Source organism: Physella acuta, unplaced genomic scaffold (genome assembly GCF_028476545.2).
Source record: "Physella acuta isolate Inbredline_101_S28 unplaced genomic scaffold, ASM2847654v3 ptg001148l, whole genome shotgun sequence".
Classification (NCBI taxonomy): domain Eukaryota; kingdom Metazoa; phylum Mollusca; class Gastropoda; family Physidae; genus Physella; species Physella acuta.
In genome coordinates this window covers 105,490-177,578 of record NW_026732665.1, presented here as the reverse complement: position 1 = coordinate 177,578, position 72,089 = coordinate 105,490, and the positions used below count along the sequence as shown (strand labels likewise).

The 72,089-nt window shown below is 35.4% G+C and overlaps 3 protein-coding genes and 2 long non-coding RNA genes across 6 annotated transcripts; 4 read left to right on the top strand and 1 right to left on the bottom strand.

Annotated features, from left to right (window-relative positions):
• The first annotated feature begins 4,017 nt into the window (after nucleotides 1–4,017).
• LOC131956410 (uncharacterized) lies at nucleotides 4,018–7,190 on the top strand. 2 transcript variants are annotated; one of them, XR_009388961.1, is made up of 5 exons: nucleotides 4,018–4,334; nucleotides 4,876–5,019; nucleotides 5,609–5,721; nucleotides 6,009–6,066; nucleotides 6,305–7,190. It is a non-coding gene; the product is annotated as an uncharacterized LOC131956410 (long non-coding RNA). The 2 variants fall into 2 exon arrangements; XR_009388960.1 differs by having other exon boundaries at nucleotides 4,315–5,019.
• Nucleotides 7,191–13,597: 6,407 nt separating this feature from the next.
• On the bottom strand, nucleotides 13,598–16,485 carry LOC131956415 (uncharacterized). The gene is made up of 3 exons (XR_009388962.1): nucleotides 16,395–16,485; nucleotides 15,234–15,330; nucleotides 13,598–14,615 (listed from the first exon to the last, which is right to left on the bottom strand). It is a non-coding gene; the product is annotated as an uncharacterized LOC131956415 (long non-coding RNA).
• Nucleotides 16,486–19,200: 2,715 nt separating this feature from the next.
• LOC131956414 (zinc finger protein ZFP2-like) lies at nucleotides 19,201–28,651 on the top strand. The gene is made up of 2 exons (XM_059320836.1): nucleotides 19,201–19,320; nucleotides 26,527–28,651. The coding sequence occupies exon 2, from the start codon at nucleotides 26,546–26,548 to the stop codon at nucleotides 28,304–28,306; it is 1,761 nt and encodes a 586-aa protein (XP_059176819.1). The 5' UTR covers nucleotides 19,201–19,320; nucleotides 26,527–26,545; the 3' UTR covers nucleotides 28,307–28,651.
• An 18,552-nt stretch (nucleotides 28,652–47,203) lies between these two features.
• On the top strand, nucleotides 47,204–48,381 carry LOC131956413 (zinc finger protein 679-like). Its single transcript, XM_059320835.1, has 4 exons — nucleotides 47,204–47,405; nucleotides 47,523–47,678; nucleotides 47,865–48,100; nucleotides 48,226–48,381. Exons 1-4 carry the CDS (start codon nucleotides 47,204–47,206, stop codon nucleotides 48,379–48,381), a joined length of 750 nt encoding a protein of 249 aa, XP_059176818.1.
• A 19,380-nt stretch (nucleotides 48,382–67,761) lies between these two features.
• On the top strand, nucleotides 67,762–70,381 carry LOC131956412 (zinc finger protein 852-like). Its single transcript, XM_059320833.1, has 2 exons — nucleotides 67,762–68,472; nucleotides 70,235–70,381. Exons 1-2 carry the CDS (start codon nucleotides 67,762–67,764, stop codon nucleotides 70,379–70,381), a joined length of 858 nt encoding a protein of 285 aa, XP_059176816.1.
• Nucleotides 70,382–72,089: the final 1,708 nt, after the last annotated feature.

Sequence of the window (72,089 nt, the reverse complement as noted above, 5' to 3'; positions counted from 1 at the left end):
CCGCTGTCACTGCCCCCTCCCATCCGCTTGTAAAAAAAAATACGCTTTTCACTTTGTCGGGCGGCTACATCTCTGACATGAGTATTACTAGCGTAGTTACTTGTGAAATTGTTTTAAAAAAACAACTTAATTCTGTTATTCCGCGATATGAACTAACTTAAAACTTCCACGATATTTCTTTACGTCATCATGTATATCATAGGTGGGGACATTGGGGTCGTCCATAAATGACGTCACACTCGTAGGGGGAGGGGGATCCGTAATCGTGTGACGGTGTGTGATGAGGGGATGGGGGGGGGGGGGGGGTCAGATCGTGTGACATCACACTTTTGCATTATTAAAAAGCAATGTTAGAAAACGAATTTTAGCATTTTAGAAAACTGTTTTAATAAATTGTAAAAGGAATTGATTAAAATACTCTATTTTAGACAAGATTTTGGGGAAAAAATCCTATTTTAAGAAAAATTAAACTGCAATCAAGGGGGGGGGGGGTGTAGGAGGGGTTATAGGCTGAGGTGTGACGTCATTTTAGAGGGCGGGGCCTGGCTTTTTGTGATGTGTGACGGAGGGGGGGGGAAGAGGTAATAATCTTTTAAAAAGCGTGAGGTCATTTATGACATTAAGCAGGATAATTTCTACAAGCATAGCTAGGTTTTTTTTTGTTTCTATATGTGTGCAGAGTCCTTTTTAAAGGACTATCAGACAGACTGTGATGACGCAAGGTTGCGTCGAGCTCAGGTAGATAGCAGAAGCAGGCTATAGCAAGTTGGTCAGACTAGTCAGAGAGAGAGACCAATGAAAATACGGGAACTGACCGGTCACGTGGGACGGTCAGCTGACCACTGAGGCGTGGGTCAGTAGTAGAGAGATAGGAGGAGTTGATAGGTAGCTAGCGAGGAGTAGTGAAGGTGTTAGGAAGCGGTTAGAGACGGTTGTAATATGTAGAGCTAGGGAACAGAAAGTTAGTGTTAGGATTGGTCATGGGAGTGCGTAGTTAGTAGTATAGTGAACAGTTAGTAGTAGTAGTAAACAGTAGAGAGTATAGAATAGGCTAATGAGGTAGAAACATGATTTTATACATTTGAATAAAGAACTTTGTATTTGGAACTGAACTGTGTGTTATTGGATTCATTCGTTTCGCATCGTAAAAATCCCCACCCTCACAACTGGTGCAACAAGAAGAACCACAAACAAGATCCTCATTTTGTACCCTCACAACTGGTGGAGCGCGGGTCGAGTACAGGAAAGACTGGGTATATCGGGTTACTCATGACGGAGTACATCTGGTGTACAGCTTTCTTCAACTCAACACAACAGCGGGTTTCTTCAACCGGAACGAGTGGATTACCAATACAAGGGAACAGTCAACATGTTCAAAAAGATAAGTACCTTCCAACATTTTTTTTTAAACGTTTGGGTTTATACCGTGCTGGATAGTTTGTGCCAGCGGTTTTTCTGCCTTACACATTCTTATGTTACGCCCTGTTGCCTTAGTTTTGTTTACTTTCCTCAACACACACACATACACATACACAACCATGAAGGCAGAGTTTCAATGCTATAAACGGGGCATACCATTAGACAAAACAGGAGAAGTTGGAACATTTGTAGAGAATAAGCTAGAAAACAAGATAGTCAAGATAGTAAGACATGTCAAGAACAAAAGCAGAGTTAGCGTTAGAATTAGTGAAACTGGAAGTACAGCACATAGATAACACGCAACTGCCCAAGAACATCAACCCCATGACCAGGAATTTGACCCGGACCGCCCCCATAAATGATTTTGAACAACGGACAAAAGTGAAGTCAAGTCGAGTATTTTTGTGTTGATCTAAGTAGTCGAGGAAATCGGCGTGAAGTCGATACAGTTGAAGTCGAAGTCAGTGTAGTCAATCTGAAGTCAATAGTGTTATTGAAGTCAGTGAAGTATAAGTCAGAACTGAAGTCAAAGAAGTCATTTGAAGTCAGTCAAGTCAGTCAATAAGTTATTGAAGTCGTAGTTAAGGTCATAGTGACGTAGTTGAAGTCATGTTGCAGTCAAAGAAAATTCTTTGAAGTTATATTAAAGTCGTTGAGGTCATAGTGAAGAAGTGAAATCGTCGAAGTTATAGTGAAGTCTTTGAAGTCAAAGTGATGTCGTTGAAGTCTTTGAAGTCATATTGAAGTTGTTAAAGTCAAAGTGAAGTCTTTGAAGTCATATTGAAGTTGTTAAAGTCAAAGTGAAGTCTTTGAAGTCATATTGAAGTTGTTGAAGTCAAAGTGAAGTCTTTGAAGTCAAAGTGAAGACGTTAAAGTCGTCGAAGTCTCAGTCAGTCAGTGAAGTCTTTAAAGTTGAAGTCGTCGAAGTCAGTCAGAGAGGTCTAATTAAGTCAGTCGTCAGAGGAAATCAGTCGTTAAATTGAAGTCAGTCAGGTTACTGAAGTCAAAGTGAAGTCAGTCAAAGTGAAATAAGTCAAGTTACTGAAGTCAAAAGTGAAGTCAGTCATTAAGTCAAGCCAGCCAGTTTAAGTCAAGTCAGAAGTCAGATAGTGAGAGCTGCTCCACTATATGATCACGTGTTGAAATGTTGATTTGAAATGGCACGATATTATTGATATACACTCACATGTCTATTCTTTTTGTGAAGCTATTTCTAAGCTCTAGTAGTGTTTACGTCTATTGAGTTTATTAGGCTTTACAGATTGTTGTTAGATTAGAGTGTACTGATTTTTTTTGTTTGGTTATTTTGTAATATTATTTTTAATGTTTTTTTATGCCGCCAGACAAATGTTCAGCACGTTTAAATTTGGGATTGAGGTTTTTATTAAATGGAAGGTACCTCTGTCTGAATACTTGTCTGCGCGGGCACTAAGATAGTCACGTAAAACCATTGCTCATGGTCTCGTAATACAATTTCAGACCCACCAGCGCTATTCAGAATGAGACGAGATGAAGCCGACACTTCAAAGAGTGCCGCCACCTGAAACCCTGATTACGTTGAATTACCTGGACAGCGAACAGCCCTGCCGAACGGAGAGTCGCCCTGGTCAAGACAGCGGACGCATCGCCACCGCTTCGCCCCCGCACTGGGGTTGAATAACAGACCGCCAGCTACGTACACCTACGTCGGCACATACAAAGGGTAGACGACCCATCGTCCAAGTTCCCAGCCTCGGAACGTTACGTCATTGTTCGCCACCGCATCAGACAGCTCCAGTTCATCGTATAACCACTCTACGTGGACGTCTCAACCAGCGTTGAGTTTGTTGCGTCATCACATTGACCAACGAAAGTTACGCCTACACCCGCCTCACGGGAATTTACATCAAAACTCGCCACAACCCACCCACCACAGAGGAACGCCAGCAATTACATAACACTTACACATACACTTACACTGCTCGCAGAGCCCGTTCAACCAGTTACACATTCTACTAAGATTAGCTCAAGGCCAGTACACGACAACCTAGCCAGAACTGAGTTACACATGATTGAATTCAAACATACCATAACATAGACATACATTAGCAAGCAGTCACACCACAAGATCCAGAAACTAGAACAATGACATTTCTTTCAAGAACACAGACACAAGATTTTATGTTTTTGTAAACTGTGCTGTCCCATTTTGTATTTGATTTACATGATTGATGTTAGGGATAGAATAGAGTAGTAAGATAGATAGTTGTTGATGTATTAGATTAGTAGCAGACGCTGAAAAATATAATTTGTCAGCTACAGAAAGGGAGGGAGATATGTGATGACGCAAGGTTGCGTCGAGCTCAGGTAGATAGCAGAAGCAGGCTATAGCAAGTTGGTCAGACTAGTCAGAGAGAGAGACCAATGAAAATACGGGAACTGACCGGTCACGTGGGACGGTCAGCTGACCACTGAGGCGTGGGTCAGTAGTAGAGAGATAGGAGGAGTTGATAGGTAGCTAGCGAGGCACCCCATGCGAATGGCTATCTCTGTATCTGTCAATGATCGGATCATTGAGTAACTAATAGATATACGGTCACTTCCTGTGTGGATCAGCCGACAAACTCAATGATAATTGCTCCGACTTTTGAATCTATAAATAGAATAACAAAAGGAAGGAAACGAAATTTTAAACTGATTTCCGCCATTACAAAAATAACATGAAACCTACAGTTCACGACACATCGCATAGGAATTTAAAATAAATATTAGGCCTATAGGTTTAATACATATTTCTTAGAATATAGAAATTTAGATCTAGTGTTCTGGTTAGTAGTTATTTCATGTTTATTAGAATATAGTCTAGATTCTAGAATCTAATCATACGGCTGCATAAAAAGAAAACCCATCTGCCATCTAGATCTAGAGAAGCGGAGGTAAGAAGGTTAAATTAGTAATTTACATGATTTTTATTGTAGTTTCACTGTTTGTTAGGCCCAATTATTAAATCTTTAGATCAGAGGTCCAGCTTGATCATGTGTGGTATCTATTGTGGTGCATTGGAATGAAAAGCCCACATACTTAAATATAGAATCTAGTAGGCCTATACTATAACTGTACTGCCCTATACTTTAAATTTGTTACCACAAGAAAAAAGCCTATTTACTATTATTAGTTATAATTAAATTAAATTGAAATATTTGTTTATCTTTATAGTTTATAGTGAATGCATGCTAATGAGCATTATTCAAGCTGCTGTTATATTTAGGCTTATAGGCCTATATACTCTATAGCTTAGGCTATATACTATAGACTATATATTATATACCAATATTGTGCATAAAACTTAAAGCATGTAAGCATACACAATAATAATTATCATTAGACCTATAGTAACTAAGACTCATACTATTTAGTACTACTTTAATACTACCTTTAAACTATTAGGCATAATGAAATAATGATTAATAATTTCAGTGTTTTCCGCACTCAAGAGGAAGGAGGTTGCAGGGAACTTAGAGACTAATCTTTGCCAACATACTGGATTTCTGGTGATGACAATAGGAGCAAATAGTATGCGGCTCAGTTAATACTAAAAACAATTGATTTTAGTAATTAGTGGTAAGCTCTTTTTTAAAATAATATATTATAACATGGTATCGCAAAGGTTCAGGTTGTCCGATAAATGATAATTAGAGTCAGGTTTAGGACTATAGTTTAATGCTTGGTTAGTAATATGCATCAAGTTGGGAAAGACATAGAAATGGAAATACATAGAATTTAATGTGTTCATTCGCAAACGTTACTATTTAAAAATTTTTAGGCCTGCTATTTATTGCTGAATAATAAAATCACTATACTTATCCACTATATTATGTTTAAATAAAGTGAGTTTAGATCAGTCGAGTAAATAAATTTAATAGCAAGACATAACTAAAATTTACAATGAATATATATATATATATATATATATATATATATATATATATATATATATATATATATATATATATATATATATATATATATATATATATATATATTGCTATTTTATAAAAGTATGTAAATCACAGAACAAACATTCCTTTGTATTTTGTCTACAACTTAACAAAAATGCTACTACTTTGATGGATTGCACTAAATAGGGGTTAGCTTTAATTTAATAATTTGTGAGATATTCTTGCTAATCTATGTGTAAATTGCTTTTCAGGACTATGAGTGTGTGTTTGGTCATCCAGATATCATAACTACAACTGATGTTCAATTACAAGGGATATTAATCAGTCTCCGTGGACTATACACTGTGCCTAGTTTCATCCTCAGGTAACTGTACTATAGGCATAACCCATTTTTTAAAGTAATTATTATAGCAAGAGATAGCATTATATGTTAAAATAAATATAATGGATTTCAATCCAAAATATTTTATTAATTATTGTCTTTTCTTAAATTCTAATAAATCAGTGAGTTGTACAACATAGAGGGTATTATATTTGAATGATAATTGAAACACATATTGTTATAGAGCTCAAAACTATGTACTTATCTAATATAATTAATATACTGAAACAGTTTTATTGAAGCATATTATTTCATATTTTACCACACAGAGACTGATGTGTAAGCTTAAAGTAAAGACATCAAATCAAAGTATCAGCTATCAAGAGGGTAAATATTGATAGTCTACTTCATTAATCTTCAATATGAATGAACACAATTTTAAATCTATAATATTTGCTGATAATGTTTGTTTCTTGTTATTCATCATGTTCAGTGCTTTATCTTTTCAAAGTAATTAGTTATAGTAAAGAAATAGTAGAGATAGTAATATAAATTTGTAATGTATTTCTCTTGCTAGTTCCACAAAAGAATATTTCAAAATATTTTGTCTTTATTTCATTTACAGAAGAACATTCAAAATCATATTGTGATACACAAATCAAGCAAGTCTATAACCAGCAATATGATACAGGCCAAGAAAAAGCTGGATATTTGATTGGAAGGGTGGCACAAAAAAGATGGGTTATCACTAGGGAAACAAGCTCGGAATACAGTTCACTGTTGGGACATCAAGCCAAATACTTCTAAACTTATTTGAATCATTTTTGCTGTTTATTATAATTCATCCAATTGTCTTATTAAATATATAAATTTATATATATACACAATTCCTAATATAGAATTTCTAAAAATGTTTTATTATAATATTTAAAAATGAAACAAACATGTTCCCAGAACACACAAAATGTCATTATGTGCCCAGAACACACAAAATGGCAACATGTTCCCAGAACACACAAAATGGCAACATGTGCCGAGAACACAAAAAATGACAACATGTGCCGTTAACAATACTTCACTTTTTCCTTAACAATTTTACAAGCAGGTAATAAAGCCATAAATCTTTACTGTGGATATAGCCAATAAATAGGGTAACCTTCACTTTATGCAATTTGTAGTTTTCAATGCCTGTCCCATGCAAAGTATTTAGCCTAGTGTTTTGGGCCTTGCTTCATTTACTCAATAAATTATATAGGCATGAGAATTTTCATTTTAATCTGCAAAAGCTACATTCTGTACATTATTATTTTCAAACTACATCATATATTTTTCTCCTCTCTGATAAAAAATATTCCTCATATTGTTTGTGTCAAGTATTTTATTTTTATCTATGCAATGCTATATTCCTATTTTATAATAATTACTTTTATACAAATTCTTTTGAAAACTGTTCTTTATTGATTTGTATCATTTTCTTTATTTCTGAAAAATAAAACTTTGTTTGGGAATCCTTTTTTTGTTTCTGTACAAATTAATAAACATAAATACCTACCAGGCTTAATATCCAGCAACATTAAACAATTAAGTAAGGCCTATTGTTAGTAATGGTAAATTTTATACTAATTAATGTGATTTCTCCTGGCCACCTTGTTCTGAATACCTTCAACTGTGTCAATGTTGCTACCAACTCCAATAATTAAAACTGAAGTCATTTACTATGAAGTAAAACTTGGGTGTAATCCAAATCCACCCAGTTGCCGGGGGCAAGGTACCAAACATGATGTCCAGTAGAGGGTTAAGAAAGTATCATTATTAAATCACTATTAAACCCCTCCTCGCCTACGCCATTGCTTGTATGCATATGGACGTTATCGGAATGTAATGTATTGCTTATAAGTCGAAAATGCGAAAAAGACACGTTTAACATTACTAGTTTGAAGAATAACATTCATGTTAGCCGAAACAGGTGTATTCTAAAGTTGTTTAAATTCATTTTATTGTTCATTACGATTATGTTGTCGTAAAATATAGGCCTATTTTTAAAAAGCATAACTAAAAAGTGTTTTAACGCATTTTCTTCTTAGAAAAGCCTCACATGCATGATATCATTAACATTACGGCAAATCAAACCCTTGAAGAAGCCCCATCAACCATTCAATTTTTACGATGGGCAACAAATAAAACGCCCGCATCAAGGTACAGTCCTATGCTATCGACATTAGCTCAACCCCGGCAACTAACGTGTCCCAAAACCAAGAATTGAAATCTTGACCCATTATTCTGATTAATTAGTGGTTAAACATCTTTAGGCATCTGAAAACGTTAGTTTTTAATCTAGTGTACTCAAAAAGGAAGAACATAAAGCTTTATGCCGCCTTAAAAACCCAATCCCATGTTACGCAAGGCGTCGATAGAGAAAGAATAAGGCTTTGAGTCAGAACAGGCAAAGGCTTAGATAACTGCCAAAATACCTAATCTGTAGACCTCACAAGTCTAGACGATATATTTGTGCCTCTGTTTTTAGACTTTCAGAACAAATGCATGACTGTGATGTGGTCAGTAGGCACATAAAAGAGAAAAGTAGTTTTAATCTAAAGACTTCAAACATTTCTGAAGGACCGAATTTGAACTTGTAGGCGGTGGTGTCGATGCCAAAGTTTAGCGTCGTCCGCAAAGATAAGCTATCGTTATATCATCTCTATGCCCATATTGTGACAGATATTTACAAATGTGTCTAATATAGGACAGAATACATAGCTACTCAATAGAGATAAGCGCAATCATTTGTCCACGACTTAAGAAACCACTGTACTGCAAAACCCACCTAAATGGAAAATGTCTTAGACAGAGTTTCTTCCAGGCATCTCTTCGGGGGGGGGGGGGGGGGGGGGGGGGGGGCCTTTGCTCCCCCGAAAAATTTTTACCGCCCCCCCCCCCCCGAACGAAATGAAATTTATATAATTTAAATAGAAAATATATACTTTTAACAGTGTCCGCCCCCCCACCCCGAAGAAAGTCTACCGCCCCCCCCCCCGAAGAAAGTCTACCGCCCCCCGGAGAAAAAAGTCTGGAAGAAACACTGAGTCTTAGATGTGTGTTTTAATACAAATGTGTACCTTGTCGCGAGTTAGGACCTGTAGGTAGTCCATGTAGATTCCCCCCCCCCCCACCCCCCCGAAGAAAGTCTATCGACCCCCCCCCCCCCCCCACCCCCGAACGAAACGGAATTTATATAGAAAAAAAATATACTTTTAACAGTGTCCGCACGCCCACCCCGCCGGAAAGATTTCGCCAGGGCGGCGCCCTAGCAGGAAGCAGAGGTGTAGCAACCTATTCCGGCGCCCGGGGCGAACTATCACTGTTGTGCCAACCCTATTCAAACGCTGGCAAAAAGGCGCCCATCCCTACATACACTCCCCTATATAAAATAATTGAGGATATCAGTCATGGATAAATCTGTTTTCTTAAATTTTACTGAAGAATGAGGATTTAAAAAAAAAATGTCTACCCCTTTTGGCGCCCCATTCGATCTGGGGTCTCTGACAGGAAGCAATGCAATTTTTCTCCATAAAAATAAAAGCCAGATGCAATTTGACACTGTTCGTACGAGAGTCATAAAATTTTGGGTAGTTGGTGAAAAGGGTTTCTAGAAAGAAAAAAATTCTTAAGTGTGGCACCCTGGGAGGGTTCGATTTTTCTAATTATACGATTATGAGCTCAGAATCCAGAGGGGAATCCAGAGGGGCTATCTCATCAATTGCGGTCATAGGTAATACTAGATTCAGCAGAGGCGCAGCGAGGGGGCGGGGGGTACATATGTCACCGGGAGCCAACCCTAGGGGCGCCAAAATGGTTGGGAAAATTTAAAAGCTCATTTTAGCTATAGTTTTGCATTATAAATATTTAAAAAATACGGGGGGGGGGGGGCGCCAAATTGAAAGTTTGTCTCCGGCGGGAGGGGTGGGGGGGGGGGCGCCAAATTGAAAATTTGTCCCCAGGCGCCAGGAATGGTGCTACGCCTCTGAGATTCAGTGATAAAACTACACCAGGTTCATCCGCCAGCTCCCCGGCGGTTGAGTGGCCCAGAGCGGCCAAGACCCATCTCGGGCGACCCTACGGTTTAGATGGGCTACTATAAATGTTCACTAAGTAGAATAATGAGCGCCCGCCGGCGCCCTGGCAATTGGCGACAGCGAGCGCCCCGGGCTCTACAGAGAGTGCCTCCTTAAAGAGCACCCTACAATAGGGACACGGTGGCACACGACATTTTATAATTAAACCGAATTAGGGGCGCCCCTGCGGAAATATAACCAGTGGCTCCCTGGAGCGCCAAGGGACGCGTCTCTAACACATGGGCGGTCGCCAATGTGTGTTCTACCTCACTATTACAGAGGTTGATTAACGTACACTCAAGGCTTTCATACAGTGAGCCTTGGTGCGTCTAGGCAGCAGTGGAGACAAACCCGCGCCCCAAAAACGAATATGTGGGTTTGTTTGTTTAAGCATTATCAAAGATTTCATTCGTTTGTCATTCAAATTTGAGAAGTTAATGCTAATACCCCTGTGGTGGTTTCTACGAAAAAAATTCGATTTGGTGGCGCCCTGGCAGGGTTCCATTTAGCTCCCCGGGTTTTCCCGTGAGTACTATGGTACCTTTGTTCGTTTTAATAATTGCGAAACGCTATGAATATGATGGGCTACTATAATCGCTCACTATAGCGAGTGAGGCGCCTTCCTACCTACGCCCACCTACCTACATACCTAACTCCCTGCCTACGTACCTACCTATCTACTAACCTGCCTGCGCTGCTGCCTGCCTACCTACTTTCCTACCTACCGTTATTCCTGCCAAACTGCTTTCCTTCCACCCCGCCTGTCTACACACCTCACATCCTACTTACACACACACATATCTTCGTATGTATATATGTATGTGTTAGTGTGCTCTAGGACTATGTATTTTTACATTTTTGTTGTTACGTAGAACTATTCAGTATAAAGGAGTTTCCTTTTTTTTTTGACGTTGTAACTGCCGCTAAAATATTCTTTTTTGTATGTGTGCATAAAATAGTGTAGGTTTATTAACAAAAGTAAATTTTAGTATGTATTTAAGTGTATATAATCATTTTCGTCAAGCCAATGTGTTCATAATCTTAAATTTAAAAACCCATGAAACTCGATAGCCAAAGATTTAGAATGAGAATAATTGCTATTTAACCAGTAACACCTATTCTAATTATTGTAATAATATTTTTTTTTAAATAAATATACACAGAGATAGATTGTTTTCTTATATAATTTATTTAAAAAGTCAACTGTATTTCATAAAGAAAATTAACACAAAATACATTCGAATAGAAACTGTCAAGGGAGACTACTCTAATATTTGTAGGAATAATAGTTTTGATTTAGAGTTTTTTTTTTTTTATTATTAGAAGAAAAGTTAATCATGTAGGTTCTATAAAAGATTACCTTGCATTTAAAAAAAAAAGATATTCGGCAGGTTTAGAATGAGAAATAGTCAAAATTATTTATTATATTCATTAGTTGTTGTTTTTTAATAATATAGTACAAAGACCTGTTTTAATTATTTTTTTAAAATCTTATTTTAATTAATAAATTATAAATGAAGATCGAGGATCTATATTTTTAAAAAAATAATTTAACTGTCCCTAAACAATTGTATCAATCGCTGAGAAATTAAGAATTAATAATTACGTTTAACGCTTTATTAATTAAACGAGTTGAATTATTTCCGTTTTGATAAACTCTCTCTCTCTCGTTATAACTACTAACGCTTTATCATTGAGTTTCTTAAGAGAAAAATACAGGAGAGCGGTAGTTATCATTGACTCTGTCATTGATAATTTCATTGAGTCTTTCATAGAAAATAGTGTTTGATCGGCTGAGCGAGGAGTAGTGAAGGTGTTAGGAAGCGGTTAGAGACGGTTGTAATATGTAGAGCTAGGGAACAGAAAGTTAGTGTTAGGATTGGTCATGGGAGTGCGTAGTTAGTAGTATAGTGAACAGTTAGTAGTAGTAGTAAACAGTAGAGAGTATAGAATAGGCTAATGAGGTAGAAACATGATTTTATACATTTGAATAAAGAACTTTGTATTTGGAACTGAACTGTGTGTTATTGGATTCATTCGTTTCGCATCGTAAAAATCCCCACCCTCACAACTGGTGCAACAAGAAGAACCACAAACAAGATCCTCATTTTGTACCCTCACACAGACGAACCAATGCTTCCTTTTATGTATAATGACCTGATTCTGATTATCACTTGACATGGACAAGTCATTCAATTGAAGTTGGGTTTGTTGCTGACTCTCTAATAAAGTCTCTAGAAAAAGTAAAAAAAGCAAGTGAGCTTCAAATTCTCAATTCCAAATCTGATTGTAAGACAACTTTGATAGGATTTTCATCAAATTTTTTGTTGAAATCTCCATTACTTTAGTCATTAGTGAGAGACTTAGCCTAATGCAAATGTTTAAAAATAGAGCCAGTTCACCAAAAAAAAAATGAAGGGAATTCTTCACATCCTAGTCAACAAATGGAAACTGAAATCAGCTGAGTGTGACCAAGTTCTGTTTCAATTTTCAACATTCATAGATACATGTACTCTAAATGGTTGTCTATCTAAATCTAATTGAGAACATGATAGGCTGGACATTTTTTTCATAGAACAGCTTGGTAGCAAAATTTCTTATGTGAACATTTGGAAAATTGTTAGAGATCTATTGCTTCTGTCACATGGTCAAGCCAGTGTTGAAAGAGGTTTTTCTGAAAATAGAAGTTGGAGGAGTGTCATTTGACACCAAAGATACTGATTGCAAAAGGGATTATGCTGGACTCTCAGACAATCTCCTGACTTAGATAATTTTGTAATTACACCAACATTATTTCAAAAATTGTGTGTGCAAAAAACATACATCACCCTCATTGTAATGCCCATTAGTGGTAGTTTTTACCTTGAAATTCCCCCCAAAATCACCTTGAAAACCTTGAAAAAGCCTTGAATTTTCTTTTGGGATTTGGCTATGGACCCTGTATGCACTCTTGGTATTTTAAAATCTTGAGACGAGACCTAGAAACAAATAACCGCATTTTTTTTTTTAATAATGGTAACCATGTTCACAAGAGAAAATTCAGTTCGAAAATTCACACCTCTCCCTGGCTAGCGAGATATCGAATAACAGTGAGAGAGAACATGTCTTACAAGCCATACACTCGGCAGCATTTGTAAAAGTAGCTACTATAAGTCCATAGTAACGATGAAAACAGTTCTATAGAATACAAGGCATCACTATAACATGACAACACAACTGCAAACAATGGATGGTTGCAATGTTTTTATTGAATACAATGTTTGTATATACAGTTAGGTGTATTTATATTAATAGTTATTAAATTTTAATGTTTTATTGACGTTAATATCTAAACTACAAAAGATTGCATTTTATTATCTATTTTTATCATTGAATGCAATACAATTATTAATGTACGTTATTGTTTCTTTTGCTTAAATCAACAGACAGTTGTATAATGAATATTATTACAAAACAGTCTTATTTTAATAAAAATATTTTATTCTGCGTAACAGATCGTGCACATTTGATGAAAGGAAAAAGTGGGAGGGGGTTATATTTATCATCATGTTATATTGTGTCCTATGGAATATGGTTAAAATACTGCTGTTGTATAACACTTGTTAGTAAGTTTAGTTGTTTTTATTTATAAAAAACAAAAACAAAAGAAAATTCTGCTATAGGCCCATGAATCTACAATCATTGGATAATTAGGATGAAAAACGACGATTTTCTAAAAAATAATGTGATTCTTGTAATTCATTTATATGGTCACATAAATTGCAAAACACTGAGTTTACATTTTGTTCGTGATGAGGCAAGGGGGGGGGGGGGGGGGGTTATGAACATATTTGTTCTGTAACGTCCTGTGGAGAATGGGGTAGGTTTCAAATGTCTTGTAGGTATGTTATGAAACATGTACACGTCTGGACGATCGCTACTATAGGGCTGGTAAATAGGTCACCAACCAGTTCTACAGCTCAATAAAACCTGCATGAGCCATATAACTATTTATTGACCTACTTACCAGCCCTATACTTGTCAGCATGTCTAATACTTGTGTTAACAAAAACATTTTGCACGAGATCACTGCGAAGAATGATTTGATTTGTTTTTAAATCGACTTTCTCGGGTTTTTAAAAAAAGTTTTCTGCAAAATCCAAGTAAGTTATGTAACATCCGCGATCTCTTAACTGTCACTACTGTCAGTTAATATAACCCAGTCATTCTACTATAACTTATCTATTATGTCTGCACTCAGCCAGCATTATATCCTATTTCTTCTCATCCAACCAACTTTATGTCCTATATCTTCTCAATCAGCCAGCTTTATGTCCTACAACTTCTCAATCAACCAGCTTTATGTCCTATATCTTCTCAATCAACCAGCTTTATGTCCTATTTTTTCTCATCCAACCAAATTTATATCCTATTTCTTCTCATCCAACCAACTTTATGTCCTATATCTTCTCAATCAGCCAGGTTTATGTCCTATAACTTCTCAATCAACCAGCTTTATGTCCTATATCTTCTCAATCAACCAGCTTTATGTCCTATTTTTTCTCATCCAACCAAATTTATATCCTATTTCTTCTCATCCAACCAGCTTTATGCCATATATCTTTTCATTTATGTCATATATCTTCTCATACAACCAGCTTTATGTCCTATAACTTCTCATCCATTATGTCCGCATCCAGACAAGCGTACTGTTCGCTCTGGAATAGTTCCAGATTGATGTAATCTTTTTCCTTTTCCAGCAGAGTCTCGAACCTGCGACACAGGGCATCAAACGTTGGACGGTTCTCTGGGAGGAAGGACCAGCAGCTGCACATGAGCTCGTATCTGGGGACGGGGAGGGTTAGGGTTAGTTGGTTGGTTGTGGGGGAGTTGGGGTGGCGTTGTGTGTGGGATTGTGGGAGGTGAGTTGTAGGATTGTGTGGGGGTAGGAGATTGTGTGGGGGTGGGATTTATTGTGGGAGTTGAGTTGTGTGGGGGTGGGAGTTTGTATGGGATTGGGATTTTGTGTGGGAGTTGAGTTGTGTGGGGTTGTGAATGGTTGGGATTATGTATGGGGGTGAGTTGTGTGGGATTGTGGGGGTGGGTTTGTGTATGGAATTGTGTGGGGTGGGATTTTGTGTGGGAGTTGAGTTGTGCGGGTTTGTATGGGGGTGGGATTTTGTGTGGGAGTTGAGTTGTGCGGGTTTGTATGGGGGTGGGATTTTGTGTAGGATTGTTGGAGTTGAGTTGTGTGGGGTTGTGAGTGTGTGGGATTATACATTGGGGTGAGTTATGTGGGGGGTGGGGGTTGTGTGGGATTTTTTGTGTGTGATTGTGTGGAACTTTTTTGTTGCTGTCGTAATTGATGTGGAATTGTCAAAATTTCTCTAGCTGAGTGGGTTTTTAGTTGTCAAAGTGGATGTGTGTGTTGTCGATTGTGTGGTTAGGATTAAAGTTATCTACATGTCAGAACTGCAGTGCTGAGGTTTCTCCATTTTCTTGCCAGCGCTAACAAACTTGAAGACGTCATGGGCAGACAACCCGGGGTAAGGACTGGCACCTGAAATCAATGATCAAACTCTTTAGATCGATATTTTGTCAACTTGGGTGGGGTGGGTGTGGTGCGAGAAAATGAAATCTAGGCTGGACATTTGGAACAAAATAGGGCTGGTAAGTAGGTCACCAACCAGTTCTACGGCTCAATAAAACCTGCATGAGCCATATAACTGGTTGGTGACCTACTTACCAGCCCTATTGCCAGGTTCACCCAGTATCTTTTACATCACAGGTACTGTTTATTTTATCTTGAAGGCTGATCTATTCAGACCCATCACGGTATCCCGTGTATTAATATAATAGTATTAATGTACACATTTTGTGAAGCCCTTCTTCATGACACAATGTTGTAGGAAGCTAATGCTATTTTGTTGTATTTGTTTGCTATCTAGAAAGTTCGCTCCGTCCCCATCTATCAACACAAAAGTGTATCGTTTGCAATCAGACTGTTGGTTGCAAGACATTCAAGGTGAAGGTTACATGCGCCTGCTTAATGAATTTGCCGAGATTTACAATCTACACCCCCCCCCCCCCCTCCAAACCCATACAGTAGCCCCCTCCTACCAAACTAAAGTAAAACAATAGACTCACCCAAAGATAGTCCCCCCCCCCCTCCAACACCGTAAAGTACACTGTTGTGAACACACGGACATGCCATTCGGGAGATCCGATGCGTAGCGCAACACATAAGACAAACAACCACAAACGGGTTACAAAACAAGACTGAAACAAAGGCTCGTTGAAACTAAAAGAATTTATATACACTATCTACACCTAACACAGTCTAGTTTAAACAGAAAATACACAAGCTAGTAAACTAAGATACAGTGGCTAAAAACTAGTATAAACCTAACCTGTACTAACCTTGGAGATCTGGACAAAACTGAGGCCATCACACACGTTTTCATACACCTTACATACCCTTTCATAAACTGGTTCAAACCGGAATATTACAACTCACAGCACGAGAACTGAACAAGGACGAACGGTATAGGGTACCAAGTAACAACAATATTCACCCCCTTCACTACATACACCCCCCCTACTAATGTAAACCTATTAACTCACCTAGCGTAACAATCTCCCACAGAAGAATGCCGTAGGCCCAGACATCAGATTTAGTGCTGTGTGTTCTGTCGATCAAACTTTCTGGTGCCAACCATCTAACCGGCAGCGGACCCTGTGAAGTTTAGCACAACACTTGTTTTAAACTTAATTTATCATTCACCTACCACTTCTGTTATAATCTACTTCACCTACGCCGCTTTAACGGTAACGGGTTCGGGTTCGAATCTAAAACGAAGTATGAAAATTAATGCTTGAAACGAATAAAACACAGTTGGAAGATTCTACAAAGGAATCAATGTCCTAATAATGTAAGCCATAGCAAGGTGAATCAACATTGGGGTGATTGGGATTTGCCACCAACTAGCAATAAAGAAAGTAAACAAGTTAATTAAAGCGCAATTTCCTTATATCGAACCTCAGCTTATTAATAGGGTACAAAAATAACGTTTGATTTAATAAGTAAATTAAATCGAGATAAATCATATATTCAGCAAATAAATAATGCAACACAAGTAGTTTTAATAATTCAAAACAAAATAGAAAAAATATTTATTAACGAGATTTTTAAAAAAAATCCTTTCGAACCTCCGCTCATTCGCTATGGTAAATTCCTTTCGAACCTCAGCTTATTAATAGCGTACAAAAATAACGTTTGAATTAATAAGTAAATTAAATCGAGATAAATCATATATTCAGCAAATAAATAATGCAACACAAGTAGTTTTAATAATTCAAAACAAAATAGAAACTAGCCTCCCGTATCAGTCTAAAAAAAGGGGAGAGTAGCCTCCCGTATCAGTCGAAAAAAAAAGGGGGAAAATTTAAAAAATCCTTTCGAACCTCCGCTCATTATAATCCTTTCGATCCTCAGCTTTTGCGCTAAAAACCTACAAGACGCTCAGTTTAAAAATTCTTAATTAATTTTTCGTGACCGAACGAAAGGATATTTTTGAAAACTTTCTTCGGCAATATTGGTTTAAATTATGGCAGGAATCGATTGGTAAATGTTTCAAGTCGCTAAGTGTTCTGGTTGCCGAGATATGGAGCAAAAACTGAATTTGTTCGAGGTTTTTTGGCTTTTCCGTGAAATCCATGAAAGAAACCCGGAATTTTTATGGCCTATGTTCATCCTCGTAACTTGCTTAACATAATTGCTTTTGGAATTAGTCATCGATATTGCTTCGTTGAGGAGGAGATACGGCTTAAAGCTGCGGACACACATCCATCCATCCATCCATTCATTCATACAACCAGAAATGACGGGTTAATAAACGCAATTCTCCAGAATGGAAATTGCGCTAAAAATGCTTTCTTTAGACGTAGCGATCCATTGTGTAGATGAACTAGGGTTCATGTTTCTTGACTTCGGCATATGAAGTGATTGCGTGGTCAACACTAAGCTGCACTATGCCCAATCGTCTTTACTCTCCCCAACGTATTGTCTGGTACCCATCAGAGCTGGGTGGATTAATCAAAACCAGGACCGAACTCGAGACTTTGGGGCTGGCCTCCAACGCTCTACCATTCGACCACGTCGTCCCACACAAACTCACAATAGGATGCAGTGAAACATAATATTTAGTTTAAATATTTTAACCAAATGCTAAAGCCACCAAATTGACATAATATGCTTGTTTTCTACAGATAAAACAATTATTTTCTGGCCAAATTATGTGGCAACTGAATTGGACCAATGTTGGAGTTTCTTCCCAGACTTTAAGTAAAACAAGTTAAAAAACCGACGATTAAATTATAATCAAACTAATGAAGTTAATTAACCTTCAACTTCAACGAATAACTGAAAATATACAGGACACCGTGACGCTAAGTTAACCGGCTAGCCTGACAGTTATGTTGATTTCACAGGACACCGTGACGCTAAGTTAACCGGCTATTCTGACAGGTGTGTTGATTTCACAGGACGCCGTGACGCTAAGTTAACCGGCTAGCCTGACGGTTATGTTGATATGGACATTTGGTGGACATTTTGGGGAGGTGTGTGGTCATTTCGTTGGACATTCTGGTGAGGTGGGGGGACATTTCGTTAACATTTTGGGGAGGTGGATGGACATTATTCGTTATTCGAACCATTGAGGGAATGGGAGGTGGACATTGCATGGACATTGGGGGAGTTTTGGAAAATTTGCTTTGACATTTATGTGGAAATTGACATTGTATGTACATCTTAGTGGTTCTAAAGAAAAGAAAAACTTTTAAAAGTTATATGACTTCAATGAAGTGTGTTCTTTTTTTCTTCAAGGTGGAACTATATACCAGGAAAAAACGAAACAAAACTTGTTCTTCCTGAAATCCATGACTATCAACATTAAAGATATAGATACAAGATGGGCTTTTTTAGATTTTAGATATTTAGATATTTCAACGCTTTAATTTTAAAAACATCAAAATGTTATTTTAAGGGCGAAATTCATCCCCGATGTCTGAGTCAATGGTCTAGCTAAAATAAACGTATGTTTAATAAAACAATCAGTAGCTGAAGTCGAAAAATGTGTTTTTCTTATATTTCTGTGGTTTTACTGTCCATTACCTGTCTGTTTCTGTCACATGTAAATATTTTTTACCAACTTTACAATCGTTTGTGTTTTATTAGATGAGTTAGACCAACTTAAGAATTAACTATCCTTCTACCCGATGCTTGTATTTTATTGTATATTGTATTGTTCGTGGCATAACTTTCAGCCTTTCGTTGTTTCAAAATCCTTTTTTTTCTCTATCTAAAAGGTTTTTGTAAGTTTTTTTCCTTCAAGCTCTAATAAATTTTGTACGGTATTTAGACCATAGCTAAACTATGCGGAGACAATCTAAAATTCCGTAGTTTAGATTTACCCAAACAAAAATGGCAGATGTTATAGACGTGGAAGATGAAAATATTTTAACTGGTATCTTTTTAAAGATTCCTTTCCAGGTAAATATACATTTACAGTATAAGTTAAGACACTAAAAAAGAACGTAGTCACAATTCTTTATATAAATATAGCCTATCATAGGCAACATAAGCAATAAAAAATAATTGGGCCTTCCCTACATTTCTGAGGCTCGGTCAGCCGGTGTTGTCACTGTTGTTGAGTGACGGCTTACGCACATCACTCAGTCATCACAACGACGACTCTTCTACTTCTAGTAGTTCTAGTTTTCTACTTTTCTAATTCTAAGTACTTCTAACTAGATCTAACTTCTACTCTGTTATAGGGTAGATATATGTAGGGATTTTGGTAAAAAAGCACTAATCATCATATAAAAATAAAAATTACATATTCTTGTAGAGCTGAACAAAATGAAAACAAAACAAAAAAGATTTTTTGTCTAGCTCAAATAGTTTTTTTTTTGCGAATTTTTTTGTGAGGGGTGGAATCCCCTTACTTTTGCATTGGCCAATTGTGACAAGTCATGGTATACCTGAATAATAGCGAGGCTCACTAAATCTTAATTTTAATTATTTATTTTTTTAACCAATACCAATAAAAGCTAGAGATATTTCTCTAACTAACCAGGCACTACATTTGATGAGTTTAGCTCATTTTGAACTAAAATACATGATTTTAATTATTGGTGCCATACAGCTTAGCTGGGAAAGATTTTTCCATGACAACCATTCAAAGATCTGGTTCCTAAAGTTGACCTGAAAACGACCAAGGAGGTTCGTAAGGATCATGTGTGGGGAGGGGGAAGTGGAGGTATGCTGCAATAAAACGAAATCGAAAGGATACTCGTAACTTGGTTATGTAATCTATTTACTGTATTTCTAGTAAACGCCAAAGGAATGAACCAAAATAATCACGTATAAATGTTTAAAAATATATAGATCTAAACTTTTTAAAGGTATTCATTTTCACTTTTATTCAGTCTTGATTAATCAGTGTAAATAGGAATGTTTAATTAGGACAATTAGGCCTAATAATAATAGATTGAGTTAACGGCGGAATCTAACCCTCCTCCCTTATCCAGCATGGAAGCTTTGTCCAGGCTGAGTTTTAAATATTTAAAAAAAGTAGGTTTATATAGACATAATAAAATATCTGTTTTTATTTTTAAAACTGTCGTTGCATTAAATTTCATCACATGTGAGCGAGAAATGCATTCCAAACATCGCCACTCATAGTATAGGCTGTGCGTAGTGACGGCTCGCTCGCGTTGTTTTGTCAACGAGAGAAACATCGCCCGTCCGAAGCTAGACATATCCAGGCGGAGTTTTAATACTTAAATTTGTATCTAGAGCTGGTGTCTAGATCTATTTAAAGATTGTTAGGCTACGCCTATCACATTAACGTTGATCACTTGTGAGTGAAAAATTATGCAAATTCGTCACGAGCCCGCTTGCGTTCTTTCGTCACGCGAGCGTGTGCGCAAGTCCAAGTACTGTGTCAACTAGATCTAGATCAACTTTTGTTTATGCAGGCTGTCCTCTAATATGATTATTATAATTTATTAGCCTAGTCCTTCTGGATCTAAATCATAATAATCAATTATATAAAAAATGAAAGCAAATGAAAAAAATAATATTAACTATAATTCGATCAAGTCGTAATTAGTAATAATAAAATCAAGTAAATAATTTAGCACCTAGACTTTACTAGACGTATCGAGATCGCGTTTCACCACGAGATCACCGGTTTACGGGCTTTTACAGAAATACCAACTAATTCCTATCTTCCCATGTTCAGATCGAAATACTTAATTAATTTGTCCAGCAATGTAAAAATCAAAATTGGAAAATATTCACTTAACGCTTGTCAACATAAATAACAACACAAACGTAGTAAAGAGTCGATAGAGCCACCTAGGCAAACGTCTCCCGCCCAATAGCGGTCACGTGGGTTATGGAATTTTTACTTTTGGTGGTGACCGTTTTGGAGAATTTTTTTAAAAATTAGCGCATGTAATATTCGATTTATTTTTACACAGACTGCTAAATCTAATATTGATGTACTTTCGGTTTCCGATCTACATCGTAGTAGCTAATATTTAAAAAGATCTACGAATGTTTGTCGGCACCACTTTTTGAGCTTCGGTCTTCATTATCCAAAGCAATTTATAGCGTTTCTCTGGCATATTTAGCACTGCCATTTATAGTTTGTTTACATTATGTGAAAAAACCGCCATTTTTCACGAGGTAAACATTTTAAAAACGAATTCCTAGAAAGTCACTTGGGCAGACAAGAAAAATGTCCGAAACTAAGCGTCCGGTGTAGGACGCCATGTTGTTGTTAGCAACCAGAGACGCTTTCAAGTTAGTGAGCCTCGCTATGAATAAATTTAGCATAGTTATTTTAATTGCAGTTGTATTTTGTTCATATTTGCAGAGCTTAGCTAGAATGATATATAGAACTTGTAAATGCTGTTGAAATGAATAAAAATAATACAGAACTTATATTTTTGTGTTGGCTTCCTCCCATAACCCCAAAAAACTGTGTGCTGCGCAAATATGAAAATGTTTCTAAAGCCATATTTTATATAAATTCAGCAAATGAAAGAACTACAAAGTTTGAAATCTAAAGTAAATGACTTGAACACTGTTATGTGCATATAATATTATAATTGCCTCATTATTTTGGGCAGGTGAAGTAGAGTCCATCTTTAAGCCATTTTGTTATAAAACTGCTGCGCAAATATGAAAATGTTTCTAAAACAATATTTTATATAAATACAGTGAATGTAAGAACTACATAGTCAGAAATCTAAATGACTTGAACACTGTAATGTGTATATAACTGCCTTGTTATTTTGGGCAGGTGAAGTAGAGCCCATATAAGCCATTTTGTAATAATTTAAATGAAGTTATCAGATCAATGTTTTTATGTGTGAATTGTGTATGGATTCTGATTTTCAGCATATAACTATATCTAAGGGTAAGTAGAACTTGAATACTTAAAATTACAGTTAGCACAATGCTAGTGTATAGCAACAGACAGGTAACCTAGATCTAGGTCTGACTCTTGTCAGTCTAGTCTGACAAAATTGGATTTTAGGAAAAACATTCTGCAAAACTAGAACTAGAGCTGAAAAAATTAAAGATGGGTATGTAAATATATTTTGAAATAAAAAATTAGGAGATTTGTTTGCACATTTCATAAGAATGCTGTTGTTAGTTGATCAAACTTAAAGGCCGGAAGATCGGGATGAAAAAATATAACAATGGTGGCAACGCGACCTACATACAGTGGCCACCTCTAAACGAGTATATCTAATGTCAGAGTCAAAATATCCAAAAACAAATATCATTTCCACATATATAAGATATGTCTGCTCAGTAATCTTCACTCATCTAGAATAACCTTTTAAAAAATCGTGATTCCAACGTATTTGAAACTAGCCTTCATACAGGGGGAAGACCAAGGCAGAGACAGCGTGCAATCAGATCGCTAAGCCATCAAAACAATGGGAAAACCATTCTACTTTTCATTTAACATTAGGAAATGACCTTTTAAACTTAATTAATTACCATAAATTAAAAACTTATTAGTATGCAAAACCAAATCTCGTGTGCCCGGTATCAGAAAGTAATGGGCGATTTCGGGTCATGTTTTTACCGCGATCTCGGCCGATACCGACAACCCTAATATATGTAGAATATAAGGTAAAATCTTAGTTTAGCGTCGTAAATTCCAACGTAGCTAGTAATGTGTAGGCTTTCCGATTCGCTGCCATCTTGTGATCCAAACTACATCCGGACTTTTTCAAGCGTACTTGAAAAAATTCGCCGTTCCAATGAATGCTAATTCTAGGCATCAGAATCGAAAAATTAAATATATTCGATACTATCATATGCGTTGAATTTTATCATTTAAATGTTTCATTGATAGAAGTAGCTGTCATTTTACAATACTCGATACTGAAAGCGACCTAACGATGATAGCGAAAATCGATCGAAACCGTGCAGTACCGAACCGCTACTTTCAGAACTAAATTTCAGCTTTAAAAAAAGAGAATAAGTACAGGAAACTAGTAAATAAGTAGCCTAATGCCAAACCATTTTGATATATGAGATATTGCTCCTTGCGTGGGTAAAACCTTAGTTTAGCGTCGGTTATTATTCCGGAATCGTATAGCAGTAAAAAACAGTAAAACAATGCCAAAGTCTGTTACACACTTCCGGAATTCACCGGAAGTACTGTAAACCATACTTTATTTGGCGTCATCTTTTATTTTTATACAGAATGTTTAAAATTTGCATAGATTTATTTTTGTAATTATTTTTACATTTTGTAATCATTTTTACTATTTTCGTAATCTAGATTTTTTTTACTTGGCCTAGCAGCTAGATATCTAGCTAGATCTAATTAATTAATAGTCACAAATCCACTACAAGCCAAAAACATTAAATTATTACATTTACTCCATTATTTATATTTATGTTTTTTTTTATTTTTAGATCTACTACTTTAAATCTACTATTATATTTATTCTTGTTTCCTTTTGTCGATTAAACTTTAAAAAAAAAATTAAAACATTAATTTACTACAATCGACTTTCAATTTATTTATATTTCAATGGTCAAATAAATAAACCATGGTTTACCGTAACTCTAGTTACCGAAACTCAACAAACATTACCCGATAATTTCCTACGCTAAACTAAGGTTTTACCCTTGCGTGAAGTGATATAGATCTACGCAATTTTAATAATGGCGGCCGAGTTAGGATTTTCATGACGGCCCATAGGCATGAAATAAAAAATTCGCACATTATTGCTATTTAACAGTGTTTATTGAATTGGCAAGATCTAAGCTTATAAAAAAGCTTTTTTATGGATTAAATAAAATTTAAAGCATTGGAATTAATAGTCCCATTCATTAATAGACTCAATAGGGTAAATAATAATTAAAATTTTAAATAGGTCCTAGATTCCTATAGATCTAAATAAATATTGCTCTCCAGTCTAAACAAATTCCATTTAAATTTTAAACTTTTTATTAGTAGTCTATATTTATAGCCTAACCAATGAGTAAAATAAAAATCAAATAGTCTAGAAATAATAGTTAAAATATAGTTCTACAGTATAGAGGCAATGGAATTTTTTTTTAAAAAAAGTCAAAGATAAAATAGGAACATTTAACACTTTAACCATGTGATCTAAAGTCTAAAGCAACAGTAATACATTTTTTTTTAAAAGTCAAAAAGAAAACAGAAACAGTAACACTTTTAACAATGTGATTTAATTTTACTTAAAAATAACAAACTAAACAACAGTAATGTTTTTTATATAGAATCTAGTAGGTTCAGATCAGCAAATAAGGCAGCTGTCTATCCTTTGGTTGCCACACATCTCGTCTAGTTTCTGTTACACTATTTATTGATTAGCAATCCTTGGCTACTTATTAAAAGTAGCCTACAACTAATGCTACTAATAATTAGATACTTCAACATAATCCTAAACATATCATATTTCAGTATGAGTATAATACCCAGGTGTTATTGATGCAAAATTTCAGTCCCACCCCCTTAGTTTGACTTCATTATATGTGATTGTCTTTTTCTTCTAGCATGTATTAAACTTGTAAGTTTCTATTTCCAACATCCTTAAGCATCAATGTGCTAAGTTTTATCTTTATATCATCAATAGCAACATAGATATGCAGTATTAAAAGTGACTTGCGACAATCATTGTAGAACTGCACCACACACCTTAATTGGGCTTAATTAAGTTAATTATAAATTCTTTTTCTTTAAATTGATCTTTATTTCACTTGCATATTCCTGTTGTCTACACGTTTTATGCATAATGGAGTCTGAAAAACTGGGCTTTGCAATTCTTTCAGTGTATGTGTGTCTGTGAACACGATAACTTGAGTACAGTTACAGCTAGGTTGATAAAATTTCATATATAAGCATTATATCAAATTTCTAGTTCTGTATCAACTTTTCAGCGATTTCTGATTAACCTGAAGTGGAACTAATTCTACTTTAAATTTTTCAAAAGCCTATAACTTGAGTTCTGTTTTAGATAGCCAAATGAAATTTTATATGTAAGTAAACGATCTAATTTTCCACCTTCTTTCAAATTTAGAGTAATTTCCGTTGACCAGAAGTAGTAATGGACGCTATTTCCAATTTCTCAAAAATGCTTGTGAATATATAAAGTACTAATAATATTCCGCACTATTATACATATTTTGTTTCGCATTTCTTTGGTGTGCAATTCTTTTTTTCTACAAGATTCTATTCTATTTTTAAAAGTTTAAGTACTTAAACATGGTTTTAAAAATCATGTCTATATATAGTATATCCTGAGTTGCCAATCCCCCGTAGTGTTATATAAGAATATTCGAGAAAGCTTAGGGGAGATCACTACTGGCTTTTTAACATTACTAGCCTCTGCAGATTTTATGTACATAAAATCATAGATTACCTTAGTCTGTTAATTAAGAATAGTAAGGTGTACTTTTGACCTCATTTCTTTATTTATCTCGCAAGTGACACTTTAGTGAAAGTAGCTTTGTATATTCTAGTTTTAAAATGAACTTACAATCAAATAAACTTCTAAACTATGATTCTAATGTTATGCCGTGTATGATTAAACAACGGTTTGGGAATAATTCTCATGTCCTTAGGTGTGGTCACTATGCCAGTCATATACCCCCCCCCCCCCTCCCGATTAATGCCAATTAATTATAATCTTGTGAAAAACAAGGCGCGTTTAGATGTGTGCTGCGCCCAAAGCCAATCATTTGGCCAGATTTATTATTTGTCATGTGGCCCCATATTTTAAAAACATAAAGCGTTGTGCTTTCCTCATTGATGATTGTTTTTTTTTTTCATTTTTTAAAGTGAAAATATGAATTGTTATGATTGCAGTTTTTGTAACATGGTATACTTACCTTCTGTCAATTTAAAAAGCATGGCATGTTAATTTTGTACAAATATTGTATAAAACAAAAAAAATTTTAAGTTTGATTTTATTTTCTACCATAATCCGCCACCCTCAGGCATATACAATACATTAATTATTTTATTTTTAAAATTGTTTATTGATTGTATTAACTTTAAGCTATCTAAATTCATTTCTAAGATATTTTAATATGCTTCTGAGAAGTTTTATTGAAAAAACGTTGTTTTGACTATAGTCACTAGATCTGTATAATCACCACTTTAACATTTAAATATTTAATCCTCAGTTCATTTATAAGAAGCAGCATGGGAGAGGCAACTGGTGATTTAGATTTACAGTCTGATGAGTTTGAAGAATTTTCAAATTCTGAAGATGTGAAGCCACTTCTATCTACAGTATTTTCATCTTCTTCTGACATAAAAACAGAATTATCATTTTTAACTTTCCGTGATATCAAACCAAACTTGACATTTAAAACTTCACAGGATGATAAAACCGTTGTTACGCCAGATTTTTCATCTTCAACAGATACAAAGTCAGAATGTACAACATTTTCCTCTTTAGATGATGTAAAACACCATATGACATTTCTAACTTCTCAAGATAAAACAACAGGATTTTTAATTTTTAAAGATATGGAGCCTGCTGTATCAGCAGTATGTACAAGATCTGAAGATATAAATCCAGAATTAGCAATTTTATCAACTAGTGAAGATATAAAACCAGAATTAGAAACTTTATCAACCAACACAGAATTAGAAATTTTATCAACTACTGAAGATATAAATCCAGAATTAGAAAATACATCAACTAGTGAAGATCTAAAACAAGAATTAGAAACTTTATCAACTAGCGAAGATATAAAACCAGAATTAGAAACTTTAGCAACCAACAAAGATTTAAAACCAGATTTATGGACAAAATTTTTAGATTCTGAGGACAAACAACAAAATGGACTTGAAGAAAAGCTAAAACTCTCTGAAAACAAAACATATCTCTCTGATGATCGTCATGAACAGTTTTTTCCAAGTTCTAACTTGAATAACCAAGCTGAAGCAGGGGAGAGGCCACTTGAATGTGATGCTTGCCATAAAATGTTTTCAGATAGTTCTAGGTTAATTAAACATAAAGAAGTTCATTCAGGGGATAAGCCATATGAATGTGATGATTGTCATAAAAAGTTTTCTAATAGTTCTGCTCTAAGCAGCCACAAAAAAATTCATTTACTAGTTAGACATTATGAATGTAATGTTTGTCACAAAAGGTTTTCAAGGAATTCTGGTTTAGCAGAACACAAAAAAATTCATTTAGTAGTTAAGCCTTATGAATGTGATGTTTGTCATAAAAAGTTTTTTAAGAGTTATAATTTATATACACACAAAAGAGTTCATTCAGGAGATAAACCATTTGAATGTGATGTTTGTCATAAAAAGTTTTCTCAGAGTTCTAGTTTAAATACACACAAACAAGTTCATTCAGAAGATAAACCATTTGAATGTGATGTTTGTCATAAAAAGTTTTCATATAGTTCTAGTTTATATACACACAAAAGAGTTCATTCAGGAGATAAACCATTTGAATGTGATGTTTGTCTTAAAAAGTTTTCACAGAGTTCTACTCTAAGCAAACATAAAAATGTTCATTCTAGAGATCAACCACATGAATGTGATGTTTGTCATAAAAAGTTTTCAGACAGTTCTCTTCTAAACAGACACACAAAAATTCATTTAGAAGTTAAGCCTTATGAATGTGATGTTTGTCAAAAAAAGTTTTCTCAGAGTTCTAGTTTATATACACACAAAAAAGTTCATTCAGAAGATAAACCATTTGAATGTGATGTTTGTCATAAAAAGTTTTCATCTAGTTCTTATTTAAGGAAACATAGAAAAGTTCATACTGGAGATCAACCACATGAATGTGATGTTTGTCATAAAAAGTTTTCATCTAGTTCTTATTTAAGGAAACATAGAAAAGATCATACTGGAGATAAGCTACATGAATGTGATGATTGCCCGAAATATTTTTCTGAAATAAAGACTCTCCCGACATATTGGCTCCCGATATAAGGGCTCAAGATAAGGGCTCCCGGCAATTGGGCTTCCGACATATTGGCTTTTGACAAAATGACTCCCGACATATTGGCTCCAGACCAATGAATTGCATGACCACTATTGGCATAAAAGTAACGATTTTGTCATACCTCTAATACCACTATAAACTCTTTTAAATGCCCGAATGAAATTGTTTTTCATGAACCAACAAAGCGAGCCCTTAACAGCTAAATTTCACCAATTCTAAAGTTTTGATAATGTTTAATTTACAACAGAAAAGATCTGTTGCTTAAAAGCGAGCACAGAAGTGTAAATGTATGATATACATGATGTTTACATGATAACAGCATTTTGTTTTGATAACCTACAAGCATACTGGTAGAAAGGTACAGCGTGGACCCTTCTCCCCACACACTGAGTTGGAACAGCCTATAACCGACTCAATTATGGATGTCATAGATAGATGACCCTTAAATTAAAACATTCTATATTTTATAATAGATAAACTAATATAAAAATAAGGCCTGCCGAACAAGAGATGCATACGTTGTGTTACATAAAAGTGTTAGATAAACTAACTCTAAAGAATATTGATGAAGGGGTCCCACTGGCATTTGTCATATTCAATGAGACCGCTTTGCCGGGAGACTTAGTCTCTACAGAAACGGTATTGTCAGTAGTCCTTTTGTCTGGAGCCAAATTGACAGGAGCCTTTTTGTCGTGAGCCAAAATGACGCTAGCCTATTTGTCGGGAGTCATAATGACTGGGGCCATTTTTTGGAGAAACTAAATGGCGGGAGCCTAATTGTCGGGAGCCGTAATGACGGGGGCCTATTTGTTAGGAGCCTTATTGACTGGAGCCCTTTTGTCGGGAGCCTATATAACGGTAGCCTAAATGATGGGAGCCTATATGACAGGGTCCTTATGTCGCTGGCCCTTTTGACGGGGCCAATTTGCCAGGGGCCGTTTTGTCATTGGCCGCTTTGACGCCGCACGCGGACCCATTATTGTAAAAAAAAACATAGTTGCCCCATATAGCCCACTATATAAAAAATAATATATAGCCTGTATATAGTATAATGCCTATATATACTTAAACATATATATATTTATATATGTATATATATATGTATATATATATATATATATGTATATATATGTATATATATATGTATATATTTATATGTGTATATATGTGTATATATATGTGTTTATATATGGGTGTATATATATGTGTTTATATATGGGTGTATATATATGTGTGTATATATGTGTATATATATGTGTTTATATATGGGTGTATATATGTGTGTGTATATATGTGTGTATAGATATATATGTGTGTATAGATATATATGTGTGTATAGATATATATGTGTGTATAGATATATATGTGTGTATAGATATATGTATTCGTATATATATATGTATTCGTATAGATATATGTATTCGTATAGATATATGTATTCATATAGATATATGTGTATAGATATATGTATTCGTATAGATATATGTATATTTATATATGTATATATATATATGTGTATATTTATATATATTTGTATATATATACATATATGTATATATATATATGTGTATATATATACACGTATATATACACGTATATATATATACACGTGTATATATATATATATACACGTGTATATATATATATATATATATATATATATATATATATATATATATATATATATATATATATATACACATGTGTATATATATACACGTGTATATATATATACACATGTATATATATATATACACGTGTGTATATATATATACACGTGTGTATATATATATACACGTGTATATATATATACACGTGTATATATATATATATATATATATATATATATATATATATATATATATATATATATATATATACACGTGTATATATATATACACGTGTATATATATATATATACACGTGTATATATATATACACGTGTATATATATATATACACATATATATATATACACGTGTATGTATATATATATACACGTGTATGTATATATATATACACATGTATGCATATATATATATATATATATATATATATATATATATATATATATATATACATGTGTATGTATATATATATACACACGTGTATGTATATATATACACGTGTATGTATATATATATACACGTGTATGTATATATATATACACATGTATATATATATATACATGTATATATATACATGTATATATATATATACACGTGTATATTTACACGTATATAGATATATATGTATATATATACACTTATATATATGCGTATGTATATACGTATATATATATATATATATATATATATATATATATACGTATATATATACATATATTTATACGTATATATACGCATAGATATAATTGTATATATATATATACATATATCTATATACATATATATATATATATATATATTTGTGATTATTGTCATAAAAAGTTTTCTAATAGTTCTGCTCTAAGCAGCCACAAAAAAATACATTTACTAGTTTAACATTATGAATGTGATGTTTGTCACAAAAGGTTTTCAGGAATTCTGGTTTAGAGAAACACAAAAAAGAAGTTCATTCAGGAGATAAGCCTCATGAATGTGATGTTTGTCATAAAAAGTTTTCTTATAGTTGTTATTTATATGCACACAAAAGAGTTCATTCAGGAGATAACCATTTGAATGTGATGTTTGTCATAAAAAGTTTTCTCAGAGTTGTTATTTATATGCATACAAAAGAGTTCATTCAGGAGAACCATTTGAATGTGATGTTTGTCAAAAAAAGTTTTCTCAGAGTTTTAGTTTATATAGACACAAAAGAGTTTATTCAGAAAATAAACCATTTGAATGTGATGTTTGTCATAAAAAGTTTTCATATAGTGCTAATTTATATGCACACAAACAAGTTCATTCAGAAGATAAACAATTTGAATGTGATGTTTGTCATAAAAAGTTTTCTCAGAGTTCTAGTTTATATAGACACAAAAGAGTTCATTCAGAAAATAAACCATTTGAAAGTGATGTTTGTCATAAAAAGTTTTCATATAGTTCTATTTTATATACACACAAACAAGTTCATTCAGAATATAAACCATTTGAATGTGATTATTGCCATAAATATGTTTCTAGAAAAAATAAAACAGTTCATACTGGAGATAAGCCAGATGAATGTGATGATTGCCATAAATATGTTTCTAAAATAAAGCGGCTCCCGACATATTGGCTCCCGATATAAGTGCTCAAGACAAATCCGCTCACGTTATATTGGCTTTTGACAAAATGACTCGCGACATATTGGCTCCAGACCAATCAATGGCATGACCACTATTGGCATAAAAGTAACAATTTTGTCCTACCTCCAATACCACTATATACTCTTTTAAATGCCCAAATGAAATTGTTTTTCATGAACCAACATTAATTCACAAACAAAGCGAGCCCTTAACAACTAAATTTCACCAATTCTAAAGTTTTGATGTTTAATTTACAACAGAAAAGATCTGTTGCTTAAAAAGCGAGAACAGAAGTGTAAATGTACGATTTATGTATATTAAGTATATATATATGTGTATATATATATATATATGTTACAGAGTGCCTTTTCTCGCAGCGCCAAATGTTACAGAGTGTATTTCCTTGTGCTATCTTTGACCGGCACACAACATTAATCACAATACAGATACTCTGAAGTGCAGGTTTACATTTATCTCTTTATTAATTGAATCAATGGAAATGTTCCACATAGCAATGCATCAATGTTCCACAAGAATACAATGAACCAACTGACCCCCACTGTCCTCACTAGTTCTCACACATCAGAATACACGTGTCCAAGGTTCAGTCTTCAAATCTTATTCTCACAAATTAAAACACGCATCTACTTCGGTCTGCCCCTCTTCTGTCGTGCAGTCCTATTTTATATCGCTTCTCAACTACGCAGTCGCCTTGTATTCGTAATCGGTTCTATCCGTTGCATCATAGCTATGAACTCCGCACTTCTGTCGTACAGTCCTATTTTATATCGCTTCCCAACTACGCAGTCGTCTTGTACTAGTTATTATTAGACTTTTGTTTCTATTTCTGTCACACCACCTGCATCAGTTCAGTTTGGCCTTGGTCATGTCTTTAGTTGACAGACTGTATTGCGTTCTTATCAATCGTCTTTAGTAACTACACTAGTTACATCTATATGTGTATATATGTTGGCTGGTATCCTAATGTTGGCTGGTTATTGAATAGTTGTCACAGGTTGCTTGTTTTTTTGTGTAGTTTTATTCGTGGTTTTCCGAATGTGATGATTGCCATAAATATGTTTCTAAAATAAAGCGGCTCCCGATATAAGTGCTCAAGACAAATGGGCTTCCGACAAATCGGCTCACGACATATTGGCTACCGACTATTGGGCTCCCGACATATTGGCTTTTGACAAAATGACTCCCGACAATTGGGCTCCCGACATATTGGCTTTTGACAAAATGACTCCCGACATATTGGCTCCAGACCAATGAATGGCATGACCACTATTGGCATAAAAGTAACGATTTTGTCCTACCTCCAATACCACTATATACTCTTTTAAATGCCCGAATGAAATTGTTTTTCATGAACCAACATTAATTCACAAACAAAGCGAGCCCTTAACAGCTAAATTTCACCAATTTTAAAGTTTTGATAATGTTTAATTTACAACAGAAAATATCTGTTGCTTAAAAGCGAGCACAGAAGTGTAAATGTACGGAATATGTATATTTATGTATATATATGTGTATATATATATGTATATATATGTGTATATATATATGTATATATATGTGTATATATATATATATGTATATATATGTGTATATATATATATATGTATATATATGTGTGTGTATATGTTGGCTGGTATACTAATGTTGGCTGGTTATTGAATAGTTGTCACAGGTTGCTTTTTTTGTGTGTAGTTATATTCGTGGTTGGTCGTAGCTGGATCGGGGTAATGTCCTCCCCTTCTCTCAAGACGCCGCCCGGTTCCCACGGCGCTGGGTTCTGGCAGGGTGTGACGGTGTCACGGATAATTTACGAGGTTCACAGTCGTGGACTGTGACCGGACCCTAGGTGTGTGCATGCTTTGTGTTCAATTTTATGTCCTGTCTCCCCAATGGTCGTCTGCTTAAATTTACGACCGTAAGGTCGCGACGGTCAGTTCGGCTTAAACAGGTGGTCTGAAAGTATGGGAAAAAGTTTGTTTGGATTCAGCCTATTTAAGAGGACTGTGTTCTGACCTCTGTCTCTTACACACCAAGCTAAGGCTATAGACCAGTCTAGGCCTTATGATGGCCGCAGAGGCTGGTTTAGTGGCCCAGCTGAGTTATTGTTGATATGGCCTGGTGTTTACACCAGCGGCCCGACGCCTCGTTCCAGTGGCCCGATATTATGCTCGTGGCCTGATGTCTCGTTCTTGTGGCCCGATATTATGCTCATGGCCTGATGTCTCGTTCTTGTGGCCCGATATTATGCTCGTTGCCTGATGTCTCGATTCAGTGGCCAAATGTCTCGCTCTGGGGCCAGATGTTTGTTTTGGAGGACGGATATGTTGACCTTGTGGCTGGGGAATCACCCTGCCTTTTGTGTGTGACGAGCTGGGTCGTGTAAGGAACTCGTATAAATTCTTGAAAGGATAAAATTGTGGTTGTATCTAAAAATGTAAGCGAGTTTTTTTTTACATGTATTAAGAATTTGAGGGATGTTTCCTTAATTATGAAAACTAGCCAGGTCTTATTTGTATCCTTTTGTTTTTTGCTTGTAAAATACATTTTTTGTGAAGTAGGATGAAGTTAAATAAATGCATTAACTGAGTGTTTACCAAGTTTTATTTTTAGTGTAAAATTAATGTTGTATTTGTTTAGATGTTAATTAGTTTTGCTCAGGTCTATTAGACTCCTTTGTCACCACGCAAAGGTGCACGGATTTGGGAGAATAATGGTCAATGCCATCTTACCATGTCTCTCTTTTAATCGGTTAACAAAAACAACCCTCCCCTTACAGTTTGGTGTCTGAAGTGCGATCGCAGATGACCCCTCTTTCTCGAACAACTAAATCCCCCTAACATATATATATATATATATATATATATATATATATATATATATATATATATATATATATATATATATATATATATATATATAAAAATAATTATAAACTAGCCGGCCAGGCACCAGAATTTTTTCCATGCATCTACCGCCGCCCCCCCCCCCCCCCCCCATGACTTGTGTGTTGTGTTCAGCATATACCCTACATAGCCCGGATTTAATATATATATTACCTTTTTAATTAACCCTAACCACAAACAAAAACGCAAACATAACTTGAGTACTGTTTCACATAGAGAAACGAAATTTCACTTAAACGTAAAAGATCTAATTCTCTGCTTTCTTTCAAATTTTGAGTAATTTTCGTTGACCGGAAGTAGAACTTTACGCTATTTCCGATTTCTAAAAAAACGCATATGAATTAATGAAGTACTAGTTTTCCGCACTATTATTTAAATATTTTTTTCCGTTCACTTGCGCAATTCTTTTTTCTTTTATGCACTCTTGGTATTTTAAAATCTTGAGGCGAGACCTAGAAACAAATAACCTCATTTTTTTTTTGTTTGTTAATAATGGTAACCATTTTCACAAGAGAAAATTCAGTTCGAAAATTCACACCTCTCCCTGGCTAGCGAGATATCGAATAACAGCGAGAGAGAACATGTCTTACAAACCATACACTCGGCAGCATTTGTAAAAGTAGTTACTATAAGTCCATAGTAACGATGAAAACAGTTCTATAGAATTCAAGGCACCACTATAACATGATAACACAACTGCAAACAATGGATGGTTGCAATGTTTTTTTATTGAATACAATGTTTGTATATACAGTTAAGTATGTTTATATTCATAGTTATTAAATTTTAATGTTTTATTGACGTTAATATCTAAACTACAAATGATTGCATTTATTATTATCTATTTTTATCATTGAATGCATTACAATTATTAATGTACGTTATTGTTTCTTTTGCTTAAATCAACAGACAGTTGTATAATGAATATAATTAAAAAACAGTCTTATTTTAATAAAATATTTTATTCTGCGTTCAGATCGTGCACATTTGATGAAAGGAGAAAGTGGGAGGGGGTTATATTTATCATCATGTTATATTGTGTCATATGGAATATGGTTAAAATACTGCTGTTGTATAACACTTGTCAGTAAGTTTAGTTGTTGTTTTTATTTGTAAAAAAAAAACCAAAAGAAAATTCTGCTATAGGCCCATGAATCTACAATCATTGGATAATTAGGATGAAAAACGACGATTTTCTAAAAAATAATGTGATTCTTGTAATTCATTTATATGGTCACATAAATTGCAAAGCACTGAGTTTACATTTTGTTCGTGATGAGGCAAGGAGGGGGGGGGGGGGGTTATGAACATATTTGTTCTGTAACGTCCTGTGGAGTATGGGGTAGGTTTCAAATGTCTTGTAGGTATGTTATGAAACATGTACACGTCTGGACGATCGCTATTATAGGGCTGGTAAGTAGGTCACCAACCAGTTCTACAGCTCAATAAAACCTGCATGAGCCATAGATCTATTTATTGACCTACTTACCAGCCCTATACTTGTCAGGGTTCCCAGAAAGAAGCGCAACGGAAAAAAGCGCAAAACAGAATGCGCAACGGAAATAAGCACGTACGGAAAAAAGCGCACACGGAAAAAAGCGCAAAAAGAAAAAAGCGCAAACAGAAAAAAGCGCACACAGAAAAAAGCGCTAACGGAAAAAAGCGCACACAGAAAAAAGCGCAACCAGAAAAAAAAACGAAAAATGTGCAAAAGAGAAATTTAGCACAAATACCTATATCGACTAGATGACACATTTATACATGACTGTTAGGGCTACTGTGAGAGTGTCGTGTTTGATCACGTGATCTACTACCATTTAAAGCGTACCACTACCATGTGCATTCCCCTCACCACGTTACAGGCGATAATCGCTTTACACAATGCCTATTATTTTCTTGGTCAATAATTATTCAACTACTATTCTTGTATAAATAAACATAAAACTATCCTTGATATCGACATTACACGAAGTATCTCTCATATTCTCCCTAGTCCGAACTACCTAGCTTGCATACTATAACTACCCGCTCCTATGGCAAAACTTTATTCTCTTTCATCCGCGTCATTAAACATGCATTCGTCATATTTCTCGCAACAACATTCATTCGCACCAAAATACCTGATAAAACACACATCATAACAACGATTTATTTACCATTATTTCATTATGACGCAACTACCTACCTACCTACCTACCTCCCTCCCTCCCAACACCACCCTCCCTCCCTCCCTGACTGCCTGCCTACCTACCTACCTGCCTACCTACCTACTTACCTGCCTACCAACCTGCCCGCCTGCCTGCCTACCTACCTACCTGCCTACATGCCTACCCACCTATCTAATTACCTCATATATATATATATATATATATATATATATATATATATATATATATATATATATATATATATATATATATATGGGTAAGTGGGTGGGTAGGTAGGTTGTTAGGTGGGTATGTGGGTAGATGTGTGGGTGGGTAGTTAGGTAGGTGGTTGGCTGTTTGTGTAGATGATATAGATTATGCACATTTCCATTTTGCTAGCTTAGTAACAGTGTTACAAAACTCGAAATTTCAAACTGGTTTGGCGTAAGGTTAGTTCATTGATCCTTTTGAGCCCTACATTACATAGTTAATCAGTTTAACAATGTAGATGATATTGGAGTAGGTGTTAGTCAAAGCCTGATGTTATTATAAAACTTCATCTCTCTTTGTTTCTGTATAAAAAGGTTTTTTACTGAAAGGTTTACCGGACGAATGCAAAATGATATAAACAACCATAGCTCTTCTGCTATATAGGCTACATGCAGTGTTTCTTCCAGACTTTTTTCTCCGGGGCTAAGGGGGGGGGGGTCAACATTTTTCGGGGGGGGGGGGCGGACACTAGTAAAAGTGTATGTTTACATGTTTTCATTACCCTTCAAACAATAGTCTATTTTAGTTATATTGAGATTAAAGAATGTAAATATATAGTACACACAATTCTGTAGAATAGGAACGTTTGGGAGGGAAGTGACATATAGCGCAAGAAATTTAGAGGTTAGGTAGGGTATAATAAATGGTGGGGTTAGGAAAGTTAGGGGGTACATTCTCTAACAGGCAGTCTATGCCTCCTTCGTACTTTCGTGTTGGTTTATTGTCGAACCTGTCCCCACATCACAACAGTTGGGTGACGCTTACCGTTAAAATAAATTTCATGTAATTGAGTTAGTTTTATGGGACACCTGACAAACTGGAAACCACAGTCCGGTTTGTCCACGATGTTGGACTTGTTGTCTGAATCCTCCACCATATTCAAAAATTAAGAACGAGGAAGAAGAAGAAGAAGAAGTGAGTTTTCATACAAGCCCAACGCACTAATTAAGATTGTCGCACAATGTAACATATATGTAACATATGTCAATGATGTCAATGAATTTTAATTTAAAAAAAAAGTACAGTTTACGAAACTAACGAACTTCGCCGATCCTTTTTCGGTGGGTAGGTGGGTAAGTGGGTAGGTGGGTAGGTAGGTGTGTAGGAGGGTAGGTGGGTAAGTGTGTAGGTGGGTAGATAGGTAGGTAGGTAGGTAAGTGCGTCATGATGTGAAATAATATTAAATACATAATTGTTATTTTGGTGCGAATGAATGTTGTTGCGAGAGATATGAGAGATATGTCGAATGCATGTTAGATGACGCGGATGAAAGAGAGTGAAGTTTTGCCATAGAAACGGGAAGTTATAGCATGCAAGCTAGGTAGTTCGGACTAGGGAGAATGTGAGAGATACTTCGTGTAATGTCGATATCAAGGATAGTTTTAAGTTTATTTATATGAGAATAGTAGTTGAATAATTATTGACCAAGAAAATAATAGGCATTGTGTAAAGCGATTATCGCCTGTATCGTGGCGAGGGGAATGAACATGGTAGTGGTACGCTTTAAATGGTAGTAAATCACGTGATCAAACACGACACTCTCACAGCAGCCCTAACTGTCATGTATAAATATGTCATCTAGTCGATATAGGTATTTGTGCTAAATTTCTCTTTTGCACATTTTTTGTTGTTTTTTATGGTTGCGCATTTTTCTGTTTGCGCTTTTTTCCGTTAGCGCTTTTTTCTGTGTTCGCTTTTTTCTGTTTGCGCTTTTTTCCGTTTGCGCTTTTTTCTGTTTGCGCTTTTTTCTGTGTGCGCTTTTTTCTGTTTGCGCTTTTTTCCGTTTGCGCTTTTTTCTGTTTGCGCTTTTTTCCGTTTGCGCTTTTTTCTGTTTGCGCTTTTTTCCGTTTGCGCTTTTTTCCGTTTGCGCTTTTTTCTGTGTGCGCTTTTTTCTGTTTGCGCTTTTTCCGTTTGCGCTTTTTTCTGTGTGCGCTTTTTTCTCTTTGCGCTTTTTTCTGTGTGCGCTTTTTTCTGTTTGCGCTTTTTTCTGTGTGCGCTTTTTTCCGTTTGCGCTTTTTTCTGTGTGCGCTTTTTTCTGTTTGCGCTTTTTCCGTTTGCGCTTTTTTTCTGTTTGCGCTTTTTCCGTTTGCGCTTTTTTCTGTGTGCGCTTTTTTCTCTTTGCGCTTTTTTCTGTTTGCGCTTTTTTCCGTGTGCGCTTTTTTTCACTTTGCGCTTTTTTCCGTGTGCGCTTTTTTCTATTTGCGCTTTTTTCCGTGTGCGCTTATTTCCGTTGCGCTTTTTATTTTGCGCTTTTTTCCGTTGCGGTTCTTTCCGGCCACCACTTGTCGGCATGTCTAATACTTGTGTCAACAAAAACAATTTGTACGAGATCACTGCGAAGAATGATGTGATTAGTTCTTAAATCGAGTTTCTCAGGTTTTTAAAAAATTATCTGCAAAATCCAAGTAAGTTATGTAACATCCTGGATCTCTTAGGTGACTTCAACTGTCAGTTAATATAACCCAGTCATTCTACTATAACTTATCTATTATGTCTGCACTCAGCCAGCATCATACCCTATTTCTTCTCAACCAGCCAGCTTTATGTCCTATAACTTCTCATCCAGCCAACTTTATATCCTATTTCTTCTAATCCAACCAGCTTTATTATATCGTATAACTTCTCATACAATCAGCTTTATGTCCTTTAACTTCTCATACAATCAGCTTTATATATATCCTATAAAAACTCACAATTCTCCCAAGGACAAATACATAACTCAGGAGATTAAACATAAATAAAACAAAACGACCTAAGTAGGTCACATCCCCTCCCTTTTAGAGAGGCATTTTTGTTACACAAAAATGGCAATTACTATATTGAACAAATCTGACATAAAAAATGTCCAATTATAGTAACTAACAAAATTTCTATGTCAAGAAAAAACATCCTTAAAATTTAAAGGGAAACAATTCACATTTTTACAATTTACCAAAGGGGAATAATCCTTCCCAAAATAATAATACATCAAAATTCCTTATGCAAAGGATAATAGTAACATATCCATCTGGATATAACATGTGGGAAACTTACAACTTAATTCCTTTATTTAAACGTCCCAATATAACATCAACTAAATAATGTCATACATTTAATACTAACTTAATACACATAATACAAAACCACCTTTAACTAGGGTTCATTTGAAAATAACAGGCATTTTCAACAAGTAATCAGTCTTGAAAAACCGTTCAATTCTGATCTGATTGAAAGCTTGGAACTCCAGCCACTAGGCTACAGTTTAATCAACCATAACATTTGCAAAATGGTTATAACTAACCAAAAAAATTTCACAAGATCAATGTGAACATCAGAAGTTTGTTTTACATTCCTGACAAACAGTCAGCTACAATGTTGTCCGTTCCTTTAATATGGGAAATTACCAAATTAAAATTTTGGAAATATAAACACCATCTCAATATTCTGTGATTCTTCTGTCCTAACTTAGAGGTAAATTTAAGAGGATCATGGTCAGAAAATACCATGACTGGATTGATGGAAAAAGTGACATAGACTTCAAAATGTAAGGACAAAACCAAAGCTAAACCTTCCTTTACAATAGCGGAGTAATTCTTTTGATTCTCATTTAACTTTCTAGAGAAAAGGCTATTGGATGATCGATCCTTCGGTTGTCTTCCTGGAATAAGACTGAGCCAATGGCTAAATTGCTAGCATCAATGGCAAGTTTAAAAGGCTTGCTGAAATCTGGTGCAGCCATAACAGGAGCATTAGATAAAAATGACTTTATGGTCAAAAAAGCTTCATGACATTTAGTTGACCATTCAAACTCAACACCCTTTTTCAATAAGGCCGTAAGTGGTTCAGCTACAGCTGAAAAGTTTTTACAAAAACGTCTATAATAACCAGCCATCCCTAAGCATGGAGGGTAAAGTTTTAACTACCTGTGATAATTTCTGATTCTCATCAGAGGATAAACGTACAAGATGGTCTTCTAAATGGGCCAAAAATTTAGTATTTAACAATTTTGGGGACTTTAACTTGTTAAGAGTAGCATCATCAAATTTACTAGATATACTTAAAGGTAACCTAAACTTAGCTGGGGAGAAAGAGTTAGTGAGTTTACATGATAAACCAGTTATTTCTTTCTCCGGTCTGGGAAGTCGATGACGCAGTCCTTGGTAATCTTGTTAAATGCTTCGTCTAGCACAGGAATCGGTTTCATCGGCCTTGGGAATATTTTGATTGGGATTCCCAACCAACTGACAGTTCTTACAATGTCTGCAATAACGGGTGTCATCGCTGTGCATTCTCGGCCAAAAGAACAGTTCATTTTCACCGTCGGGGTCTGTAGAGAACGGGTTCTGAACTTCCTGGTGGTGGACTTTGCTTCCCGCTAAGTCGTTACCTAGGAGCAAGTGTACTCCTGGGACAGGTATGGAGTCGATCACCCCAAGGATGACATCTCCTTGGATGAGCTGATGTCTCAGGTTGAACTTATGTAGTGGAACCACTGTTGGTTCAGTTCCCACTCCTTGGATGATGGTGACATCACCGGTGTTGGTTTCTGGTGCAATGTTCAATGAGTCTCTCAGCAAAAGTGACTGAGAAGCCCCAGTGTCTCTTAGGACTACGATGTTCCGCGATGATGCTGGGTCTCCAGGGTTGCTGATGACAGCATCTGTCATGAATGACGTGAAGCCAACAGTTCTCGATTCTTCACAATTGGTTGCTGCTGATGTAACCGGTTGGTGAAGAGGATAGTCATAAGATGACTGGACGAAAGTGGTGGGCACTTCATTACCTCCCTGTGGACAGGCTGGTGTAGAGACATCACGACGGGCGAGGTTCACCTTTGGACTTGCTTGATGGGGGAGAGCGTTACGAGATGATGTTCGTATATACTCTCTGTTGTCTCGCTGTCGCAGGAAACAGTTCTTGATGATGTGCCCAGGCTTGGAACAATAGTGGCAGGTCGGTCGTTGCCTGGCTGTGACTCTAGGTTTCTGTGGTGATTGACGAGACCTCAGCAACTGGCCAGCAGAGGGATTGTTGCTGATGAGAGGGAGTACCGGATTGAATTTGGTACTAGAACCCTGTGACTTCTTATGCACCAGCTCGTAGGTATCAGCTGATTCTGCTGCCCTTTTGATGTCTGTTATTCGGTTATCCAAGATGTGTAGTCTGATCTCTTCAGGTACTGCGTTGAGGAAATCTCTTAGTATCAGACTTCTGAGTTTGTCGAAGTCGTCGACATTCTCAGAATGGAGCCATCTCGAAAGGACCTTTTCTTTTTCAAAAAGGAACTCAACATAGGTTTGGTTCTGTTGTTTTATAATTTTTCTGAACTTAGTTCTGTAGGCTTCTGGAGTTACTTCGTAAGCCTTCAGAATGGCAGCCTTGACCTTTTTGTAATCGGATTGGACTTCGCGAGAGAGTGCCTGGTATGTGGTGGCAGCCTTACCAATTAAAACAGTGCTTAGTAACGTTGTGACTACGTTACTAGGCCATTGACAACTTTCGGCCATGTTCTCAAATGTATTAAAAAATACAACAAGATCTGACTCATCAAACTTAGGGACTAATTTGCAAAACTGGGCCAATGTTTGGGCCACAGACAACTGAGAAGGACCTCCTGACCTCGAACTACTGCCAATAATACCAAACTCATACTCCAACCTCTTCATCTGAACTTCTCTTTCTAACTCTAGTCTGGCCTCAAACTCCCTATCAACAATTTTCACTTCCCGTGCCAAAACTTCAGAAAGGAGACTCTCATCTAACATACCTTCATTAATGAAGTAGACAATAACTTTGTCCTTCAACACCCTAGAGGTCTGCGTAACAGTATACTCCAAGTTTAACTCTTTGACAACTGTTATCAAATTTTTCCTACTTAAGTTCTCAACTGCTTCCACAGTAGGACTTAACAACAAAGCCTCCATAGCTAACAAGTACAATGTTTACCTTCAACTGATAACAAAAACAACTACTCAATAACTAGTTCAACTTATTTGAACTTCTGACCAAACTCTAGATCACAACCTCAAACCAGTGCCAAACTTGCACATAAATCAAAATACCGGTCGAGCCCTCACTTGTTATATCCAGATGGATATGTTACTATTATCCTTTGCATAAGGAATTTTGATGTATTATTATTTTGGGAAGGATTATTCCCCTTTGGTAAATTGTAAAAAGGTGAATTGTTTCCCTTTAAATTTTAAGTATGTTTTTTCTTGACAGAAATTTTGTTAGTTACTATAATTGGACATTTTTTATGTCATATTTGTTCAATATAGTGATTGCCATTTTTGTGTAACAAAAATGCCTCTCTAAAAGGGAGGGGATGTGACCTACTTAGGTCGTTTTGTTTTATTTATGTTTAATCTCCTGAGTTATGTATTTGTCCTTGGGAGAATTGTGAGTTCACCGGTACAAATCGGTCAATTGAACTCTGTCACATCAGGTGATTGTATTTTTAATCCCTGGCAGAACCTCAACCAATGGTCTTGCGAGTGAGGATCCCTGACAGATCCTCAACCAATAGTCGTAAGACTTTTGAGTTATTTCCCCTTAATCTGAGTTGTATTTAATCTCGGGTTTTTTGATGTCTAAAGGCAGCCAGATTGACCTTTGGACCAGGAGAGTTGTGCCGGGGGTTATGTGTGACACTTTTTCAGTATTGTTATTTTGTGACATGATTAACACTTTTGTATAAGGTATTGTGTGGCAAGTTGTAGTATTTCAACTATTTTGTTCTGGTGTATTATTGCACCTTTATGATTACTTCGGTGATAGTTTGTCCTTTATTTGGATTTCTATTGTTGTAGAGGCAATACGTCTCTTCTTGGTTTATGTGGTAATTATGATGCCATTCAGTTGTGCTAAGTATTGATCTTTAGTGGTGTATAATATACTAAGCCACGGCTGTGACATATTGTGATTTTCTCAAACTGTAAGTTGGAGTTATTGAGTTATTTATTGTACTCTTAGAGTCTGTACATTTTGAACTTACCTAGTGTCATATCTTGTACATAAATTAAAAAGGTATTGATAGTTTAAGTCTTGTTGAGTCTCTTCGATTTGTCGTGTTTTACCCCTAGACAGTATTAACGAGCTCACGGCAAGTTGTTGGGATTCCATTAAAGTGACTTCTATCGGTATCATACCAAACGAACCTGGGGTGTCCGCTTCCTCCGCGGCTGTCGGAGAGCGGTCCATAACAGCATGGTAAAATGGGACAAATGTCGGCCATTTTGTTTTGGCACCAATAATCACTGTGCAAAAAAAATTCATTAAAATAAAACTATTCTAGCCATAGCTATAAAAATAGTGTTAAAATGTACAACAACCAATGCTCTAACACAGGAACAAAGAATGGGCTTGAAAAACTCATTTGGTTTATTACAAAGTGAAGTTTCCCAAGTTATGTCTATTTCGAAAAAAAGTTCACAAAATGGTTTTATGGAGATGAGAAATTTTAAGGAAAGAGCAGTGGGATTAAATCCTGTCTCATCCTCTCCCTATTGGACCAAGTGGGTCATAAATTACATAAAATGAATCCTCTGCTTCTCTGTTATCAAAGAACAGCAGTGGTTGTTACCTCAGAAGTAGATTAGCAGTGTTATTGGGGGTTTTGTGGGGGTCGGGTGTTAATTGGGGCTTAATACCTCACTGCTCTTAACGCCCTCCTTTACCCTATCGGGTAAGATTAAGCACATGTTTATTAATAATTAAAAAAACACAAAAATAAATTGTTTTAATGAAGGTCACAGGTCAAATATTTTTTTGTTTAGTCAAGTTCACTGGAGTGTGCCATAGGCTGACCTGACTTTATTCTGCTTCAAGAAACAGTTGAATGCACATGGGACTCCTTTATAACTATATCTGAAATTTAGTTCATATACATTATATATATATATACAGAGAGAGATAGATGCACACATCAATACAATATATTTTATAAATTTTTCTTTAATACTAACCTCAGTTTAGATAAGTTATAAATTAAAGACACAGCTGCACCATCCTTCCCACTGACAGCCTGGATGTTTCACTCTCTGTTCAGCTAGCTGAGGTTGGTGCAGGCACTTGTTGCAATGGTGTCCAAAGGGTGAATATTGCAGTTTGCTGGAGCACATTCAGCTCATCTTCCAGCATCTGGAGGACACACTTGTTGACTGGTGCTCTGTCAGTTAAGTAGCTCCTGTACTTTGCCTTCAGAGAGCTCATCACCACAAGTTGTGGCATCTGGTTGTACTCGGCATAAGTATAAGCCACTTCCTTTAGAGCAGTCAGAATATGCCTGGCATAGTCATATGTCCTGCCGCCTGCAAGTCTGGCTGTAGAGATGGTGTAGTTTATCTGGGGAGATGTGGACAAGTAAAATGTGTCTAAATTCTTATCAACAACTGTAGTTGCATCAGATGCAATGGTTGCAACCTCACAGTTGTCAATAGTTTCACCTGCTTGAACCATTGCCAGCACTCCTGGTTCATATTCCATCCTAGCTAACTGGTTGTGGTGTAGCACACATTTGAGCCACTTTTTATGGACCGTAGAAGATAAATTATTAAAAGTGCCACCTACACTCCTACTGGGATATGGCTTAGCAGGGGATGATAAATGCTTTTTCTTATTTGTCATAAGTCCTACCAGTTTTAGATTTAATTTCATTATCCTCCTCTTCCTCTAATAGTAAACATTTGAGATTATCGTTTTCTACTTCTAATTCATTGTTTTTAGATGTTTTCTAACAGCTGACTTTAATTCTCTAATTTCTTGATCTTTTTGTTTAATTTTGTGCTTATTAATAAACTTTTTGCTTTAAAATTTAGTTAAATTTAAAATGGTTCTTTTGTAAAGTTATTCTCATTTCTGCTAAAATTATAACTAACAGGTTCAAACTTACCTAATTTTTCACTTGAAGCTTTCTTTGTATAAAAAAACAAGTAATTAAAAAAAGTCTAGTGACAATTTTAGCGCAATTTCCTTGTGTTATCTAAAAATAGCTCTGTCGTAGCGTAAATCAAGAGCAGGGTTAGTAAAACCATTGGTTAGTTATTAAAACGTTTTTTATTAATTTTTTTCAGTATTTTACATGTTTTATTAACAATAGAGTAACATGACTAAAAACCATTGCGAGCCCAGCTACCGAACGTGACGTCGCAGCCATTGAACGTGATGGCGCAGCTATTGAACGTGATGACGCGTGTGGTGTGGTTGCATAAAATGCCTACTAATTCGGTCCAAATTTTAATTAATTCAAAAAACATTTTGTGACCAAACGAAAGGATATTTTTGAAAACTTTCTTCGGCAATATTGTTCTAAATTATGGCAGAAATCGATTGGTACATGTTTCAAGTCGCTAAGTGGTCTGGTTGCCGAGATATGGAAAAAAACTGCATTTTTTCGAGGTTTTTTGGCTTTTCCGGGAAATCCATGAAAGAAACCCGGAATTTTTATGGCCTATGTTCATCCTCGTAATTTGCTTAACATAATTGCTTTGGAACTAGTCCTCGATATTGCTTCGTTGAGGAGGAGATACGACTTAAAGCTGCGGACACACATCCATCCATCCATTCATACATTCCCAGAAAAGACGAGTTAATAAACGCAATTCTCCAGAATGGAAATTGCGCTAAAAAATTTTTTATGTCATTACAGTGCTAATAGAAATGACAGGAAATAGTACTTTAAAAAAATCATTTTTTTTTTCACTGTGAGATTGTGGGGGTAGAATGTCTGCCCCTGTCAGAAAAAACTGCATACTAGTTTATTCTAAGTTACAATGGATGTATAGAATAGGTTGAATTATGAAATTTTAAAATAAAATATTCTGTTATTTCGCGTATACCATGACATTTAACAGACCATTAGAGACCACATTTAATTATCTAGCTTGCTCAGATGCCAAGACAAAAAAAGGATTTTAAAATTATCCAAAATTATCCATGCAGCTACTGTCGGCCCAATAAAAAATCAATATACTAAAAAAAAATTACTAATACAATAATAGCACCCATAATTTTAATTTTTCTGCACATGCTACAATTGAATTATAATTAAAATACTAGACTTGAGATTTCATTCCGCAAAAAAAACAAAAACTAGTTCTGATTTATATAATCACCACTTTAACATTAAAAATTTTAATCCCCAGTTCATTTATAAGAAGCAGTGCAACATGGAAGAGGCAACTGGTGATTTAGATGTACAGTCAGTTGAATTAACAGAATTTTCAAATTCTGAAGATGTGAAGCCAGATCTATCTGCAGTGTTTTCATCTTCTGCTGACATATAAAAACAGAATTATCAACATTTTTGACTTTCCATGATATGAAACCAAACATGACGTTTATATCTTCACAAGATGTTGAAACTGATGTTATGCTAGACGTTTCGTCTTCTAAAGACATAAATGCAGAATGTACATTATCATCTTTTGATGATGTAAAACATAATATGACATTTCTAACTTCTCAAAATGTAACAACAGGATTTTTAAATTTTAAAGATGTGGAACCTGCTGTATCAGCAATTTTATCAACCAGTGAAGATATAAAACCAGAATTAGAAACTTTATCATCTACGGAAGATATGAATCCAGAGTTAGAAACTTTATCAACCAACAAAGATATAAAACCAGATTTATGGACAATTTTTTTAGATTCTGAGGACAAACAACAAAATGGACTTGAAGAAAAGCTAACACTCTCTGAAGACAAAACATATCACTCTGTTTATCCTCATGTTCGTCATGAACAGTTTTTTCAAAGATCTAACTTGAATAAACAAGCTCAAGTAGGGGAGAAGCCACTTGAATGTGATGCTTGCCATAAAAGGTTTTCAGATAATTCTAGGTTAAATGAACATAAAAAAATTTATTCTGGATATAAGCCACATGAATGTGATGTTTGTCATAAAAAGTTTTCTTGCTATTCTGTTTTAACAGGACACAAACGAGTTCATTCAGGAGATAAATCATATGAATGTGATTTTTGTCACAAAGGGTTTTTAAGGAACTCTGATTTAACGAAACACAAAAGAATTCATTCAGGAGATAAACCATTTGAATCTGATGTTTGTCATGAAAAGTTTTCTATCAAATTTAATTTTACAAAACACAAAAGAGTTCATTCTGCAGAAATGCCACATGAATGTGATGATTGTCATATAAAGTTTTCAGACAGTCCTACTCTAAACAAGCACACAAAAAATAATTTAGAAGTTAAGCCTTTTGAATGTGTTTTTTGTCAGAAAAAGTTTTCAGACCGTTCTAATTTAAACACAAAAGAGTTCATTCTGGAGATAAGCCATATGAATGTGATGTTTGTCATAAAAAGTTTTCTATCAAATCTAATTTTACAAAGCACAAAAGAGTTCATCCTGGTGATAAGCCACATGAATGTGATGATTGTCATAAAAAGTTTTCAGACAATTCTACTTTAAACAAGCACAAGAAAATTCATTTAGAAGTTAAGCCATTTGAATTTGTTTTTTTGTCAGAAAAGGTTTCAGGGATGTGACTTTTCCGAATTTTAGCGGAAATCCGATTTTTCCGTTTCAGTTGCGATTTTCCTCCGCTGATTTAATTTTTGCCGAATTTTTCGCCGACTTTCAATTTTTGTCGATTTTTTTACGAAGTTTTAAAAATTAGTGTGAGCGGCTGGAGTGTGTTTATCTGTTATTATAATTATCTGTAACTAAGAAGGCGAATGTCGCTTTTTTATGTTCCTTTGAGGATTGTTGTGGTTTTTAGTTAAGTAGTCCGCTATTATGGCGCTGATATGATTTTGATTTTACAATGGTTTGTAGCCTGGTTATTGTGTCTTGTTTATATTTTAATGTTATTATTTATGCAAACTTTGTTTTGGAGTGTGGCTCCACTTTATATCCTGAATGTAAGTTATTGTTGTATTAGGGACTATTTTCTTGTGCGTAGCTTTGGTTTCTTTGTTCGTAGTATTGGTTTCTTTGTTCGTGAATGTGGGGTGTCGACAGGGAGGGACATTCGGCTGGAATGTCGAGGCCTGTGTGTTAAAGAGTTTCTGTGACACGTTTATATGGTGTATGGTAACGACGAAGTCCGAAATTGGGTGTTTTGTTTCGTTGAGTTCTGTTTGTTTTGTATGTCTTGAGTGTTTTATTTTGTCTAGATCTAGGTTCTGGTTTTTTTATAATAACTTTTGGTTCCATATTTATTATTTTGTGAAATAAATTTTATATTATTGTTAAAGTTTTTTTGTTTTTAATTTAGACTAAGGTTAGGTTATTAACCAGCCTGGGTTTAGCCGGGCTTGCACTGACCGGACAGTAGTTAGTTAGATAAGCCTAGGGAAGGGTAAGATAGATTTTAAGGTATCCCCCCCCTAGCAGGGCTTACAAATTGGTAGCACGAGTGGGGTCAGTGCTTTAGTCTAGTTAAATTTTTGTTTTTTTGCTAGGGCTAGGTGTAGCTTAGTTAAATTTTTTTCTTGATAGGCCCTTTATGGAACCATATTTGTTTAATTTTTGTTTAGTGTAGGAATCGTTTGTTGTTTAAAACACCCAATTCGGACGAGATGGCGGAGGTGGCACCAACCATCATCATCGTTCCACCCAGGGAGATCCTAATCCGGAGGTTCCATGGGGACAGCCATGGCTATGAGGTGGACCGGTTCATCAAAGAGGTCCAGTCCCTCTGGAGGGCCAGGGGAAACCTCTCAGTAGAAGAGAGGAAGGACCTCCTCTGGCAGTACCTGGGGGAAGCGGTGAGAGTGGAGCTGAGCTGCAGGGGTGATGACCTGCAGCACGACCCAGAAGCCACCCTCAGGCTCCTCAGAGAGGTGTACGGCGAGAAGAGGAGAGTACCGCAGCTCATGGCCCAGTTTCAGATGGTTGTACAGGGCCAACACGAGTCGGTGAGGGCCTACTCGCACCGACTGCACAGGGCCTTCAAGACCCTGGTTACGAGGCAGAGTGCCCTGCAGGTCCCACAGACTGATGCAGGGTTTCTTCGAGACCAGTTTGTGGAAAACCTGAGCCAGGCCACAGTCAGACGCCATCTGCACGAGCTGATTTTCCGGGACCCCAAGATCCCCTTCCTGGCCATACGTGATGCGGCCATTCGATGGTCTGGAGACGAGGACCCTCTTGCTGAACCTGCCTACGTGGCAGCAATAAATGCCAGGCCCATTGAAAAATGTTCGTTCAGGTCCAAGCTGGAGGACAAAGTCAACAGGCTCACAGAGCAGCTTGCTGCTCTGCTGAAGCACTTTACGCGGGACCCCAAATTTTCCAATGTGCGCCAAGCACCTCGCAAGCGCACGGAGGTCCAATCAAAGGGCTGCTTTAACTGTCACCAGAGGGGTCACCTCGCCCGTCATTGCCATATGGCAAAGAAATATGTGCCCAAAGGGAATCAAGTGACACCGAAGGTATGGCGAGGGGACAAGGTCCTCCGCCCCCGCGAAAGGACTCTGGTGCCTGCCAAGAGTGTACCAACCATTCAGACGACGGAAGGAGACTCCAGAATGAAGGACGACAAGGTGGTACAGCCATTAGACCAACCTTTTCACCCAGATCCGTCAGTGGTATCAGGCCCAACATCCTGCCTACGCGCCAGCATAACCAGTGTAAAGGTGGACCAATCTGAGGAACTAGAGGCAATGGTTCCACCTAACCCATCCTTAATTAAGGCACCGGGTGGTGGTGCTGGGGCATGCCCCCAGACAGAGTCAAGCAAGAAGGACAAACAGGTCAAAAAGGCACCTGTAGCTGAACTGGCCATAGGCGACCTGGTCCTTCTGAGACAACCCCCACTTGGCAGACGCAAAATGGCAGACCTGGACGGCCCGACAGTTTATGTCGTTGTCGAATTACCTCCGATCACCGGCGGGGGTTACGCCATTAAAAAGAAAGATGGCCCTTCTGGTACCCGCCGGGTGGCCAGTACACAGATTAGGAGATATGTGCCTCCCAAGGCTCAACCGCCCTCCCCAAGGCCGGTCAAAGTTGTACCGCCGGCTGCTACAGCCACATCGTCTGATTTTTTTGCAGAATTTTGTTTTTTGTAACATTTATGATTGTGCCCTGTGGGCTGATTTTTTTGTAAAATTTATGATTGTGCCCTGCGGGCTGATTTTTTTGCAAGTTCTTTTGCAAAATTGTGAGTGTGCAAAGTTTTTGTATTTTTGTAAAATTATGATTGTGCCCTGTGGGCTGATTTTTTTCAAGTTATTTAGCTTGCAGTGACCGCAAGCTTTAAGGGGCGTGTATGTGAGCGGCTGGAGTGTGTTTATCTGTTATTATAATTATTTGTAACTAAGAAGGCGAATGTCGCTTTTTATGTTCCTTTGAGGATTGTTGTGGTTTTTAGTTAAGTAGTCCGCTATTATGGCGCTGATATGATTTTGATTTTACAATGGTTTGTAGCCTGGTTATTGTGTCTTGTTTATATTTTAATGTTATTATTTATGCAAACTTTGTTTTGGAGTGTGGCTCCACTTTATATCCTGAATGTAAGTTATTGTTGTATTAGGGACTATTTTCTTGTGCGTAGCTTTGGTTTCTTTGTTCGTAGTATTGGTTTCTTTGTTCGTGAATGTGGGGTGTCGACAGGGAGGGACATTCGGCTGGAATGTCGAGGCCTGTGTGTTAAAGAGTTTCTGTGACACGTTTATATGGTGTATGGTAACGACGAAGTCCGAAATTGGGTGTTTTGTTTCGTTGAGTTCTGTTTGTTTTGTATGTCTTGAGTGTTTTATTTTGTCTAGATCTAGGTTCTGGTTTTTTTATAATAACTTTTGGTTCCATATTTATTATTTTGTGAAATAAATTTTATATTATTGTTAAAGTTTTTTTGTTTTTAATTTAGACTAAGGTTAGGTTATTAACCAGCCTGGGTTTAGCCGGGCTTGCACTGACCGGACAGTAGTTAGTTAGATAAGCCTAGGGAAGGGTAAGATAGATTTTAAGGTATCCCCCCCTAGCAGGGCTTACATTAGGAAAAAAAAACGGAAATGTCTTCTACGGAAAGGGCCGATATGCTCATTCCACTTATTCGTATTTAAATTTAAGTCGACAACTACTGTACTTAGGTCAAACGGACACTCGAATATGCGCATTTCTTTTCGATTGGTCGATTGCGCTAGGTCTGACGGTGCTAGATCAAGATTAAATGTAGATTAAGATTCGAAATTTCGGCGGACTTACGAAATTTTCAAAGCACAATTTTTTAGTCCAAATTTTTCGCTGATATTTTCAGTTAACTATTTATCAAAAACACGGGAAAAGGTAATCTAAAATAATGCAGTTATTCATATGAAACTTACATCTCTTAAGCCTGATAATCTAGCTATCGATATAGCCTAATATATCTAACGGTATTTTAACCCGCCTAAATCTACAGTTTCTCTCTGATTCTATTTTATTTCGCAATCTCAAATTAATATCCTTGCAAAAGGTGACTACGAGGACTAGACTAACCCGCCCCACCTCGTAGCAATGGTGGCTCTTGTGACCTCACCTTGACCCCAAGTACGTGTTCGGTATCGCTTGTTGAAAAAAAAATGACGTCACAGTCAATTTCAAATAGCTGTTCCTGCAATACGTATGTTTCGTGGGCTTACAGATTAAAAAAAATACTAAACTCAATGTGACTACGACCGTGTCTTGTTTGTGGAAGAAAAAATACGTACAGACTGTTTTTAAATTTATAATAAAGGGTCTTCCATTAATAACGTCTCACTCGTAAGATAGTGTAACGTCATATTTTTGTATTTTAAAAAAAAAAGTAATGTTAGAAACAACTGCATTTTAGCCGCTATTACGCGTTTTGGAAAACTTGTAAAACATTGTAATAGAAATTGAATAAAATACCCTATGTTGGTCGACCTCAGTCAATATTTTAGAAAAAAAAATGGATGTTAAAAAAAATTCAATTCGAGGAGGGAGGGAGGAGTCTGGCTTTTGTAGGAGAGAAGGGAGGTAAATATCGTCAAAAAAAACGCGGATGACCCCTAACAATATCGATGTGGCTTGGCTATCAAAATGATTAACTTTGGTTCACAAGTCAGACCCTTTCTAATTTTAGTTAACCTGGTCCATTTCATTTTTCCATCACATGAACCTAAAACTTTCAAATTGTAACTAATCTTAATCTAGGATCTTTACAGTTGAAGGCAAATATTTTTACCAATCCAATCTTTAAAAGAATATACGGCATTAGGTCCCTATTTAAAATTGAAAACAGGAGTACATCTAGAATCTACACTAGATTAGTACAGTTTAAATTAGCTTAGTGGTAAAATAAAACTTGATTGCTACTTTTGTTACATTGTAATTTTTAAAAAGTTGTTTATAAGGTAAACATTAAATTGCAATTAGACAAGACTTTCAATGTTATTTTAGAGTAACATATTAACTTCATTAAACAATTAATTAGTACAGTAACAGTATGAAGCTGCTTAACTGCGGTATAAAGCTGCTTAACTGCGATAAAAAGTAGATAAACATATTGAGTTATTTCCGAAGAAAATTTCCTAATTTTTTTTTCCTGGTCTGGTCAAATCCCTGAGGTTTTCAGACACTTCTAATTTAAATACACACAAGATAATTCATGCAGGAATTAAGCCATATGAATGTGATCTTTGTCATAAAAGGTTTTCTGACAGTTCTACTCTAAGCAAACATAAAATTGTTCATTCTGGTGTAAAGCCATATAAATGTTATGTTTGTCATAAAGGGTTTTTTTAGAAATCGTTGTTTAATAACACACAAACGAGTTCATTCAGGTGATAAACCATATGAATGTTATGTTTGTCATAAAAAGTTTTCAGACAGTTCTACTCTAAGCAAACATAAAATTGTTCATTCTGGTGTTAAGCCATATAAATGTGATGTTTGTCATAAAGGGTTTAGTAGTAATCGTAACACACAAACGAGTTCATTCAGGAGATAAGCCATATGAATGTGATATTTGTCTCAAAAAGTTTTCTTATAGTTATAGTTTTTATTTACATAAAAGAGTTCTGTGGTGGATTGGGCCGTTCTATTATTATACACTGACGAGAAGCCACGCGTTGATTGTTAACTAGTCTTTAATTCAGCTACATGATGGAAAACAGGAACAGGAAGTGACGAGAGATAAACATATATATTAACAAGGGACTTCACTCAAAATAACATTATAAATATAAGACTAATACGAGAAGAGTGAGTTCCCTTGACTTCACAATTCTCAATATATTACATCCCTTTACCCTTAGTAAACAACAACACATCTCTCAATAGAACAAATGATAGTATCCTAAAATCACCAAATATATTGCAACATGAACATTATATGATTTGAATCATTTGGTAGATTACACCCTTACAAACAATGCATAATATGCCACAGCATAATTAAAATACAAAACAATGATGTCAAAGTCCTTTTGACCTTTAAAATCATTGGTCTAACTTATCTGGGACTTTGATTGTCCTGTTTGACCTTCTCAGTGGCTTTTGATTTAATGACTCAAGATTCTGACCATCTGGATTCTCTATCTCAGGAAGTCTAGGATCTAAATCATTAATTCCAGAATTTACATTTTCTGACTCTAGACTACTTGGTTCACTCATATCAACAGAACTTGGTTGTGGAACAAACTGAGTTGGTGTGAACTGATCAGATTTGGTGGGATTGACAGATTCACACTTATTATCTGCACAAGTTATTTTTAACTGGTCTGCATGACTACGGACAATAAGTCCATCATTTGTTTTTACTTTATAAGACACAGGTCCTGTACATTGAACAATTTGACCTGGCATCCATTTTTCCCCTCTCCCATAACTTCTCAGATACACATTATCATTAACACCAAATTCTCTTTCAATGGATGTTTTGTCATGATTTAATTTTTGTGTATGTTGATGTTGGGAAACAGACTTTTGAACAGTTGGATGTAGTAGGTCAAGGTGAGTTTTAATTTTCCTACCACACAGCAATTCGCATGGTGCAACACCTGTTGTTATATGAGGAGTTGTGCAGTATTTGGCTAAGAACCTGTTTACTCTTTCATGGTCACATTTAGATTCCTCTGTTTTGGTATTTACTTTTGATTTCCAAATACCTAGAAGTTTCAGATGTATTTGGCTTGTTAATTAATTTTTCAGGTTTATCCTGGGATGTTTTTTTCTGATATAATGGAATTATTTTTGAATTGGCATCTGAAAGTATTATGCTATTATTCAGATCCTTAACTGACATAGATTTTTTTGATTGATCAATTTTCTCAGGTAATCTGATAGTGCTTTTTGGTAACCAAAAATACTGTTTAAAAGTAATATCCTGGACCATATCAATTTGCAACTGTGATCCAGTATTTGAAGTGGGTTTATTAAATGGCAAAAATCTTTTTTTCTTTTGATGTTACACTTTTAGTTTCTGTAAGTGCTAATGATGTTAGCAAAGTTGTTTGATGATCACATTCCTTCTTATTTAATGTATTCTCTTTTAAAGCATTTGAAATTGCCATACCACCATAATCATTTATCAAGTTACAAATACTTTGTTTAGGCAACTCTGACTGATAATGGACTGCATCTTCTCCATCTTTTATATTATCTTCACAAAGGTTTTTATTTCTCCCAGGGAACTTTTGATAAGTCCAACAAGAGGGGTGTTGACAAATAAAATCACACATTGAAGTATGAATATTGAGAGCAAACCTTGTGGAAACATTTATATTGGAGTTATCCATGATAGTGAAAAGAACAAATACATCTTCTGGTACATAACTAAGGCTTTGGTTTTTTAAAGGTAAACGACTAAGACTATCTGCACTATTCTCAGATCCAGGTTTGTATTTCAATTCATAATTTATGCAGTTAGTGTGATAGCCCATCTTTGAATTCTTGGTGAGGCATGCTCTGGCAGGGGTTTGTTTTCCCCAAACAAAACTAGCAATGGTTTATGATCTGTAAAGATGGTGAACTCCCTACCAAACAGAAAGTTGTGAAATTTCTTAACACCAAAAATGATGCCTAAGCCTTCCCTATCTAACTGAGAACAATTTTTCTCAGCCTGGTTCAAAGATCTACTGGCAAAAGCAATGGGTCTGTCACCCTTTTCATCTATGTGGGACAAGACTGCTCCTACGCCATCTGGTGAAGCATCACATGTTAAGATAAGTCTTTTCCCTGGGTCATAGTGAGTTAGTAAGGTGTCAGAAGACAAAGCTTCTTTTGCTGCATTAAAAGCAGCATCTTGTTGTTTACCCCAGTGCCAAGTTGCATTTTTCTGCAGCAGCTTGTACAGTGGTGATAGTTTACCAGACAGATTCCCTATGAACTTCGCATAGTAATTTATCAAGCCCAAAAAAGCTCTTAGTTGTTGGGTATTTTCAGGTTTGGGTGCTTCTTTAATGGCTTTTGTTTTCTCAGGTTGAGATCTGATACCTTGCTTGCTTAAAATATAACCAAGAAAACTAATATCTGTCAGCATGAATTGACATTTATCTTTGTTTATCTTTAAACCTTTTTCACCAACTATTTTCAAGACTTTATCAAGTGTTTTAAGATGTTCAGTGTCATTCTTACCAGTTATGTACACATTGTCAAAGTAAACACAAACATTTGGAATGTCCTTAAAAATACTGTCCATGACAGCTTGGAAAATTCCAGGGCTAGATGATATACCAAAACATAGTCTTTCATAATGGTAGAGTCCTTTATGTGTGTTTATTGTCGTATAGACTTTTGAATCTGGATGCAGTTCTAGTTGAGTGTAAGCATGACTAAAGTCCAATTCAGTGAATTTGTCTCCTCCTGCTAAATTCAAAGAAATTTCCTCAATGTTAGGAATAGAGTACCTATTTAGCTCTATTTGTTTTTTTATTCAGTGTGGCTTTATAGTCTCCACAAATTCTTACAGAACCATCCTTCTTTAACACTGGCACAATGGGCGTTGCCCAATCGGAATAGTCTACGTTCTTTATGATGCCATTAGATTCCAATCTACTTAGCTCATTTTCAATTTTATCCCTCATTGCATAAGGTGGAACTCTAGCTTTGCAGTACCTTGGATTTGTGTCTTTAATGCTTATCTTCACTGTTCTATCATTTAGTAATCCTGAACTACCAAAGACACTTTTATTTTCAGATACAACTTTATCTATTGAAGTAAAACTAGATTCTCTTGCTTTGTTCACTGAAAATATACTCCCCCAGTCTAACTTAAGATCAACTAACCAGTTCCTACCTAGTAATGGTGGTCCATTTCCTTCAACCACAAGAAGAGGAAGTTTAACACTTTGACCATTATAGCTTACATGAACCATACACTCTCCTATCACCGGAACATTGTCACCTGTGTATGTTGTTAGGCACTTGTGACATGGTTGTAGAGGCACTGATCCTCCTGTGACAGCGTCAAAGTCCTTCTTTGTGATGACAGTTAGAGATGCTCCAGTATCAAATTGGAAGATGATGCTCTTACCGTTGATACAAACTGGTACATTGATGGGAGCATGACTTATTGATTTCACAGAGAACAGGTTGAACTCCGGCTGCAAATCAGTTTGAACATTTTCATTGGTAGAGTGGTTCATTGGTTGGGTTAGGTTGTCTTGGTGAGAGTTAACATAGTGCTGTCTTTGGTTGCGGTACTGTCTTGACTGGCTAGATTTAGCAACAGACGAAGAATTTGCAAAGCAGGCCTTGGCAATGTGACCTTGCTTACTGCACTTATAACAAGTTGCTGACTTGAACTTGCATCGATGAGATGCATGGGGACCGTTGAATCGATGACATTTTTTTTATAATTATTACTAGATTTAGATCTAAGATTTGAACGTGCAGGCTGTTTAGCATAAGTTGAAATGCTCTGATGGGGTTGGTGTTTGTTGACTAACCTGCTGTCTACTGCCTGGATCCCTGAGAGTGCTAGAGATCTCGCCGCATTGGATGACTGCTGGTATGAAGTTGCAAGTTGTATTGCTTTTTCCAATGTGAGATCTGACTTGAGAATCAACTTTCTTTGAACATCAGGGCTGTTTACACCTATCACAAACTTTTCACAGAGTCTGTCAGACAGCGTGTCCCCGAATTCACAAAATTCACTTAGATGACGTAAAGCAGCAACATATTCTGATATTGCTTCGTTTGATTGACGAGTCCTACCGTCAAATCTGGCTCTACACAGGAACTTTGATTGTGCAGGCGCATGGTGGTCTGTTAGCAATTTGCTCAGCTCGTTAAAGCTCTTGGTAGCTGGACTAGCTGGTGCGCATAAGTCATTTAATAGCCTAAAATGTTGAGGCCCTATGACTGTTAACAAAACAGCTCTCTTTTTTGCTTCTATCGTCACGTCGTTAGCTTCAAGGTAAAAGCTTAACCTATCTAGATAATCATGAATGGTTTCATCATTCGAATCAAATTCTTTTATTTGGGCATACAGCGCCATTATCCTAGAAATACTTAGCCAATATGCTCTAGCAAACTTCTTTTTAAGTAAGCATGTGCTCTTTTTCTGCGGATGATCCCATCCTCGTCGCCAGTTGTGGTGGATTGGGCCGTTCTATTATTATACACTGACGAGAAGCCACGCGTTGATTGTTAACTAGTCTTTAATTCAGCTACATGATGGAAACAGGAACAGGAAGTGACGAGAGATAAACATATATATTAACAAGGGACATCACTCAAAATAACATTATAAATATAAGACTAATACAAGAAGAGTGAGTTCCCTTGACTTCACAATTCTCAATATATTACAGTTAACATTTGACTTTTCTAACAGTATAAAAATTCTTCTGTTATACTTATTTAACTTCATTTAAATGCAAAAAGAAATGTAGTGTCTTTCTTATTCTAATCATGGGTACTGTAAACCATTTGAAAAAATTTATATGAATATATTCCATAGCACATTTTACACCACCTTGTCACATCCTACATACACATGTTATGTTTAGGAAATATATTACTTTTCTAATTAACCCGAACCGACCACAAACGAAAATGCAAACATAACACAAATGAAAACAAAAAAGTAAACGAAAACTAATCCAAATGCAAACAAAAACGCAAACCCAAACACAAAGAAAACACAATCGCAAACAAAAAAGCAAATACAAATAGAAATACTAAGGCAAACCATAACTCAAATAATCCAAATAACCGTCAACATAAATACAATCTTAAATCCAAACATAAACGCAAAGTGCTCACAGTCGGGGTGCTTGCGGACGTGCCTTATTCAAATTAGAGAACGACTATGATACCTCAAGCTTATCCGCAAACGGAAAGATAGAAGTAAGCATAGAGTACATTTAGGAGCGGCTTCTAAACTGTTATTGATTACAAATTAAAATAGTATTTAGTAAACAGTACGTTCAGTGTATACAATAAATAGAAGGCACTATTAAAAAAATGTGTTTTACTTATCATATTGCACTTTATCAATCTCCGCTAATTATGTAATTATTTTTTTTCCCAACACCAAAACACGGTAATAAAAAGTTTTGTTTTTCCCGCGATGTAAGGTTGTTTTTTTTAAAGGAAAGTAATTGTGTTTTCCTGATTTATCATGAGGCGTTATTAGTGCTAGATAACTAAGTTTGGAAAATGAAATTTGTTTTAGAACACCTTCAATATTAATTTTGTAACCTATAAGTTTAGATTATAAGCACTTTAGATATATTACATTAGGGCGATCAAGTCTATATTCTTTAACTAAATTGAATCAGGCGCGTCTGCCGGCAAACGACAGGGTGCGATTTGGCGACCTACGCTATCCCGTGAGCACTATGGCGCCTAAGTTAGTTTTAAGAAGCACCCTACAATATTTACAAGGCGGCACACGACATTTGATAATTAAACCGAGCCAGGTTCCGTACGCGGCGCCCCTATAGAAGTGTAGTCGGGGGCTCAAGAGAACGCCACTCCACGTATCCGATGCTTAGGCGGTGAGTGATTAACTTTGATACTACGGTGAGTGATTAGCATACACTCAATGCTTTTATATGCTAGGCAATAGTGTAGACAAAGCCGTGCCCCGATAAATATGATCCTAGCGCAGGAGTTGTTTAAATAACTCTGTTTTAGAAAACAAGGAAATTCGTCTAAGAATATATGACTGGTAAAGCAATGATTAAGACTTTATTTGTCTTTTATGCATTACTACACCTTTCATCCGTTTGCCATGAAACTTTGAAATGTTGCTGAGAATACTCCAAGGAAAACAAAATTTTGCATGGGCGACGCCCCGGCAGGGTGCAATTTGGCGACTCGCGTTATCCCGTGAGCACTATGTGCGATAGAGAATGGATAAGATGGGGCATTATAGTGTATGTATAAATATATATATATATATATATATATATATATATATATATATATATATATATATATATATATATATATATTATACAAGAGTTACAATGCGAATTAATAAAAGGTGAATACTTATTTTTTTATTCTTAATTGGCTGAAGAGTATATTTAAAAACTTTATTTAGATCTAATCTAGATCTAGATCTATTTAATACTATTTATCTTTATCATCTAGATCTAGATTCTAGTCTTGCAACAAGAAAGATTGAATACTGAATAAGTAGATCTAGGTCTAGATCTAGAGTCTAGGGATCTACGGGTTTGTTTGATTATTAAAATTATATTTTTATTTTTTTTATCTCACGGCCCAGCGTCTCGAAGCTACAAAGATGGCGGCTCAGTTTCGGGTAAAATCACGATATAGCGTCGGAAATTATTGGGTAATGTTCGTTGAGTTTCGGTAACATTCGTTACTGTAAACCATAGTTTATTTGACCGTTGAAAGAAAAATAAAGTCAAGTGCATTAAATTAATGTTTTAACTTAATTTAATGTTTAACTGACAAAAAATTAGCAACAATTAGTAAATCTAAATATTATTAATAAAGTCGAGTGTATTAATTAATGTTTTCTTTTTAAGAAACAGAAAAAACCTGCAGAACATTTGCGACAACCAGCTCTAGTTCTGTTAGTAAATAAGACGATTAGATTTACTAAAGTTAAAAGTAGTAAGAATAACTAGAATAATGTTTAGTAGCAGCAATAATTAGGACATACACTTAAAATAATTAGAAATACAAAATAATTAGCAAAATAGTATTTAAAATGCAACTAAAATCAATCCTAGCACATTTTTAAACATTATGTATTAAAAATAATATGGCGGCAAATAAAGGATGGTTTACAGTATTTCCGGTGGTTTCCGGAACGGCTCGACAGACTACGCCATGGTTTTACAGTTTTTTACTGCTGTACAGTTCCGGAATAATAACCGACGCTATATCGTGATTTTACCCAGTTTCGTTTCTATAGGCTAGTAAATAGAAATTCTGGTAAAATCTTAGTTTAGCGTAGTAAATTCCAACAAAGCTAGATTCTAGATCTAGTAATGTGCGATGAATGTAACTAATGAATATTTCTTTAATTTGGCCATATTTATGTCATATTTTACATAATATAACTAATAATTGATTTTGAATAACAAATCAGAATCCATGACCAAACCAGTCAAAAATATCCTGGAATAAACTTTAACTAGCCCAGTCGAGACAACAATGAGTAAATACAAGCAGCGGCCATGTTTCAAAAACAATAATAGAGTAGTTTCCCCTGAAAAATTGTCTATTCGCATGTCTGTTGTGTTGATTTTGTGGTTTAATTTGGTTGCTTTGCATTGTTTTAATATATGCCTGTATAGTCACTGTATAGTAACTTTTCTTTTTTTTTCAATATAGTTGACATGAATGACTAATAGACCTTTTCAGACTTAATAGTGTGCATCCAAGACCACAACAATTGTTGGGAGGTCGAACTTTTGAACACTTTATTTGCAGTAATCAAATCAGTATTAGATCGCCCATAAATGACGTCGCTCTTAAGATAGTAATGACAGCGTGCATTATTACAGAACAAACATATGAACATATTGTTTCAGATAGAAATTGTGATTTGTGGTGGGGAGAGGTTGAGTAGAACTCAGCGATGTGATTTGGAGTCGGGTAAGGGGTTTTTTTTCTCGTGAAAACGGGATGGTTGTGGGAGAAAGACCAGCTGTAGAAGTATGACGCGTCATTCATTGGCGATCCATTTTCTCAGTGGGGACGATAGAAGTATTAAGAAGGGTCGAGAAATGTAAAAAGCATGCTGAGTCGCATTTTTTAACCCCACCTTTTCATTGCCCCACTTAGCACATCGTCACCGAGTTAACGCTCGCGCATGACGTCATGTACTGGTACCGCCGACCGTTAGGCTAATTTTATAGAAAAGAAAAACAATCACTGCCGTTTTGACACTTATGCGACGTTTAATTTGATTACATATGTTGGTGTTCAATTAAACAACCCCAAAAACATCTATCCCTCGTCCATTTGAACATACAGTGTTATTTCTGCAAGCTTGCTGTATTGAGACTTTCGGCCCTTTAAAAATATATTAAGCTCCCACCAGTTGAGTAGCGAGGTCGGGTGTCACCCGGTGAGGCACTTAATGGTGTCAACCCCCTAGAGGCATAGCGGAAACCATTCAAATTTTCGATTTGCACCCCCCTCCCCCTCAAACTTTGGATTTGCACCCCCCCCCCCCCCTTCAAGTTTTGCTCCATATATTTTGCTATTTTTTGCCTTGGTGTCACCCGGTGCGGTTCGCACCCCCCCCCCTTCGCTACCCCTCTGGCTCCCACCGTATAGAACTAGACTACCCATATTAAGCTCCAAAAGAAGCTTGGTGAAAACAGGATGGCCGTCCGATTTTGAAGCTGCTCTGCGCTTTATAAAAAGCACAATAAACGATAAGATGACACTTAAAGTAAATTATAGTTCTGAATCTTGATACATTAAAAGTGATTTTCAGAAATTTAGAGCCAGACAGTGAACATGATATTTCAATTTAAGTCCAAGAAAATAAATTTCCTCAAACGATGGAACATTACTAAATTTTCGCGCAGTTTTGCAAAATTGAATTAAAGTATTTACGCCATCTTACATGTCATGTAACATATTTACTATTTTTTTAATATAGGCTAATGAATGATCCAAACATAATCACGTTTTAAATGTTTAAGAATATATAATATAGATCTAGATCTAAACTTTTAAAAGATATTCATATGCATGTTTATTTCAGTTTTGATTATGCTTAATTAGTGTGTTTTAGCAATGTTTAATCAGGGCAATTTATAAATGATAGCTATGACATTGTAAAATGAATCTAACTCTCCTCCCTTACTGGACTTGAAACCTGTGTGTTATTCACAAAGCTTTGTCCATGCTGAGTTTAAAATATTGTTAAGATTTGTATCTATTTTTTTTTAACACTGTAATCGCATTAAAATTGATCAAGTTAACAAGAAACGCATTCTAAACAACATAACTGACAGTGCACATGACAGGCATCTGTCTTGCGTAGTGACAGACAGATGCTCACTCAAGTAGTTTTGTCAACCAGAAAAGTTAACCTATCAAATACAGTTCATCAGGCCTATAAAATTAAGAGGCCTATCACATTAAAATGATCGCATGTGACCGAAAGATATAGGCAAATTACAAACATTGCAGCCCACCTGTGTTCTTTTGTAAACCGGTGAGAAAAAACTCAAAGCACAGTATGAGCGTGTTCTAAATCTAGTCCAAGTACTTTGTTAGCCCAAGTCCTAATTAGTAAATCTAATTACTAGGTACTAATTAGTAATGTAAGCCTAGACCCAACACTAAAATCATGTAATTTTTCAGACCTCTTAAATCTTAATAATATAAACATTATTTAGCCTAATAAAAGTATATCAGCAATGAACAGTGAGAATCTATCTATATATATAATTCTCCTCTGCGAGCCGTTAGAAAACAAGCTGCAAGCGCCTCCTTACAGTCCCCTCTCTTTCTCTCTATCACATGGTCTGCTGAGCTGTGGTCACGTTACGTTAATGTTTACAAACCGTACAGCCAGGTTTAGTGACGGCTATTAGGGGCAGATAATTAAGTTTGAACCGACTTTAAACTTACAGGAGGTAACTAAGAGGAGGCTGCTTTCACAGGGGGGGGAGTGTAGGGTCGGGGTTAGGGGAAAGGAGGGGGGTTAGTGTTTTAAAGCAAATATTTTCAGTGGCAGCATTGGTACTGTGGAATTCACAAATTATGAATTACTGAAAAGTAGAAAATAAATCAACTAAATAGCGGCGTATGATACGCCGCGGGTCGGCTCGTATATATAATTCTCTTCTGGGAGCCGTTAGAAAACAAGCTGCAAGCGCCTCCTTGCAGTCCCCTCTCTTTCTCTCTATCACTATCACTACCACCCCCACCCCACCCCCACATTGTCTGGTGAGCTGTGGTCACGCTAAATGTTTACAAAGCTAAATGTTTACCAATCGTAGAGCCGGGTTTCTATTAGGGGCAGATAATTTAGTTCGATTTTAAACTTACAGGAGGTAACTAAGAAATAACTAAGAGGAGGCTGCTTTCACTGGGGGGGGGGGGGGGGGTGTAGGGTCGGGGAAAGGAGGGGGGGTTAGTGTTTTAAAGCAAATATTTTCAGTGGCAGCATTGGTACTGTCGAATTCACAAATTATGAATTACTGAAAAGTAGAAAATAAAACAACAAAATAGCGGCGTATGATATGCTGCGGGTCGGCTCGTAATATTATATTAGACTAATTAAAATCTATGAAATCAATAAGAATTAACAAAAATTATTTAAGCTATAACACATTTGAAAACAACAAATAATTAGGCATAAATATTCATAAATAAGCACACAAAAGCTAATGCGCAATAATTTCAGGGATTAACACAGATTAAAAAACAAAATAATAGATCGTTGTGGCTTAGGGGCTTTTAGAGTCATAGTATAATCCAAAAGACAGGTGAAAGATCCATAATGAGACTTAATTAGCCTAATTACGCTAGCAAAATAGGTAAAAAAAAAGTGTCAAGTAAAAAGAAAACTTATGTACGCAGTGACAGAGGATACTGCTATACAGCTTCTGTATAGCAATGATGTCACAATATATATACATATATATATATATACATATATATATATATACATATATATACATATATATATATACATATATATATATATACATATATATATATACATATATATATATACATATATATATACATATATATATATACATATATATATATATATATATATATATATATATATATATATATATATATATATATATATATATATATATATATATATATATATTGGATATATTTTTTAATAGACTGATAAACCTAATAGTTCTTCAATCTTCAATTAATTTTTCTACTTCCCGGGCTAATATTTTAAAAGTTCTATCATTTTTAATGGTACCAACTTTTAAATATACCTTCCTTCTCCAAAGCAAATTTTAAAATGTTTTTCTGGCATATTTTGCCCTGCCACCTATAGCTTGTTTGTATAACATGAAAAACCCACATTTTTGCTCTTGGTAAATGTTTTAAAAACTAATTGTAAGAAGGTCACTGGAGCTAGGATGAAAAATCTTTGAAAGTCGTGCATCTGGTGTGGACATCATATGATCATATTGATGTTAGCAATGATCCACACCTCTAATGTAGCGAGTAATACTAATATTTTTGTGTCAAATATAATAGTAATAGATAATTGAATAATAAACCAAAACCAATGTCCAAATATTTCAATATAAGCCAGAAATTAACTTTAAACAGCCTAGTTTGTGAGCAAGATTTGCTATATAAACAGCGGCCAACTGTAAATTAGGGTAGTTTCCCTTGAATCTCTAGCTTAAATGTTACCAAAAAACTTTAACAAGATGGCTGCTTTAGTAAATGAGCTTGGTTGCATCAAGTGAAAACATCGTTAATCTTTATTTATTACTGAAAAGTTTTACTACTGATGTTTTAAAACAGGCACATCAAAAGTTTGTAACATTTTTGTAGCTTTCAAAATGAGAATCCTTCTAAAAATGCCAACTAATTACAAAAATTTGATACGTCACCCTTTTTTTACTTACTCGTATACAGGGTATAGAGAAAGTATTCTGATAGTTCACAAAAATCACATGAAATTTTGACGGTTTTCACCTCAGTCCTTCATCTGGAGTATAGAAGACTTATTTTAATCGGGCAAAAATTATAAACCCACATTTATCAAATTTTCGATGTTTTATGCATAATCGAGTCTGAAAAACTGGGCTTTGCAATTCTTTCAGTGTATGTGTGTCTGTGAACACGATAACTTGAGTACAGTTACAGCTAGGTTGATAAAATTTCATATACGAGCCGACCCGCTATTTAGTTATTTTTTTTTCTACTTTTCAGTAATTCATAATTTGTGAATTCGACAGTACCAATGCTGCCACTAAAAATATTTGCTTTAAAACACTAAACCCCATCCCCCCCCCCCCCCCCCCCCCCGCCCCGTGAAAGCAGCCTCCTCTTAGTTACCTCCTCTAAGTTTAAAATAGTTTCAAACTGAATTATCTGCCCCTAATAGCCGTCACCAAACTAAACACTTAGCGTGAACTACAACTCACCTGACCATGTGAGGGGGGTGGGGGTGGGGGGGGTGGTAGCGATAGAGAGGAAGAGAGGGGACTGCAAGGCGCGCGCTTGCAGCTTGTTTTCTAACAGCTCCCAGAAGAGAATTATATATATAGATAAGCATTATAAATATCAAATTTCTAGTTTTGTATCAACTTTTCAGCGATTTCTGATTAACCGGAAGTGGAACTAATTCTACTTTAAATTTTTCAAAAGTACTAATAATATTCCGCACTATTATACACATTTTGTTTCGCATTTCCTTGGTGTGCAATTCTTTTTTCTACAAGATTCTATTCTATTTTAAAAAGTTTAAGTACTTAAACATGGATTTAAAAATCATGTCTATATATAGTATATCCTGAGTTGCCAATCCGCCGTAGTGTTATATAAGAATATTCGAGAAAGCTTAGGGGAGATCACTACTGGCTTTTTAACCTTACTAGCCTCTGCAGATTTTATGTACATAAAACCATAGATTACCTTAGTCTGTTAATTAAGAATAGTAAGGTGTACTTTTGACCTAATTTCTTTTTTTATCTCGCAAGCGACACTTTAGTGAAAGTAGCTTTGTATGAACTTACAATCAAATAAACTTCTAAACTATGATTCTAATGTTATGCCGTGTATGATTAAACAACGGTTTGGGAATATACCCCCCCCCCCTCCCCAATAATGCCAATTGATTATAATCTTGTGAAAAACAAGGCGCGTTTACATGTGTGCTGCGCCCAAAGCCAGTCATTTGGCCAGATTTATTATTTGTCATGTCGCCCCATATTTTAAAAACATAAAGCGTTGCACTTTCCTCATTGATGATTGTTTTTTTTTTCATTTTTTAAAGTGAAAATATGAATTGTTATGATTGCAGTTTTTGTAACATGGTATACTTACCTTCTGTCAATTTAAAAAGCATGGCATGTTAATTTTGTACAAATATTGTATAAAACAAAAAAAATTTAAGTTTGATTTTATTTTCTACCATAATCCGCCACCCTTAGGCATATACAATACATTAATTATTTTATTTTTAAAATTGTTTATTGATTGTATTAACTTTAAGCTATCTAAATTCATTTCTAAAATATTTTAATATGCTTCTGAGAAGTTTTATTGAAAAAACTTTGTTTTGACTATAGTCACTAGATCTGTATAATCACCACTTTAACATTAAATATTTAATCCTCAGTTCATTTATAAGAAGCAGCATGGGAGAGGCAACTGGTGATTTAAATTTACAGTCTGATGAGTTTGACGAATTTTCAAATTCTGAAGATGTGAAGCCACTTCTATCTACAGTATTTTCATCTTCTTCTGACATAAAAACAGAATTATCATTTTTAACTTTCCGTGATATCAAACCAAACATGACATTTATAACTTCACAGGATGATAAAACCGTTGTTACGCCAGATTTTTCATCTTCTACAGACACAAAGTCAGAATGTACAACATTTTCCTCTTTTGATGATGTAAAACACCATACGACATTTCTAACTTCTCAAGATAAAACAACAGGATTTTTAATTTTTAAAGATATGGAACCTGCTGTATCAGCAGTATGTACAAGATCTGAAGATATAAAACCAGAATTAGCAATTTTATCAACTAGTGAAGATATAAAACCAGAATTAGAAACTTTATCAACCAACACAGAATTAGAAATTTTATCAACTACTGAAGATATAAATCCAGAATTAGAAAATAAATCAACTAGTGAAGATCTAAAACGCGAATTAGAAACTTTATCAACTAGCGAAGATATAATCCCAGAATTAGAAACTTTATCAACCAACAAAGATATAAAACCAGATTTATGGACAAAATTTTTAGATTCTGAGGACAAACAACAAAATGGACTTGAAGAAAAGCTAAAACTCTCTGAAGACAAAACATATCTGTCTGTTGATCCTCATGATCATCATGAACAGTTTTTTCAAAGATCTAACTTGAATAAACAAGCTCAAGTAGGGGAGAGGCCACTTCAATGTGATGCTTGCCATAAAAGGTTTTCAGATAGTTCTAGGTTAAGTAAACATAAAAAAATTCATTCAGGAGATAAGCCTCATGAATGTGCTGTTTGTCATAAAAAGTTTTCTCATAGTTCTAGTTTATATGCACACAAAAGAGTTCATTCAGGAGATAAACCATTTGAATGTGATGTTTGTCAAAAAAAGTTTTCTCGGAGTTCTAGTTTATATGCACACAAAAGAGTTCATTCAGAAGATAAACCATTTGAATGTGATGTTTGTCATAAAAAGTTTTTATATAGTTCTAATTTATATGCACACAAAAGAGTTCATTCAGAAGATAAACCATTTGAATGTGATGTTTGTCATAAAAAGTTTTCTCATTCTAGTTTATATACACACAAAAGAGTTCATTCAGAAGATAAACCATTTGAATGTGATGTTTGTCAAAAAAAGTTTTCATATAGTTCTAGTTTATATACACACAAAAAAGTTCATTCGGAAGATAAACCATTTGAATGTGATGTTTGTCATAAAAAGTTTTCATATAGTTCTAATTTATATGCACACAAAAGAGTTCATTCAGGAGATAAACCATTTGAATGTGATGTTTGTTATAAAAAGTTTTCTCAGAGTTCTAGTTTATATACACACAAAAAAGTTCATTCAGAAGATAAACCATTTGAATGTGATGTTTGTCATAAAAAGTTTTCATATAGTTCTTATTTAAGGAAACATAGAAAAGTTCATACTGGAGATAAGCCAGATGAATGTGATGATTGCCATAAATATGTTTCTTAAATAAAGCGGCTCCCGACATATTGGCTCCCGATATAAGTGCTCAAGACAAATGGGCTCCCGACAAATCGGCTCACGACATATTGGCTACCGACAAATGGGCTACCGGCAATTGGGCTCCCGACATATTGGCTCCAGACCAATGAATGGCATGACCACTATTGGCATAAAAGTAACGATTTTGTCCTACCTCCAATACCACTATATACTCTTTTAAATGCCCGAATGAAATTGTTTTTCATGAACCAACATTAATTCACAAACAAAGTGAGCCCTTAACAGCTAAATTTCACCAATTCTAAAGTTTTGATAATGTTTAATTTACAACAGAAAAGATCTGTTGCTTAAAAGCGTGCACAGAAGTGTAAATGTATGATATACATGATGTTTACATGATAACAGCATTTTGTTTTGATAACCTACAAGTATACTGCAGGTAGGAAGGTATAGCGTGGACCCTTCTCCCAACACACTGTTGGAACAGCCTAAAAACGACTCAATTATGGATGTCATAGATAGATGACCCTTAAATTAAAACATACTATATTTTATAATAGATAAACGAATATAAAAATAAGGCCTGCCGAACAAGAGATGCATACGTTGTATTACATAAAAGTGTTGGATAAGCTAACTAAAGAATATTGATGAAGGGGTCCCACTGGCAGGTGTCATATTCAATGAGACCGCTTTGCCGGGAGACTTAGTCTCTACAGAAACAGTATTGTCAGTGGTCCTTTTGTCTGGAGCCAAATTGACAGAAGCCACATGAATGTGATCTTTGTCACAAAAGGTTTTCAAGGAATTCTGATTTAACAAAACACAAAACAGCAGTTCATTCAGGAGATAAACCATTTGAATGTGATTTTTGTCAAAAAAAGTTTTCTCAGAGTTCTAATTTATATGCACACAAACAAGTTCATTCAGAAGATAAACCATTTGAATGTGATGTTTGTCATAAAAAGTTTTCATATAGTTCTAGTTTAAGGAAGCATAAAAAAGTTCATTCTGGAGATAAGCCACATGAATGTGATGATTGCCATAAATATTTTTCTAAAATGTTTGCTCTAAGTCTAAGCAGCCACTAGTAACACATGAATGTGATCTTTGTCACAAAATGTTTTCTGGCAATTCTGATTTAAGGAAACGCAAAAGAGTTTATTCAGGAGATAAACAATTTGAATGTGATGTTTTACAGTTCTACTGTAAGCAAACATAAAACTGTTCATTCTTGTGTTAAGCCATATAAATGTGATGTTTATCATAAAGAGTTTCCACACAGTTCTACTCTAAGCAAACACAAAAGAGTTCAAAATAATCATTTAGTAGTTAAGCCTTATGAATGTGATGTTTGTCGTAAAAAGATTTCTCAGAGCTAATTTAAATAGAAACAGATGATTTCATTTAGGAGAAAATCCATATTAATGTGATGGTTGTCATAAAAATTTTACAGACAGTTCTACTCTAAGCAAACAAAAAAATAATCATTTAGTAGTTAAGCCTTATGAATGTGATGTTTGTCGTAAAAAGATTTCTCAGAGTTTTAGTTTTAATAGACACAAAAGATTTCATTCAGGAGATAAACAATTTGAATGTGATGTTTGTCATAAAAGGTTTTTACACAGTTCTACTCCAAGGAAACACCAAAAGAATTCATTTAGTACTTAATCCTTATAAATATGAAGTTTGTCATAAAAGGTTTTCAAACAGTTCTAAGTTTAATAGACTCAAAAGAGTTCATTCAGGAAATATGCCACATGAATGTGATGTTTGTCATAAATGGTTTTCTCAGAGTTCTTACTTAAATAAACACAAAAGAGTTCATTCAGGAGATAATCCAAATGAATGTGATGTTTGACACAAAAAGTTTTCAGACAGTTCTTCTCTAAGCAAACCAAAAAATATTCTTTTATTAGTTAAGTGTTATGGATGCGATGTTTGTCATAAAAGGATTTTAAACAGTGCTAATTTAAATAAACATAGAAAAGCTCATTCAGGTGTTGAGCCATGTGAAAGTGATGTTATAGTAGGCACAAAGAAATTCATATATGAGATTTTATATGATATTTGTCGTGAAAACTTTAACCAGAATGGTGGTTAATAATATGTTACATTACTTAAATTGTTGAAGCATCAATAGAATAGAATTTCTTATCTTTAACTCATTCACAATCTGTATATGTTAATAATAGGATAATGTTTAAGTTCTACTTCTAGGTCACTTATATATATTTATGTATATTTGTAAAAATTGCAAAAGGTTCATTGCATAAATTTTAATGTAATTTACAGGTAACAGAAGACTGTTCTTAATAAATTATAATAGTAAATTACCCATTTTTCACCATCTTTGCTGCTAAACATTTATAGTTGATCTTTTTCTTTGGTCTCATCGAGGTTAAGTGGGGTCATTTACTAACACAACTATCAGTTTCAAATGCTTGAAACAATAACACCACATACAAGTTAAGCATTAAAAAGCAAGAACACTAAACCTGCAAAGGTTATGTTTTGACATTTTGGTATCATATTTTTAGCAAAATTGTTGTTTTGATGTGTTTAATTTTGTATTCTTTATTTTTAAAAACACTTTAATGAAAATGTTACTGTAGTAAACTGGTATAAGATTGTAACATGAAATTAAAATTGCTAACTAAATCTATCAAATTCTTTTTAGTGTTTTACTACCAATGTCTGTATTCTAACATTATTAATTCCAATAAGACCACTGTGTGTTGAATGCTGGGGTTAATTTGACCCTCTTCTGATTATTTAAATTTAATGCCTTAACATGCCAGGTAGTTGAGGTCAGTGTCAGACAACAAAGGCTTGCTTGGCATGTCATGTAAAGTTAACATTTGACTTTTATGACAGTATAAAAATTCTTCTGCAAATTATTAGTACATTTTTTAAAAAAATATGTTCAT

Coding starts and splice junctions, on each gene's coding strand:
- LOC131956414 (XM_059320836.1), top strand. CDS start 26,546: ATGGGAGAGGCAACTGGTGATTTAGATTTACAGTCTGATGAGTTTGAA.
- LOC131956413 (XM_059320835.1), top strand. CDS start 47,204: ATGACGTTTATATCTTCACAAGATGTTGAAACTGATGTTATGCTAGAC. Junction 47,679..47,864: donor AGGGGAGAAGCCACTTGAAT/GTGATGCTTGCC, acceptor TTTGTCACAAAG/GGTTTTTAAGGAACTCTGAT. Junction 48,101..48,225: donor AAGTTAAGCCTTTTGAATGT/GTTTTTTGTCAG, acceptor AATTTTACAAAG/CACAAAAGAGTTCATCCTGG.
- LOC131956412 (XM_059320833.1), top strand. CDS start 67,762: ATGACATTTATAACTTCACAGGATGATAAAACCGTTGTTACGCCAGAT. Junction 68,473..70,234: donor ATAAGCCTCATGAATGTGCT/GTTTGTCATAAA, acceptor GTTTGCTCTAAG/TCTAAGCAGCCACTAGTAAC.